Consider the following 63,500-nt stretch of genomic DNA (forward strand, 5'->3'; position numbering starts at 1 on the left):
GTCTCAACCTCCCACGCCCCGCAGCATTTATCTCAGTCCTTCCTCCTGCTGCCCCCCTTGCCAGGCTGTTTCCCCCTGATCCTGGCTCCTGCCCTGACCTTCAAGGCAAATCTTGGGTCTAATCCCTCTCCATCCGCTGCAAATCCCTGCAGCCAGCATGACATCTTAGAACTGTGTGACTGGGCTGCCAGGGCTGAATGGGTCACATGTAGAGGGCACACGTGGCACAGCCAGGGCTCAGTGGGATGGAGAGGTGGGAATGGCCTCCTAGGAGAGTCAGAATGGCTCCCGGGACTGGGGGTATCATCCCCTCCTGCCCGTGCTCCACCAAAGAATGTTCCCTCTAATCATCCCCTCTGACCCTGGCCCAAAACGGGGTGCTCAGCCTGGTGGCATCAAAGGTTTCCCTGTCTCAAGCCCCCAACGCCTGGGGGACCGAAGTGCATCCCCGTGAGCCAGAGATGACTCCGTGAGACGTAGTGTCCGTTCAGGCCAAAATGGGGGCATCCCCTCCTCAGCCCATCCCCACCTTGCTAAGCAACCCTCTTTGTTGCCTCACGGCTGTGGTTGTATCTTCACCCCCGCTCCGCGATGCTGGGGTGTCCCTCTCCACACCTACCCCCAGTGATCCCGCCCTTCCTCCCCTCTCTGTAACCATGGAGTCCCTCTCTCAACTGTGGCTGTGGGGCACCTGCCATGATTGCATGGTGGACACCCCCCACCCATGAGAACTGCAGGGAGCAGGGTGCTCCCTCTCCCCCTGGGGACACAGCATGGCTCCCCACCAGTGGTTGTGGGACAGCTGATTGGGGCTATCTGCCTTGTGATGGGGGGGGCCTCTCTGCGCCATGACGGGATGGGGGGGGAGACATCATTTTCCTGCTCCGACTGACGTGTCTCCCATGTGTAACAGGGCTCGGGGGGGGGGGTTGGTTACTGGGGTCTCTCTCCCCTGGGAGTGTGGGGGTGGGGTGATACCCCATGTGAGTTCTGGTTTTAGGGGTCTAGCTCTCCCTGTTACGGGGGCGGGTCTCTACCCCACTATGGTTATGGGGTCTCCCTCCCCTCTCTGCCTGGGGGGCTCTCCCACTCCCCATGGCTAAGGGGGCTCTCTGCCTGGGGGCTCTCCCACTCCCCGTGGCTAAGGGGGCTCTCTGCCTGGGGGGCTCTCCCACTCCCCGCGGCTAAGGGGGCTCTCTGCCTGGGGGGCTCTCCCACTCCCCCTGGCTAAGGGGGCTCTCTGCCTGGGGGGCTCTCCCACTCCCCGCGGCTAAGGGGGCTCTCTGCCTGGGGGGCTCTCCCACTCCCCGCGGCTAAGGGGGCTCTCTGCCTGGGGGCTCTCCCACTCCCCGCGGCTGAGGGGGCTCTCTGCCTGGGGGGGCTCTCCCACTCCCCGCGGCTAAGGGGGCTCTCTGCCTGGGGGGGCTCTCCCACTCCCCGCGGCTGAGGGGGCTCTCTGCCTGGGGGGGCTCTCCCACTCCCCGCGGCTAAGGGGGCTCTCTGCCCGGGGGGCTCTCCCACTCCCCGCGGCTAAGGGGGCTCTCTGCCCGGGGGGCTCTCCCATTCCCCGCGGCTAAGGGGGCTCTCTGCCCGGGGGGCTCTCCCACTCCCCGCGGCTAAGGGGGCTCTCTGCCCGGGGGGCTCTCCCACTCCCCGTGGCTGAGGGGGCTCTCCCACTCCCCGCGGGGCTCTCCCACTCCCCGCGGCTAAGGGGGCTCTCTGCCTGGGGGGGGGCTCTCCTACTCCCCGTGGCTAAGGGGGCTCTCTGCCTGGGGGGGCGGCTCTCCCACTCCCCGCGGCTAAGGGGGCTCTCTGCCCGGGGGGCCTCTCCCACTCCCCCTGGCTAAGGGGGCTCTCTGCCTGGGGGGGGGGCTCTCCCACTCCCCGCGGCTAAGGGGGCTCTCTGTCCGGGGGGCTCTCCCACTCCCCCTGGCTAAGGGGGCTCTCTGCCTGGGGGGGGGGCTCTCCCACTCCCCGCGGCTAAGGGGGCTCTCTGCCCGGGGGGCTCTCCCACTCCCCCTGGCTAAGGGGGCTCTCTGCCTGGGGGGGGCTCTCCCACTCCCCGCGGCTAAGGGGGCTCTCTGCCCGGGGGGGCTCTCCCACTCCCCGTGGCTAAGGGGGCTCTCTGCCCGGGGGCTCTCCCACTCCCCCTGGCTAAGGGGGCTCTCTGCCTGGGGGGGGGCTCTCCCACTCCCCGCGGCTAAGGGGGCTCTCTGCCCGGGGGGCTCTCCCACTCCCCCTGGCTAAGGGGGCTCTCTGCCTGGGGGGGGGGCTCTCCCACTCCCCGCGGCTAAGGGGGCTCTCTGCCCGGGGGGGCTCTCCCACTCCCCGTGGCTAAGGGGGCTCTCTGCCCGGGGGCTCTCCCACTCCCCGTGGCTAAGGGGGCTCTCTGCCCGGGGGCTCTCCCACTCCCCCTGGCTAAGGGGGCTCTCTGCCCGGGGGGCTCTCCCACTCCCCGTGGCTAAGGGGGCTCTCTGCCTGGGGGGCTCTCCCACTCCCCCTGGCTAAGGGGGCTCTCTGCCCGGGGGGCTCTCCCACTCCCCCTGGCTAAGGGGGCTCTCTGCCCGGGGGGCTCTCCCACTCCCCCTGGCTAAGGGGGCTCTCTGCTGGGGGGGGGCTCTCCCACTCCCCGCGGCTAAGGGGGCTCTCTGCCCGGGGGGCTCTCCCACTCCCCGTGGCTAAGGGGGCTCTCTGCCCGGGGGGCTCTCCCACTCCCCGTGGCTAAGGGGGCTCTCTGCCCGGGGGCTCTCCCACTCCCCCTGGCTAAGGGGGCTCTCTGCCTGGGGGGCTCTCCCACTCCCCCTGGCTAAGGGGGCTCTCTGCCCGGGGGGCTCTCCCACTCCCCGCGGCTAAGGGGGCTCTCTGCCCGGGGGCTCTCCCACTCCCCCTGGCTAAGGGGGCTCTCTGCCCGGGGGGCTCTCCCACTCCCCCTGGCTAAGGGGGCTCTCTGCCCGGGGGGCTCTCCCACTCCGCGTGGCTAAGGGGGCTCTCTGCCCGGGGGGCTCTCCCACTCCCCGTGGCTAAGGGGGCTCTCTGCCTGGGGGTCCCCGGGGCTATGCCCCACCCCGCGTGGGGGGTCTTCCCGAGGCCCGGCGAGTCCTCCAGGCCCAGCAGAGGGAGCGGGCGGGCACGCGCGCGGCGGCGGCTCCTCGCTCGGCGGCTCCGGCTCCGGCTCCGGCTCGTCGCCCCACTGAGCGCGGCCATGGCCCGCCTGCTGCTGCCCGTCCTGCTGGGGCACGTGGCGGCGCTGGGCCCGGCGCTGGCGGGGCCGGCGGCCGCCCGGGTCGAGGTGCTGGCGCTGCGGGAGCCGGAGGAGGCCGAGCCGCGCTCCCCGCCCGCCGGGGCCTACACGCTGCAGGGGGCGCTGCTGGGGGGCCGCCCGGACCCGGACCCGGACCCGGGCCCGCCGCCGCGGGAGGAGGCGGTAGAGGGGAGCCTGATCCTGGTACGGGCCTGGGGGGAGCTCGCTGGCTGGCTGGGGAGGAGCGGCCCGGCGGCGCTGCCCCCAGGGAAGGGGCTGGCTGGGGACCGGCCCACGGGCCTGTCACTGTACCGGCTCCAGCCGAGCCCGGGCGGGCTGGGGCTCCCGGGCAGGTCCAGGCTGAGTTTGGCCTTTTGCTTCTTTTCCCTTGGCTGGCCGGGGAGCCCTGGGCTGGCGCGGACCCTGCGGGGCCAGGCGCTGTACAACCCAGCGCAGAGAAGGGCCCTGCCCGGCAGCGAGCACTGGGCAAGAGACAACAGGCGGAGCCAGCCGGACCCAGGGACGCCAGGAGACGAACTGCCGGGCCAGGATCAGCCCCGCAGCCAGCCCTTGCCAGCTGTCTGGCAGGCAGCGAGGCAGAGGACGCCGCGTGGCTTTGTAGATGGTACCTGGAGCCTCGGCAAAGGGAGCGTGGCGCCTTTCTCCTCGGGCTGCATTTGGGGAGCTGGCTGCTGGGGACCGGCGGGCGAGTGGCTGGGCCCTGGGATGGGCTAGGCGGCTCCCTGACAGCTGCTTCTCCTCCTGCAGATGGGAGATGCGGAGCCTGAGCTGGAGGGAGAGGCCAGCTGGATTGCGGTGGTGCCGCTGGGGGAGGAACAGGCGGAGATCCCGAGGGGCAGCAAGGAGGAGTCCTTCACTGTAGCCGTGGTCAACAAGGTGACTCACCGCTGCCTCAGTGGGTCGTCCTTGGGCCACAGCAGTGCCCCCCTGGGGACAGCGGCAGCAGGAGCGTCCCCATGGCATTGCCCCCTGGGTATCCACCGTGGAGTCTGGCAGTGGGGATTTCCTCCCCATGTGCCCCTTTGTGTGTGCCAGGGCACTGGGCGGAGGCTCCCTATGGCAGCGCCCCCTCGGGACCTGCAGTGTGCCCCAGGGATTTTGGCAGTGGCAACCCTTTTATCCAGTCAGCCCCGTGCTCCCTAGGACTCTGCCTGGCAGCAGGGGACCCTTGCAGCCGCTCAGCAAGGGCAAACTGGAGCCAGGCTCCTCCTGCCTTGGAGTGACTTCCTGGAATGCCAGCCGTGGGCTGGAGACCAGGACCCCTCTTATCAGGTTGGCTCATTGAGCCTGAGTCAGAGGGTGACCCTCAGGAAAATCTCCTGGGTTTGCGGGGGAATGACTCAATTGCCCACCTACCCTGTCCTGAGGCTGCTGGGCCCAGCCTCCTATTTCCTTCCCTTGGCCTCCATGTTTGTGTGTGGTCCATAGCATGTGCAACTCTGTCTCTCCCTGGCCCTGTGCACTCTCCCCCCACAGATGAAACGAGCCCTAGTTCTGGGAGCATCAGCCCTGCTCATTCTCGCGCTGAATCAGAACACGATCCGAGAGGTAGGAGCGTTGCGCCGGCTCCCCAAGACCCTGCCGTGGGGAGGGTTCATGGCCTTGCTGACATGTCTGTTGCTTTCCTCCCTGCTGCAGCTGGATGTGTCCCAGGTGCTCTCCAAGCCTGTGATTGTGATCCAGACCTCAGACAATGTCACCCGGCTTCTCGGGGCTCTGCTACGGTAAGAGCCCGCAGGTGGGAATTAGGGGGCAGCTGGAGAGTGCCGAGACCTTGCAGGGCTATGTGTGCATGCACAAACACTGTCAAGGGCTTCAGCAAGGACTGTAAAAGCAGCAAAGAATCCTGTGGGTGAATACCCACTTTGTCAGATGCAAGATGTATTCACCCATGAAAGCTCATGTGCCAATACGTCTGTTAGTCTATAAGGTGCCACAGGACTCTTTGCTCCTTTTACAGATCCAGACTAACACGGCTACCCCTCTGATACTTATTAAGGACTGTGTGTGTGATCTTTAGGCCTTGTAGTGTGTGTGTGTGCACGTGCACACTCATTAACCCAAGCTCCAAAAAACTGTGTGTGTGAGGGGTAAGCCTTAGCCCCACAGTGCCTGTGCTGGTATACACACGCTACCCTGGGACCCAGCCAGGGCTATGTGTTTTCTCCTCTGCCCTCTTGAGGGCCCTGCCAGCCTGTGTGTGGTGCTGTCTGGGCTGCTTTGTCATCCCATTCACATGTGTCCCTTGGGTATGGCAAATCGGGGTGACTGCACCGGGTCCCGTGCTTTGGGGGGACCTGCACTTCAGTGTGTGTGTGTCATGCGGGGGGCACTAGGCCAGCCCGGGGGCGGTGGGATTTGGGGGGCCAGGCTGGCTCAGGGAGTTAGTAGGGGTCCTGGCGAGAGCAGCAGGGCTCAGGCCCACACTCGCCAGCGGGAAGCACGTGTTGTATTCCTTCTTCTTGCTCACCTGCTGCTGCACTGTCCACCAGCGTCCTAGCACCGCCGGAACACATCAGCACCAGACTGACCCCATCCATTGCCCTTGCCCCCAGAACCCCTCCTTTTCTGGGACCCCCCAACACAGGCGGCCCCCTTGCATAGGTGCCACCCTGTGAGACTCCATCGTCCCTTGCCCCCCAGTACTGGTGTCCCCTCCTCACACCAGATTTCACCTGTATAAAAAGTGTTAAGGGGGGCCTGTACAGGCTGTTCTGCACCCTCCTAGGGACAGCCCTGTTCATTCTCCAAGCCGTTCACACCTGGTACAGTGCCCTCAAAGGCCACCTTTGAGAACTGGGCTTTATACAAGTGCTGAAAGGCACAAGGAGTGGCTCGCGCTGCTTCCTGCCAGCGCTTTTGTAGCAGGCGTCTTCTGAAGTGGCAAGAAAATGAGGCCCAGAGCACTAGTGCTGAGAGGATCCAGCCCTGGGCCACGATGCTCAGCTGATGGGGCTAAGATGACAAAAGTTGTCCTCCATGGTCTTCATGGAGCCCGGCTTTGCTTAACAGCTGCCTCCAAGTGTTGGTGGGGCCTGGGAGAGCAGCTCCCTTGGTAGTGGGGCCTCCTGACTGCCTTGGGGTGGGGGCCCCATGGGGTAGAACATTGAGCACTTACAGCACTCTGCAGACATCTGTGTCACCTCTCAGCCCCCTCCCCCCCACAAGGGGGGGTGTCAGTGTCGTTGCCATCATTTTACAGGTGGGGAAACTGAGGCATGGAGAGACTTGCTCCAGGTCACTCAAGGAGTCAGTCCCAGTGCTCCATTCTCTTACTGTCTCCCTTTTGCCCTCTGTGTATGCGTCTTGGGCTCCATTATTTCTTATGTGGGTTCCATGGCTTCCTGGGGGCTTTTGTGCTGTCCCATGGCTCACAGGCCATCCTCTACATGAGAGGCAGGCTAGGGGATATTCCTGGGGCACCTGAGCTGCAGCCTGGGTGGCAGAATGAGGTTACCCCACAGAACATTGAGCTCTCCTCGTCGGTGCCCCTTTCAGCTGCATGACTGAGGTGCCTGTGCCCAGGAAACCTGTGGGACTAACGCTGTTTTCAACTTTTGCCAACAGGGGGCTCCGGGTGACAGCCAAGATCACGTACCAGGCGATGCTGCTGGAGAACTTGGTACATAGTCTGGGCAGGGAGGGGACGGCGTGTGTGCATGCATGCTTAGGGCTGGACTGGGTGCATGTCGGTGCTCAGACTGGGGAGTGTGTGTGTGATCGTAGCATCATGGCCTCGTGCTTTCTCCAACCCAGTGTGAAATGGCCTGGCCCTGCTGGGCTTCCAGCACTTCCCTTGGGAGCTGATTCCATAGCCAGACACACCTCGCTGCCAAGGAGCAACTGTCTACCTCGATACCCAATTTATCTGGGCACATGATCCTGAATGTATTTATCCTTCAGCCGAGAGATGGGGAAACACTATCTTCATTTTACATATGGGGGACACTGAGGCACAGAGTCGCCTGAATGACATGATGTGACATCTGTGACATGATGCTGTCAGTGTATGGCCTGTTCCCAGTGCCATCTTGTGCTGCTATCTCCTGTTGCCCCTGCATGGTCTCACTGTTGCCTCCATGTGTTGGTGTTGGCCTGCTCTGTCGTTGGCTGATGCGTGGTGCTGTGTTTTCTCTGCAGGGAGTGACTCTCACCCTGTGGTCGACCTGCGGCCTGTCCCGGGGTGGGCTGTATGGAGAGTGGCAAGGAGTTATCTGCACAGGCGAGAACAGCTCGCGGGTCCAGGTTTGTGTTGCTGCTGGTTGAAGGGTGTCCCTGGGGTTCCAGGCACGCAGTGCCTGCAGGTAGTTACATGTGTGACCGTGGGCTCCAGCAAGATAAAGAGCGCCATTCAATCTGGTATCTGGAGCAGCCCATTGGTTAGTGTGGTGCTCTGTCATCCAGGGGACCAGCTCTGACTCCTGTCAGGGGGTAGAGTCCCAGCCTCAGGTAGTAAAGGGAGGGAGAGATGTACCTCAATAGCACCCCTGAGGTGAATGAAAGAGCAGTAGAGGCAAGTACCAAAGGGGATCCCATCCTGTCCTTGGCTGAGATGCAGGCAGGACTTGCTGGGGGGTGTTTCAGCTGAGCTGGGGAAGAATGGAGTCTCCAGTGTGTCCTAATGGCTCCTGTGTGCTGGCCCTGCAGAAGTACCTTCAGCAGCTGTGGAACACCATCCTGTTCATCGCCCTGATCCTGTGCACGGGTGTGATTGTGCAGGCCCAGCGGCAGTCCCGGCAGGGCCAGCCAGACCAGGACACTGAGGTGAGCTCACTCCTCTGCTCCTCTCCTCTTCGCTCCCATTGGGGATGTGCAGCTGGGAACTGACTCTGTGCTCTGCCTTCCCAGCTGGACCTCAAGCAGCACATCCTGCAGAGGCTGTCGGCACTGAAGACCCGGCGCTACCACCCTGGCAGACACCCCTGGAACCAGGCCCGTGACATTGATAGCTGTGTTGTCTGCTTGGACCAGTTCCACAAGAACCAGGTAGAGCCTGGCCGGGGTGAGACATGCTGGGGTCTTGGGACAAGTGCCTTGTGCACCAGCCTTGCCAGATTGCTGCTAGGGACAGACACAGGAGGTCTGTGAGAAGCCTGCTAGCCAGTGGCAGAAGCTGGGCTGAAAAGTCATAGGCCAGTTAAAGCTATCGCCCCTAACCCACGGCAGAACCTGAGTATGGATTCTCCTCTGGGCACAAGAAGTCCCGCCTATAGAATATCAGGGTTGGAAGCGACCTCAGGAGATATCTAGTCCAATCCCCTGCTCACAGTAGGACCAGTCCCCAGACAGATTTTTACCCCAGTTCCCTAAATGGCCCCCTCAAGGATTGAACTCACAACCCTGAGCTTAGCAGGCTGATGCTCAGACCACTGAGCTATCCCTTCCTGACGTTCAGCTCTATCCCAGTGCTCCTTGCCTAGAGCAATCCCCAGCCTCTGCCCTCAGCTATCAGGCTGCCAGCAGCTCCGCTGTGCCTGCCCCTTTCAAATACTTGTATGGTGGTTAGATGTCTCCCCATCTGGCCTATTAGTGCATTCCATTGCAGCAGGGTGGCAGATTCTGGGCTGTCTGGCCCGCTGCTCTGGCCTGACACATCTCCAAGGCAGGGTGCTAAGATAGCTGCTGTTGTCCCGGACATTCATTGCTTTGCCTCCTGCCCACAGTGTTTGCGGGTGCTGCCGTGTTCACATGAGTTTCACCGGGATTGCGTGGATCCGTGGCTGCTCCTGCAACAGACCTGCCCTTTGTGCAAGCACAACATCCTGGGTGAGAGCGGAGGGTGGCATTGGAGGGTGGCCCCCTGTACAGCTGCCTGTGTTTGCCCTGAGGCTTCAGGCCTCTCACTGCGATGTGGGCAAAGCCCTGCAAGTTCCTAGGGGAGGCTGCCAGAGGGCAGTGACTGTTGGGCTTATCCCAGCACAGCACCATCAGACTGGGGCTGACCTGACTGTGGATTCCTTTGACACCCCCCCCCCCCCCGATGACATGCAGAAACGGGACAGACCCAGTAAATGAGCCTCATAGCTGGGATAACAGGCTGTCCACACATTGTGGCATAAGTATGAGGCCAGGTCTCCCAGTCCCCACCCTGGTGATCTCAGCATGCTTGCAGTAGGGGGTCTGGGAGGTTTGGGGGCTGCGGGCTCTGGGGGAAGGGTGTGGTGTTGGGGGGTTCTGGGGAGGTGTGTTAAGTACACAGTAACTGCGTGCTTGGGTTTAGGATCTTGTGGCAGCTTCTTGCCCTGTTTTCCCTAGGGAGAGCTCGCTGGCAGTGAAGGGGTTACTGACTCTCTTGATCTCCCTTCCAGGTAACTGCTGCGGTGAGAGCTAGCTGGCCTATGGACATGCTGCGGGGACAGAGCCACCTGCACTCCAGGGGCACCAGGGAAGTGGCTCCATCAGCACAGCAGGTGGCTGAGCAGGGGGAAGCAGCAGCACTGTGCATGTGCCCCAGGGCTGGGCAGACCCTCAGGGCTGTATGCTCAGTCAGCAGTTATCCCCAGGCAGCAGAGAGCGAGAACCTGAGCACTGGGGTGAAGAAAGGTTCTGCTCCCTTTAGCGTGCACTCAGACAGCCCTGTTTGGCAGGGGTAGAAGGCATGGTCAGTGTGGCAATGGATGTGGCCAAATTCTGCCCTGTCTTAAATCCATGCGAGCCCCCGGAGATCAGGGAGGGCAGAACTTGGCCTCTGAGTGTGTGTGTAGGGGGTGGGGGTGCATCTGGGCAGCTGATCTGTCGAGATTAGTGTAGTGTCTTTGGAGGAGTGGTGGTTGTGGGGGGCAGGTAAAATAAGCTAAGGAGGCATCTGAGACCCCCTCAGGGGAATAAGGAGGGGATGCCAGACTTCTCAGGCAAAGTCTTAAAGGGTTAGTGGGGAAGCTCCAGCTATGATGGGGGAGGCCAGTCCGTGTGGCTGGCGCAAGCACTTTGCTGTAAGCCGATTTCTCTGTGCTCCCAGGGGCAGGCTAGTCTTCTCCCGCCCAGTGCTCCTAAGGGACGATTACTCTCTCCTTTTATAAATCTCTATTTTCTGTACTCCCATGACTGCTGCTGGAAGCCCCTGGACTGGCTCAGCTCTCGGTTACTCCTTGGCTATCTCAGTAGGGTGGCCTAGGTGTAACCGAAGGCAGCGCTGAGCCCCTCTCATCTCTCACAGGGTGGTGACCCACACCTGGAGCAGGGGAGGGGGCCTGGAAGCTGCACTGATCTGCCATCTTTCGACATGCTTCCTTCTCACTGGCCCTTGGGAGATCACCTTGCTGGAGGGCAGAGGCAGGAAGTGGGGAGGGGTTGAATGCTTGCTTTATTTATACTAACTTATTAGAGAGAATGGCATGAGGTAGCTGCAGGGGTGGAACAATATCCGTGGATGTGTTGTAGTGTCCAGGCCTTTGCTGGGAGCCCTGCCCTGCTGGGTCCCAGCCCCACTCAGCAGCAGAGATTGCTGGATTTGATTCACTGTACATGTCTGTAAAGCCGCCTGCGCTATTAAATCTAGAGCAAGAAGAAATCTGCACTGCTCTTGTTGCTGTTTCTTTTACAGAACAATCCAGCACTGATTCCCCCCCCTACTTCCTGCAGTTTCCCTCTGCCTGGCTAGCAAGCCCCTTTCTCTCCTAGTCTCCAGCTGCCATTTAGAAAGGCTCCCTCCCAAGAGAGCAGAGAAGCTGAAAGAGCAGTGTGCCATGGAAGAGAGCCTGGCTTGATTCTTGCTGTGAGTTCAAGGTGGTGACCTGGTTATTGCCTTGGTTGCAGGTTCAGCATCCATAAAAATATCAGGACATGATACATGCCAGACAGTAGTCTTTGCTCACAGCGCAGGGATAGTGTGATCTCCAGGTTGGACACAGCAGTCCAGTAACTTGCCAGAGGGTGGATGTGGCCAAGTTGGTATCAGAGCTCAAGAGGCCCTGACTCCCAGTCCTATGCTTAGCCTGCTAGCCTATGCATCTCTCCTTTGGGCATGTAGCAGCTCCCTTTGCCTCCCCTGGCTTCAGCTGGATGTGCAAATATACCTACCCACAGGCCACTTCGGTGAGGACTACAGGAACCTGCATGCAATGCAGCCTGGCTAGTCCAATGAAGGATCATGGATTTCAAGGCCAGAAGGACCATTACGATCATCTAGCCTGCCTTCTGCCTAGTATAGTGCGGAGGATTCCATCAGAAGCCCACTGCATGCTGGACACTGGTTTCCACGGGCTGCATGCCATGACTCAAACTGGGGAGTGTGGAACGTGGCGTAGAATGCAGTGGCATGGGCTTAGTCCTCTACAGTGAGGCTAAGGAACATCTGCTGAGCCTCACTTTGGTTCAGTTTTTAGGCATCGCTGCTGCTGCTGCTGAATCTTATTGTGGGTTCCAATGACACGTAGTCTCCCTCAGTCCAGTAAACTGGTGCAATAGCATGAGATAAGAAATGGGCACGTTCCCCCTGCCAGACTGAGGAAGCATGTTGGCTGTGCTTTGTTAAAAGCCCTCGGACAAACGGTATTGCGTAATGTGGGGTAAAGGTGGGAGGAGAAATTGCATGGGTGTTGACCAGCATGAAACAGGTGGTGGGAAGCCTCATGAATTGTAATAAAGTAATTGTCAGAGGCTCTTTAAGGAATGGCTAAGCTTAAATGTAAAATACTAGTTTACTAACAGCGCTGTCCTCTCTCTGGGAACCAAGTCCTTTCCCTGTAGGGGCAAGGACGGTCTGATCTAAGCTAGTCTTTCATCTCTAACGTCTCAGAGCCTAACTTGGTAACAGAGCCATTGAAAAGGAATAGAACAGTGGATGCTGTTATATAGCAGTCACTCAATACAGCCCTTCCTGTTCTCCCCACCCCTTTTCTCGCACTCATTTGCCAACTGCAATCTTAAATTGGTTAAAAGTCTTAACTCTTGAATCTTTTATTGAAACTCAACTCCCTGCTCTGTTTCCTCCTGCCTTGCAGCACAATGTGCTTTCAAAACCCAACCAGGATGTGGCAGGGGTGTGCAGTGAGCACTGGATGTTAAACCACAGGAGGGGGGTATGATCCAGGCTGTGATGGAGCTCTTGATTCCTAGCCCCCTAAGAAGGAAGTAAAGTCCCTCTTGTGTCTGTACAAAATGGGGCAGCTCCTACGTGGGAATGGAGCACTCTCTCCTGCTGGAAGGTGGGAAAGCATACAGCCTTTTATATGGGTTCTGTCTTCATGAGATCCTCTGGATCCCTGAGAGGATCCCTCAGTCCTTTTGTCCTTCCCATCTCCTCCTGGGCAGTCTCCCTCACAGCAGCCATCCCGCTGCTCCAGGAGGTCCGGCTAATTCTCCTTGTGGAGATGCCAATGCTCCTTCCTCCACCCGAGGAGATGCTGTTTGCAAGGTGTGGCCTCATAGAATCATAGAACATCAGGGTTGGAAGGGACCTCAGGAGGTCATCTAGTCCAACCCCCTGCTCAAAGCAGGACCAGTCCCCAACTAAATCATCCCAGCCAGGGCTTTGTCAAGCCTGACCTTTAAAACCTCTAAGGAAAGAGATTCCACCACCTCCCTAGGGAACCCATTCCAGTGCTTCACCACCCTCCTAGTGAAGAAGTTTTTCCTAATACCCAACCTAAACCTCCCCCACTGCAACTTGAGACCATTACTCCTTGTTCTGTCATCTGCTACCACTGAGAACAGTCTAGATCCATCCTCTTTGGAACCCCCTTTCAGGTAGTTGAAAGCAGTTATCAAATTCCCCCTCATTCATCTCTTCCGCAGACTAAACAATCCCAGTTCCCTCAGCCTCTCCTCATAAGTCATGTGCTCCAGCCCCTAATCATTTTTGCTGCCCTCCACTGGACTCTTTCCAATTTTTCCACATCCTTCTTGTAGTGTGGGGCCCAAAACTGGACACAGTACTCCAGATGAGGCCTCACCAATGTCGAATAGAGGGGAATGATCAGGTCCCTCAATCTGCTGGCAATGCCCCTACTTATACAGCCCAAAATGCCATTAGCCTTCTTGGCAATAAGGGCACACTGTTGACTCATGTCCAGCTTCTTGTCCACTGTAACCCCTAGGTCCTTTTCTGCAGAACTGCTGCCTAGCCATTCAGTCCCTAGTCTGTAGCAGTGCATGGGATTCTTCTGTCCTAAGTCCTTGCTGAACCTCATCAGATTTCTTTTGGCTCAATCCTCTAATTTGTCTAGGTCCCTCTGTATGCTTTCCCTATCCTCCAGCGTATCTACCACTCCTCCCAGTGTAGTGTCATCTGCAAACTTGCATCCCCCACAAGCTGACCGCCCTGACTCCAGCAGGTGGCCCATCCCAGTTAGGGAGCAGGTGAGTGGCAGAGAAGCCCTGGGTTCCCACGTGGCACAGCCCTTTTGCGGCTCTTTCACTGTCACAGACAGTAGCCCTGCACTCAGAGGGAGCCTTGGGGATGAACAGTAAACAGCTTTATTTGTGTCCCTAGCTGAACACCTCCAGCAGGGGTTGCTCTCCTGGGATTCTATTTCTGGTGATTCCTGGGGCTGTGAGCTGAGCGGGCCTGGACTCTGGCTGCGCTGCCTTTCCCTTTCAGTCTGGCGTAAGTGCTGATGGCTGAGGTCTCAACCGGAAGGGAGATGCAGGACATTGCCTTCCACATGGCCTCTGCAGAGGATGGCTTTGGCTGGCTGCTTGGCGGTCTCTGGAGTGCTGTGCTCTGGCTGCTGGCTTGGTCACTTGCAAGCTGGCGGGGTACTTTGCTGCTTGGAGGTCTGTGTGTGAGGGCAGGTTTGCTGTAGGAGAAGCAGGACAAGGCATTAGAGATGCAGCCTCTGAGGCAGGGAAAGTCACATAAGAATGGCTCTACTGGGTCAGACCAAAGGTCCATCTAGCCCAGTATCCTGTTTGCCGACAGTGGCCAGTGCCAGGTGCCCCAGAGGGAATGAACAGGGCAGGTAAGCATCAAGTGATCCATCCCCTGTCACCCATTCCCAGCTTCTGGCATACAGAGGCTACGGACATTCATTCCTGCCATGCAAAGTCTCCATGCAAACCAAGCCCTGCAGCTCTTCACTGGGGAGGTGCGGGGGGTGTTTAGAGCAGGCCTGCTCACCCTGTGGAAGCCTTGTGGGGGTCCGTCATGCTGTCCTTGGAGCCAGTCCTGGAGGAGAAGTGAGCCCAGAGCTGGGTCTGCGGGATGAGCTGGGGAGAGAATTCAGGGTTAGAACCTCTCTGGTCACTGCTTGATGCTGGGAGCTCCCCCTGCATCTGCAGGAAGCCATGGCTGGGATGCATCAGAAAGAACATTCCTCTGCATCGTGCAGCTTGTTCATGGCGCTATCATGGCTGGTGTCTGTCAGGGACTGACTCAGAACTGGATGGGTAATATCTAGGCCCCAACGGCCTCCAGTGCTTGTGGGAGCCTGCATTATCTAGTGTCAAGTGCTTTCCTTGCACTGGTCCCAAGGAGCTCCAGGGTGTGGGGAAAGTCTCTCCTACCATCTCTCTGGCAAGAAACCACTCCATTCTGGGCTTAGCCTTCTCCTAGCTGGAGGCCATGGCTTTGGATGCTCCTGTTTGATGACCAGAATGGGCTGGGCCATCGTGGAAAGGGCCTTGCACTGACAAGATGACTGAAACTTGGCCTTGTGTAGAGGGCGAGTCCAAGGCCCATGCTCCACTAGTCCAGAGACGTAGGACTAATTCTGCTGGGTCACCCCAGCAGGGTGGGACCAGCACAAGAGGTGCTGTCTGGACACAAGATGGAAACTGGTCTCAAGAACGGACCTTTACTGTTATTCTTGTCTATACAAACCAAGTTTGCAACAAACCCAGTGTATCTCTCCCCTGCATTAGTCCACTATGCACTGAGCACCCCTGTGGACCCTGCTGCTGTGGACTAACAGTTCCACAGAGAGCTCTGATTCATCCTGTGTCCATGCAAGGGAGATCAAAATGAGCTATGGAATTTGTGCGCAGCAGGCTAGGTGAGGTAGATTCACACCCTGACTTTCTGTGAACTTGGGCCTGGTCTAAACCTAAAAATTAGATAGACCTAGCTAAAGCACTCAGGGCTGTGAAAAATTTTAGACTCCACATAAAATTAGGCCAATACAGCTGGGTCAATGGAAAAATCCTTCCGTCGACGTAGCTCCCACCTCTCGGAGAGGTGGCTTAACTACATCGACAGAAAAGCTGTCAACGTAGGAAGCTTCTACGCTACAGTGGCACAGCTGCCATGGTGTAGCTGTAGCTGCTGAAGCATAGGCATGACCTTCATGTTCCCTTCAACAAGCCCTGAGCCTGACTGCTGTGGCCCATGACCGGACCCCACAGCCTCCCCACTGCTGTAGTGCTGGGCTCACCTCCAGGAAGAGGCTCCAAAAGGCCCAAGCTTTTCTTTCAGCTAGGACTTCATTCTTAGCAGCTGTGGGCATCTCCCAGCAGCAGTGCGCTAGGAGCAGGGTGCTGACATGGAGGCTACCATTGCAGAGCTTGTCACCTCTTCAAACATGCTGCACCTACCTCCCCATTGCCTTGGTCCTTATCCAGTGCACATGGGTGTGAAATGCTCTCCATCTGGTAGCACTTGGCACTGGTGAAAGTGACAGCGTAAGGTGCAAAACAATGGTGAGTCAGGCCCGCCGAGTCTCATGCCTTCAGCCTACTGCTTGCTCTTTTAACAAGGAGAATGTTAAACCAACCCTTCCTTGCAGTCTACACAGCACATGATGCAACTGTGGCCCAAGGGATGGCACAGGCTCGGACAGCGGCATAGAAGCAGAAGCACTTGATAGAAAATATCTTATCTTAATATTCGTCTGCCCTGGTAATAGAGCTAAGGAACCCTTAATCACTAGGCTTGACTAACATGCAACTCCATCATCTGTTTGCAGCAGCCTTTCCCAAGAGTAGGGCTCAGGGTTGAGTTGAAAAGTGGGAGGGCTTAAGTGAGAGAGGTGACTGTCCTATGTGCAGTTACTGGGGGGCCTCAGTCTGGCCAAATCTGGCATTCGTATGTATTTGTGTTGGTGTAGCACTGTCCTGGTCTGCGCCGATCCAACAAGGGGAAGGGATCTCTGCCCCAAGTTTTACAAGCTAAGTAACCATGAGTGGAGAGGACCAAGTGTACAGCAAGAAGGGCTGCTGTTGGGTGTGCCTGGGGGACACTAGTAAAGCTGGGCGGAGAGGCCAGGATGCGACGAGCCAGAGAAGACCATTAGCTTTCTCTACAGTTCTGGTAACAGCTCCTGTCTTACTGCTCCCTGCCCCGAGGGGTGAGATTAAGTCCTCACTTTTGTGAATTTCAAATGAGATCACAATTAAAGCTCAGACAGATGGACAAGCCCCCTGTCAGTGCTTCTCTAAAGGCCTGGACAGATCCAGTAGCGTAGCTGGGGAGGGAGCAGGGGGAGCGGCCGCTCCCACTGAGCACATTCCCCCAATGTGGCGCCTTTTTAATTTTTACACTCACACGGGGGCACTTCCCAGCAGGGGCAGCATGTCTGGGTCTTCGGGGGTGGGTCCTTCAGGGGCTCTGGGTCTTTGGTGGAGGGTAATTCGGCAGCGGGTTCTTCAGTCTTCGGCAGCAAGACTTGGGGTTTTTTTTGTTTTTTTTCTTCGCTGCTTCATGGCAGGTGGAGCCTTTTTTTAATGTGTTCGCTCTCCCTGCTGTTAGAACCTGGCTATGCCACTGGACAGATCCCCCCCCACCCCTATGGGTTTTGGGTCAGGAGCTGTATGTGTCTTCACTGCACTCCAGACAGGGGTTTTGTTTGCTGTTTGTCACTGAAAATAGCCATAGTGTCCACAGCTACCAGAGAACCACTACCCTGTGCATCTGGCCAGACGTTTAGCTGGAAGGGTCTTCCCTTTCCAAAATCAGAGGGAAAAATGAGGAACTGGACTAAGCCTAGCAAAGAACAGACTGTACTGTCAGTCAGACATGGCCTGAGCTATTGCAGCCCATGTCCCGTTCCCAGGCAGAGCAAGGCATGGGTTCAGCAGCACTCATTGTCTGCTTTTCTATGCAGCCTCTAGGAGCCTGCTCTGGGAGGAGAAAGGCTTCTCTCACCACAGCCTACAAACAGCTCTCTGGTCATGGGAACCCCAGGGCTGCCCTTAGGCTTTTGCTCCCACTGAGTGACTGACTCTATTGTAACTCCTAATTCTGCTGGGCCTGCTGGAGCTCAGCCAGGGCAGGGAGGGCCGCTCAGCGCAGTGAGCATGCCTAGGGCCTAGTCTGGCAGCATGTGCTGAGCAGAGCACAAGGGCTTATGTGTCACATGCTGATGTGGTGCTGACCCACTTCAGCTCATCTGCGTGCTCTTTCACTTGCTCTGCCAGGGCCTGGGAAGAGGGATCAATCCTTGCACCCTCTGCTCGTTTGCCAGCACAGGGTTTTGTTTGTGAAATACAAAACTGATGCTAAACTGCTTCAGCCCCAGGGAAGGACCCCAGAGCCCCCCTGTGATCCCAGAGCCCAGGATCGGCCCCAGGGAAGGATCCCAGAGCCCAGGATCAGCCCCAGAGCACCTTGTGATCCCAGAGCTCAGGATTGGCACCAGGAAGGACCCCAGAGCACCCTGTGATCCCAGAGCCCAGGATCGGCCCGAGGAAGGACCCCAGAGCCTCCCTGTGATCCCAGAGCCCAGGATTGGCCCCAGGAAGAACCCCAGAGCCCTCTGATCACAGAGCCCAGGATTGGCTTCAGGCCCACATGAAGAATATTAATACAGTAATTGCTCTCTGGAACAGGCGCCATGCTCAGCGAAGAGCCTTGCTCATGCCCCCCACCTAGGCCCATGCTGGGGAAGTGACAATAGAGCTTTCCAGACTTGGGTTACTCAGGAGACCTCAGTCCAAACGCAGTGGCTCTTTAGATCCAGTTTTCCAGCTGAGCCAGCTATAGAGCAAGGAAGTCATGTGACTTCCACCCAAGGCCTTACAGCAGTTCTGGCACATTCCAACACTCTGCACTCATTTCTATTTTAAATTAGAGCCCAGACTCGTACTGGTTCTGATCTACAACTGTGCTTGTTACTAGACTGCACTGCCGCAAAGGGGAACAGAATGGGGCGTATAAGCCTCACTGAGAAGTACAGGGAGGCAGAATCAAACCTTCAGCTGTAGAGAACAGAGGTAGTGGGATTAGTCCTGGAGCACAGGCTGTGTGAAAATGGTCCTGAGCTTCTAGCCCCCAAGAACAGTAGTCCCTCTGCCCCCATAGGGATCATGGGACGGATCACCTATTCCTCAGCCTTCAGGAGCCACAGGACACGTCTCCTATTCCCCAGCCCCAAACTGGATAGGTCGACTATTCCCCAGCCCCACCACCTCCAGGAGCCACAGCATGGGTCTTCTATTCCCCATCCCTAAAGTCTCCGGAGAGTGGGATGTGTCCTAAGTCCCCCAATTGTACAGTCTCGAGGGAGCACAGCATAAGCCTCAATCCCTCATCCCCAAAGTCTAGAGAGACCATGGGATTGGCCTCCAACCCCTCTGCTCCAGAGTCCCAGAGGCCATGGAATGGGTCATGGACCCTCCATGTCCAGTAGGGATCCCACTGTTGCACTGACCCCTGATTCTGCCTGCATTGCCGACTGCCTATTGCTATTCAACAGCTGGCCCCCGTTGCACTGAGAGGTGCCCTCTCCACCTGTGGCTGGGGTCAGACTCACTCTTAACACTCCTTGCTGGGCCGCCTCTTTCATTTTGGCTAGTGCGGTCCTGAGCCGCGAGTTCTCTTCCTCCAGGACGCTGATGCGGATGTTGTTCGCCTGCAGCTGCTTTTCCATGTCATCAGTGATGTTTCCAGTGCCTGCAATGAAACAGGATTCCCCTTCACAATGGGGCAAGGGGAGTGGGTGTGCACAAATCCTCTGGATACAGCAGGGCTGGCGCATGCATGTGTGCATGTCCGTCCCTAACTCCTCCTGAGAAGGACATCCCCCTTCGCCTCCTGGCACTGACAGCCCTGGAGCATGTGCAGGTAATCGCTGGTAATGCTGTAAAGCAGTGGTTCTCAAACTTTTGTACTGGTGACCCCTTTCACACAGCAAGCCTCTGAGTGCGACCCCCGTAATAAATTAAAAACACTTTTTTATATATTTAACACCATTATAAATGTTGGAGGCAAAGCGGGGTTTGCGGTGGAGGCTGACAGCTCGTGACCCCCCATGTAATAACCTCGCAACCCCCTGAGGGGACCCAACCCCAGTTTGAGAACCCCCGCTGTAAAGCACTAGCAGACTGGCTGGTCCAGTCCTCTCATGTAGTCTAGGGATGATAATTATGCCACAAAAGCAGCGGGCCAGTTAAAAACAAAAGGCACAGACATTGCAGGGCCAAAGCAGAAAGGATGCAGCAATGGTAGCGAGAAAGCTGTATTCTCGTTAACCAGCATGTGATCCCTCTGGTAACTAAAGGGACCGCTTGCGAGTGCAGGGTCTGTGCTGTGTGTAAGGCAGTGGGAAACAGAGGAGAAGGGAGGAGTAGGAGACCAGCCTCCAACCAGTGATTTTCCCATGGGTACAAAGCTAGTAAGAGAAATCATTCCCCCGGGGCAGCTGGTCACAAGCTACATGTGCACAACCCTCCCGTGCTGGCGTGCTCACCCCACACTGGTACTGAAGGGGTTATGGTGGCGAGGGAGGCCCATTAGCCATAGGCTGCACCCGCGAGGGAGCTAACTGACAATGATTCTAATTGAGAAAGAAGCTGACCTGGGCAGGAACGAGTGGGAGAATTTACAAAACTGAGGAGCTGAGGCTAGCAGACGTGGCAGGGAGAGGAGCCTGCAGATGCATCCCTACACAAGGGAGAGAGCAGGCGCCTGAAAAGGCAGCACATGAAGCTGTCCAGGGAAGGAGCAGTAAAGTCCAAGAGAGCACAGACCCGGACTGTGGGTTTGAGGGTCCCTGGACTGGAACCTGGTGCAGAGGGTGGGCCTGGTTCCCCTACCAGCTGCTGTGGGAGTGGTGCAGTGGAGATGGAGACTGCCTGAGACCTTATGGGAAGAGACTGATGAGGCCCCAAAGGGGAGGATGATGGTGACTTGGCTAGAGAGAGGCTACAGCTCCTGATGAGTGAGAGAGAAGCTGTAGAGCAAGTGACCAAGGCAATTGAACGGACTATAGTGAGCTAATTCCCCAGCTGAACCATGAGGAGACACTGCTGAGCGGTGAGTAGCACATCCCATTACACCTCTGACCCTGCCATGCTTACTCTGAAGGACAGCAAGAATTGCAAGGGTACTCATTCTTAGCTGAAGTCTGTCTCTGCCACTTTGCCAGGATTGCGTTGTCCTCATTAATCTCCCATTGCACCCACCAGCCACCCTCTAATCCAGGGGTTCTCAACTTTTTTCTTTCTGAGCTTTCCCCCGCCCCCCTCCAAACATGCTATAAAAACTCCATGGCCCACCTGTGCCACAACAACTGGTTTTCTGCTTATAAAAGCCAGGACCAGAGTTAGGAGGTAGCAAGCAGGGCAACTGTCTAGGGCCCCACACAATAGGGTCCCTGCCAAGCTAAATTGCTCAGGGCCCTGGGCTTCAACCCTATGCAGCAGGGCTTCAGCTTTCTGCCCTGGGCCCCAGTGAATCTAACATTGGCCCTGCTTGGCAGACTCCCTAAAACCTGTTCGAGGGCCCCCAGGGGGCCCCAGAGCCCTGGCTGAGAACCACTGCTCTCACCCACAGCCCTCACCCACGCCCAATACTCAGTCTGTCAGTGGCTTCTGTGCTTCACCCGACCTTCTGGGCATTAGTGCCAGCACTGGAGACCAGGCTGCGTTCTTGAACCAGAGACCAGTCTCCGCTCCAAAGGGTAACCACCTTACCCCTCCAGGGTCCGGGTGCCCAGCAAAAGTTTCCCCTGGAAGCATGCTGCTGGCTTCGCCTTTCAGTGAGCAACATCCCACCACGAAGTGAAACATGCTGAACAAGTGAACCGAGATGCATCTTCCCCCACCCCATTACATTCAAGCAGCTTCCACATGTTCTCAGACTAATCTCTTCCCTTAGCTGGAGGCTTTAGGGCAGACTCTTTGGCTGACATGGCCACTTAGTACCTGCACCAGCTGCATCCCCCACCCACCCTCCAGCACTAGGGGCATGAGAGGCCAATGGGTCCTATTGGGTGATGGAGGTGGGCTGGGAGGAAGAAGGGGGCCTGGTAGAATGGCGCTCCACTGGCATAAAGTCACTGACTACGTTACTCCTCAGCAGCTCTACCTTACACTGGGACTAGGCATGCAGGATGGTGGAGCTGATGCTCACTTCCTGAGGATGCTCCCTCCTGCTTCCCTGCAGCAGACCGAGCTTGGATACAGTGGAGAACTGAGCTCTTTGTTATAAAAGGACATGGGGTAGCAAGAGTAACTATGGAGGGCTGTGCCCAGTTACACTTCACTAAGTACCATGCAACCCGTCAACTGCAGAACACTGGGGCAGGTAGGCTGCTAGCAGAACCTTTCCTGGTGGAATTATCTTGTCTTGCTGTACTAACAACATGCCATCCTGATCTGCAGGGATGTTGTGTGACCAGAGGAACCTCTAGTCCGGATCCCACCAGACATCTCTCCTATGGACACATGGCCAAGATCAGCTGTATCTGACTGTAAGCCAAAGGTGGGTTTATGGGGATGTAGACAGAATACACAGCTGCAGTCTGTAACATAGCATAGAGTTACATGGTCACATCTCATAGTCACTTGTCTCGTGGGCGAGCCCTCTGGACTGCAACTCTGATTTTTTTCAGTGGGATAGTTTTCTATGTTTAATTGAAAGTCTGATTTTTATATTTGTGTAATTCTAAAACAGCTGCTGGAAATCGCACACTCCCATGTATGTGAGCTGGGGGATTTGTGCCCTCTAGGGCACTCAGTGGATGAGCACTACTGAGGTGGGGGCAGGGGGCAGAACTCTGTTACCGTCCACTCTGGTGTGTGCTACCTCTTGCACAAGTGCTTAATGTCTGCTGCCCTCTGCCCCACCACCCCACGCCCTCTCTTACATTCAAACTGCGTCTCAGCAGGGATGTGGAGGTCTGGAAAGGACACCAGCAGCCTCTCCCTCTCCTTCAGCTCCTGGAGCAGCTCATCCAGCTCGGAGATGTTCCTGAGTAGTTCAGACGTGGACTGCTCGAAGCTCAGCTTCTCCTGCTGCAGGTTCTCCAGTAGCTGCTGCACTGGACAGGAAGAGTATGGTTAGGTTTCATCAAGCTCCTTCCCTGCTGTGGTCCCAGCTCAGAGTGATTCTGCCCAAGGGAGGGGGTGGGGGTGCTGCAAAGTGGCTAGGAGAGGAGAAGGGTTCATCATGCAGCTGTAACATTGCCTTCAGGGCTGAATCTGATCTCTTTGTGCAGTGAGCGGCACACCAATGTGATGAGCCATCGGGTCTCAGTGTGATGTGGAAGCACCAGCACCAGACAGAAACATGGCACTTGTCCTGGAATGCCCACAACCTTCAGTGCCTAACAGGCCTCTGCTGAGAAGGCCAGTCCCTGAGGCCCCTGCTCCTTGCTTGGAACAAATTCCCATCAGTCAGAGGGAGAAGGACTGAGTAAAATGGAGTAGCGTTCTCAGGAGTGACCCATGAACAGATGGCCTGGCTGAAGCCAGTGCAAGACGAAGCCCTCTCAATGCTCTTCACTGTTCTCTCAACCCTCCATCATTGTGCAGTGTAGCCTGTTCACCCACCCCTGCTCCAAGCACACTGGCACTCCATGGTGTACCCAAGTGGGGGGCATTCACTCTGAGCCCCTTAATGGCCCCTTCCCCCACTGGAGCTCAGCAGTGCAGCTCTAGCCCTCCTTTCACTGCCTCTCAGGGGAGCCCCTACTGCTGAAGGAACTCCTTGCTAGCCTGGGGACATTAACACTGACCTGCTGGGCTTCGAGCTGGCCCTGAACCTGCTGCTTCTCGGCCTGTGTCTCCTTCAGCTGGTTCTCCAGCTTAGCCTTGTCATCCTCAGCTTCGCCTAGGCTGGCCCTCAGCTCCTCGCACTCCTGATCCAGGCAGTCCAGCTGTTGCAACAGGACCCTCTGCTTGGCCTGGAGCGACTTCACAGAAAGAGGAAGGCAGATGATATGTACAGATGTCACCCAAGTAGCTTTAAAGCAGGAAGCATAATAATAAAGGGGGGGGCAGGAGACCAAACTGGGAGGGGCACGCCAGTGGGTGTGATGGGGAGAGGCGACAGGAGCCTAACTTGAGTGTTCAGCTTGGCCTACATCACCAAGGAAGTGTGTGACCCACTAGTATGCCGCAGCCTGTAACATAAGTGCCAACTCCATGGGTGCTCCGGGGCTGGAGCACCCACAGGGAAATACCAGTGGGTGCTCTGCACCCACCGGCAGCCAAGCTACCCACTCCTAGCCCTAGTATCCTTCTCTCTCCCTCTTGCTCCCCCACCCCCACCGCCTAACAGCTGTTTGGCAGTGCTTAGGAGTTACGACTTTCTGGGAGGAGCAGGGACATGGCATGCTCAGGGGAGGAGGCAAAGAGGGATGGGGACTTGGGGGAAGGGAATGGAATGGGGGTGGAAAGGGGGTGGGGTGGGAAAAAGCGGGGTGGGTGGGGACTTTGTGGAAGGGGTGGAATGGGGGTGGGCGAGGGTGGTGTAGGGGTGGGGACGGGGGAGTGGAGCATCCACCAGGCAGAGATGTTGGCGCCTATGGCCTATGATATATTTAGGTAGCAGCAGAGGGCACCAGAGAGTTTCCTCTGCCTGCAGCACCAAATGGGCACCAGTGGGCACAGCTGCCAACTGTCACACGGTAAATAAGCATCCGGATTGTACAATGAGTCAGAAATCAAGCTAATCTCATTTCAAAAGAAGCCAATCCCTAAGAACCCCAACACTCTATGTGACTAGATTCCTACCCCCCCCCCCCTCCGGTGTACAGTCTGGGACGGTGGTGGGCCAGCTGTGCACCCCTGACTCTCTCCCCCTCTTGCCCCTGCTTGCCGGGAGCCAATTAAAAAAAAAGAAGCAACAAGCTACAAGCCCAAAACTAGCCAACAATCAACTGACAAGCCAATTAAGCCAAAAACAAGCCCAAGTTCTGCAGTTATTTTGCGGGTTTGGCATGTCTGCCAGTGGGCCTGGCTCTAGGGGAGATCAGGCTTCTCCGGCTTTCATCAAAAGCATGGAGCGCTCCCTGGAATGCTAGAACTGATGAGTGGCCATTTTCAAAAGTGAGTGTGTTACTGACAGCAAAATGCCCCTGCGCTGAGGGTATGAAATAGGCACAGAGGGGATACTGACAAAGGTAAGTTGCAACCATCCATCAGACAGGCTGCTCTCAGAAGGCAGCTCCCCTGCAGGTAAGGGTGATGGTGCACAAGTAAGATGGCAACACTGCTCAGGTGCACAGCTCCTCCTGTCCGATACTCACCTCTTGATCAAAGGGATAGCACAAGGTATTGCCAGGAAAGTACAAGTGCAGCAACATCGGGCGGGGAGGGGAGCAGGAACACTGACCTGAGCCCTCAGCTTCCCACAGAGACCCTGTTTACAATCCTGGCCTAAGTCTTAAATGAAAACAAGCCTGGGCAGTAGCAGAAGGAACAGAACAGAAGGGACGGGATGACGGGAGAGGTATGGCTAGAGCAGCATGGACCAGGACCAGACAGAGATGGCCTAGTGGAGAGTAGAAGGGAGTTAGATTCGGGTAAGGTAGGGAGCAACAGGTCTGGTTCCTGCCATGGCTGCACCTCCTCATGCCTGAGCATGCTTTCCACTTTGGCCTTCTCCTTGTCCAGCTGGATGGTGGCCCCACTGAGCGCGTGGCTTGTGTTCTCCAACTGGCTGGTTAGCAGCTGCACTTGGTCTTCCAGCTTCGTCATCTGGCTCTTGTGGTCCATCTTAGTCCTCATCTCCTCCAGCAGGGTGCTTTTGGTCAGCTCTGTGAATACACAACATCCTGTAACTAAAGCTGTGGACCGGGGGGAGCTCAAAATGGGAAAGATGGGCTCTTCCTTCCCCAGGTTCCATGATCCTGTGGGAAGTGGATGAGAGAGGCGAGAGGACGCTTTCTGGCATGACCTAAATTCTGTAATAGATCCCCTTCCAGAAGGCAAGCCATCGTCCTCACCTGGGCCTGCAACCTGTGAGTCCCAACACATGGTGCTAACCCCAGGGCAAACACATACATGTATCAGCCTGGTAGACAGGCTGCACTATTAGTCTTTAAGGGCCATACTGTGGCTGGCTCTGTATGGGTGCATGAGATGGGGGAAGGTGGCACATGGAGTCTTCCCCTTGTGTAAGCAGGAAGCAGAGTCTTCCTAAAGTCATCGGCCTACCTTTGTACCAAGAGCTGGCTTGGAGCAGGGGGAGCACTGTTATACCCATCTGATGGGAGGCAGAGAACAGTCAACCAAGAGCCCTGGGAGGAATTTTGGGAGTCAGCCAGGAGTCCATCTGTGGCTCCCATTGCAGCACAGCTTCTCCCCACACCTGTAAGGAATAACCTAGCCCCAAGGCTTCTCTTCCCTGTGCTGAAGTGGCTGAGATTCTGAGAGGCTCATGGGATCTTGCCCCAGACCCCAGGATTCTCCCTAGTGTGTTACCTGGGCAGTGGAGGTTAGAAGGCACTCAGATACTACAACGATGGAGGTCATTCAAATACATTGGTGCTGATTCTCCTCTCACTTACACCAGTGCTAATCGGGAGTGACTCCACTAAAGTCAACAGGTGTAAAAACAGCGTGAGAGGAGAATAAAGTCTATGGATGAGATCAGTTGGATGGATGAGCCCATGAGAATTCTTACCCAGCTCTCGCATGGTAGCTTGCTGTGACAGCAGCTCTTCTTTCAAGGTGGAAATTCTCTCCTCCAGCACAACAGCTCCTAAAGAAACCAGAACAAATGACTTAGCAATGACCTCCCAGGTCCTTCACAGCACTTATCTACAAATAACAATTACACAATGGCATTTCTCATCAAATGAGTGCATCATTCTATGCTTCACAAAAGGGAGGAGCCAGGAAAAATGACATCGCTGATCATCTTTATTATTTACTGAACTTCTGGTCTTAAGACACCTGGCCTTTCAGCCAGAGGGATATGGAAAATAGCACCTTTATGTGTTTAAAAAACTCTTGAAAAAAGCTGTGAAACAGTTTTTCTGGAAACAGATGTGACACATACTGAACACAGGATGGGACGGGGTGAAGGTTTTATTTACACTCGTTAGGGACATGCTACATAATGCACCACTCATCACCAATGCCAGAATCCCAATAAACACTTCATATCATCACACCAAGTGTGTGCGGGGAGGGAAAGAGAGCAAGAGAGAGATGTCACCCACTGGCACAGCTGCATCAACACTCAGGTCACCGGTGTTCTCACTGTTTAGGTTGGTGAGGATCAGGTAGATGATCAAGCATATTGTGAAGATATCATATTGACCCCTAGGGAGGATGTCTCCCACCCTTTGAATGGCCACTTTATGGGCTAGTGAGTTAGATACATTACAACAAGGCCTGCTGTACTGTTCTGAAAAGCCCCCACCTGCCTCATCAGCTCATATGTAGAGCGTTTGTGGCCTGCTAGACGCTGCAAGCAAGCACTGATGACAAGAGGATGGAGAGCAGCAGGGAATAAAAGGAGCCCAGCAGGTGAGAGTGAGTAGGAAACAGCCACTCCTCCAGAAGCAGAAGTGAAGTAGGGAGTCTGCAATGCCTGGCCTCTTGGCCACCAAAAATACAGAGAATGAAGAGATTTGTGAACAGAAGAGTTAATTTAAAAGGAACAATCAACTGTCAAGGGGTGAAATACTAATCCCATTGAAGTCAATGGCAAAACTCCCACTGACTTCCATGGGACTAGGATTTCACCAAGGACTCTGTGTCTAATGAAAACACCTATTGACTAGGGAAAAGCTGGGACTGACACTGCACCTGCCCGGAGATCTTCCTTGTCCTTCTCCAGTTTGGCTGTGATCTGCAAATTCTCTTTGATCTTTTCCTCCAGGTACTGCTCAGCCTCCTTCCTCTGCCGTTCCTGGGTCTCATTCTCCTTCTGAAGAAGCTTGTCAAAGTCCTCAACCTGCTTCCTCAGTTCATCCTTCTGTTTCTCAGATTCTTCCAGCTCTGCCTTCAAAGGGTTTATCAGCTGCATCAGCACCCCAAGATGTTTGTTGATACGGGAGAGGTCTTTGCTCTGTTCTGATGCCCAGAAACTCATGTCCATAGCGGTGAGTGGCTTGTTGCCTAGGGTCTCCTCAACCATCTCTTGGAATCTGCCCAGGGATGAAGGGATGTTCTGGCTGTGGCAGATGCTGATGATGGCTTTACCGACCTCCCGGAGGCTGGCCTGGCCACTTGCACATGCATCACAGGGCACCAGAGATGACTCAATTGTCTGAGAATGGACACTACAAACATTCTTGGTTACACCATATGCAGAACGTGGCTGTGAGGTGTCTGAGAAATCACAGTCTGGCCCATGGATGGTTTGTGGTAGACATGAGATGGCTGACTGGGCACTGGCTAATGATGCACCTGATTCTGAAATCACGTGTGAGAAGCTTTTCAAATGCTCATTCTCAGCTTTCACATCTTGCAGGGTAGATTTTAGTGCAGAGCTATCCCTCCTGTTAGATTTCTTCTATTAGAAAGAAAACGTAGGAGAATGAAGACATTTGCTATCACGTTTAAACAAATTATTCTCAACTATCTTCACAGAACAGATGCTCCAAAATTGGTCTGGAAAGCCTGTAAAATGGTGCTCATTTTAAAAAATGGAACACAGGAAACGGGAAACAAATAATTCCTCTAACTCAATAGAGACTCCTTTGCTTCAAACTGCTGGCGACAGAACCAAAAGTACAACACCGATAAAGCCTGACTGAATCCTGGCACATCCTCACTGGAGGGAATGTCAGTGATCAAGTTTGGTGGCTTTACCTTTTCTACAGTTTTCTGAGATTGAATAGGATCAAAGAGGGGGATTCCCTTGGGAGGTGGTCTGGCAAATACTGAGACTATTTATCCTGGGAAAGAGAATTATTCCAGGGAACATGACTGCGGAACAGTGTTAAGGTTGCAAAGGGGACAATGATAATAGGAGAATTAAGGGTCACTTGAAAAAAGTAAAATAAATTTCAAACAAAAGGCATTACTTGATCATACTGCATGTAGGCAGCCAGCAGACCTCCCTGCTGCAGCAGGCCAGAGAGCTAAATACAGTAGCTGGATTTTAAAAGGGGCTGGCTAATATTTACAGCCATTAATATCATTTTAGCTAGTTCTGAGAATTAGATGAGGTTAATCAAAGCTCATGCTTCAAAGTGTAATATGATCACTGAAGGTTCAACCACGAACTGATTTAGTATAGCAAATCCTATATGACATAGATCCCAGCATCGCTAGGGCACGTCCTACCTCAGTCATGAGCTGCTGCTGGAGCGCTCCCAGTTTCAGTGTGCTGTTCCAGTACTTCCTCACAGCCAGCCCAATGGACATGCAGGGTCCCACTGTCTGGTAGGGAGGCACAGCTTGTTCGCTGATGAGATTCTCCATGTAGCCTGTGAAGCTCTGAAGCAGCAACAGCAGCCTTTTTTGACAGAAACAAACCGCGGCTTAGAGCTGCATGAAATTTCTCTCTGGAAGCGGGCTTTTTGCTGTAGGTCACTACTACCCTGCAAGTTGAGGAAGGAGGGGGCCCAGGGTTAGCATTTGGCACACAAAATACCCCAGAGGGGAACCCCAGCTTCCTAGGCTGTTTAGGGGTGGAAACAAGGCAGGGGGACCCTCTTTACCCCAAAGGGCTGGATAGTGGTGCACAAGTGGGTCACCACTTGTGCAACTCTTCAGTTCTGGATCACTCTACGGAGCAACATTCCTCCAAGTTCAGGGCCTCTTCAGGGCCTCTCCCAGTGGCACAGGTTCAAAGCCATGCCCTCTGCTTGTAGATGGGGTATGTGGCCCAGTGATTAGGCCTTCCAGCTGGTGGGTGAATTCAAGGAGATCCTAAATGAGCCTTGTCATAAACATACAGCTAAGGGTAGCATAAAATCCCTCCTCACCCTGTAAAGGGTAAATCCCTTCTTTACCTGTCAAGGGTTAAGCTCAAATAACCTGGTTGGCACCTGACCAAAAGGACCAATAGGGCAGAAGATACGTTCAAATCTGTAGGGGAAGGTTTCTGTTTTGTGTTCCTTTGTGTTCTTTACGGTCAGCGAGGAACCAGGGCAGGGAAAATACATCTCCCTAAGCCATATCTGAACTAAGCATCTAATATCATAGAAATAATAAGTAATAGTAAGGAAATGCATCAGATTATCTTTTGTTTTAGCCTGTGAATTTTCCTTGTGCTAAGAGGGAGGTTTATCCCTGTTTTTGTAACTTTAAAGTTTTGCCCAGAGGGGAAATCCTCTGTGTTTTGAATCTGATTACCCTGTAAATTACCTTCCATCCTGATTTTACAGAGGTGCCTCTTTTACTTTTCTTTATAGTAAAGAAAAGTAAAACCCTTCACAAAGATAAAGCCCCAAAGCTCCCACACAGGCCAACCCCTCGGGCCCAGCCTTGAGAAGCTGCACTGAGAGTTACTTTTTTAAAATTAAGCACCATTTTACTTCAAGCCGATGGTAAAAGCACATTCACTTCCCAAATGCCTAGTGATTGAGCCATGCTTAAAAATATAGAACTCACATCTGTATTGATAACCATACATGCCAGAAGTCAACGCGGGCTACTCAAGGTACTCAAGAAATGCAGCTCTAGTCCCCGCTCTGCCATTCACCAGCTAGGTGGCCTTGAGCAACTGAGTTCACTTGTACCTCAGTTTCCCAATTGGCAAAGCGGGGCTAACAACACTCCTCTACTTAGTGTAGATGAGAGGCTGTGAGGATTAATTAGTTCATGGCTGTAAAACATTTTGAACAAATTAAGTGTTCTACCAATACCAAGTATTAATGTAACTGTCAAATCTCTACTCACAAACCCTCTGTACATTGCACACAAAATCTATGTTAAAAGAACACTGTCAAGGTTGCAAAGTCAAGCACCCAAAACTTAGGAAATGCCAAAATGAAGGTTGTCTGAATATTCTTAATTTGCCCCCCTTGTGCCAATGCACAGTCCTTAATTACGTGATCTCCTGCCATTTTTTCCATAGAACCTCTGCCTCATTCAGTGCACATGATGGACAGTGCTCACTGAATCAGCTGTTACTCAATATTTTGTTTTATCCTTGCTGTTCAATGTGTCGTCCCAGGCCTTGTTCACTGCACATGATTCAAACCCTGCTCTGATGACTGAATTATTAATTTTCTCATAGACTTTTCTATGACGCTCAGCACGACAGTAGCTGCTGTGCAAACATTCATTTTTCTTCACAAGACTCCTGCAGAGCTGAGACACAGGGCAAAAGTATCCACTAGTTTTAAGTGCCCAACTTTAGACTCCTAGGACCTGATTTTTCAACATACTTACCATTATATAGCACTTTAAATGTTCAAAGCACAGCTCCCATTGACGTCAGTTGCAACTGGGAGTGCTCAGCACTAATGCAAATTAAGCCCCAGGCTCTCATGTTGAGCACCCTGGAAATGAGGAGCATGCTTACGGACCACCTGTGAAAACTCTGGTTTAAGTGACTTGCCCAACACTCACAGGAACTCTGTGGGAGAGGCAGGGATAGAACCCAATTCTCCAGGGTAGCATTCAACTCGCTGAACCATGAGGCCCTCCTTTCTCTTCCCACAATCCTCTGCCTCACTCACTAAACACCTTCCAACTTCTTCCACAAATGAGACAACAGGCTCCTTCATTATATGGTCCTGATTCATCCCCAGAGCAGGTCCATTCTGTCCACTGAACGAGGCATGCACAGTGCAGTCACGCTTGGGAGCTGTGAGGGGATGGAGCATGCTCAGTCACTCTGTAGATATGACCAGTGCACAGTCTGGTCAGCACCAAAACCAGTGATGAGCTGGAGCATACTCAGTGAGAATGGAATCTTCAGAGATTTTAGTTAAACTCTAAGAAGTCTCTACTGAGCATGTGCAAACTGAGATTTTTCAAGGACTTATAACAGCCAAATTTGGGCAGATTTTCATATGAAGAGCAAAAGACACCTTTCTGACACAGGCCACATTTCAAGTCCCTACTCCAAAGTGTGGGGATGTTAGAATTTCTCAAAGGTCAACAATTGATTGTGCCAAAACAACACATTTTTCCCTATTCTTGGAAACGGCTGAATCATTTTGGCTGAAACTTTCCCAAAAGATTTAGCCTGTGGCAGACATCCAGCACAGGAAATTTCAGCACAAACCACTAACTTTTGGTAAATTTATAACTAACTAAAAACTGGCTCTTATAATGGGAAATGTCATGCAACCTTAAAATATGTTGCTACCAAGCCCGCCACATAAGAGAATTTCAGGGAAATACTGCTAGATAGCCAAAAGCCGTTCAAGATCTTTGAATATACTGCACATGCAGATCTATGCTCATGGTGCCAGGGGCAGGTATCCTATCAGTAGGGATCTGCAGAGATATTTCTCAAAGAAGAAATACAGCTGTTTAGCCATTGATAAGTGGCTGCATACAGAAACATCTTCCGTGCTTTCCAGATGCATGTGATTCTAAAGACCTGAACACAGATATATGGTCTGTATGAATGTATTGTTTTCCCAACAGGCATTTCTGAAAGGAGTTGGGGATGTCCACTGATCAACCTTGTAACAGATCTGAGATGTATTCATCCTCTCACCTGTCAATCACCAGTTCAAGAAGCATTACATGGGAATGCTGGGTAAATTCAGGGTCATTCTCCACATAGTCATAATGCTCCAGCAAAGCCACCAGATCCAGATCACAGGACATTTTATTGGGAAACTTCCAGGAGGGATAACGCACTGCCCCAGCCCGGGAGAAGACATCAATGATGGCTCCTTGTAGATCGGTGATGTCCTTCCTCAAGCTTTCCATGCAGTTTGGATTGCCCAGGAGGTATGCCATTCTGTCAGCTGACTTTAGGCCACCAATAGGAAAAGGCCCCTCATTGGCAGGATGGATGGATAGATCTGCAGCAGACAACACTGAACATCAAATTAACTAGCAGATCCCCTAGGGAAAGAAAATCAAGGCAGGACAGACTCATTACTGTACATCTCAGCTCTTCATGACTGTGGGATAAAGTGCTGTCACTTCTGCTAGGGCTTAAAAGTTATGGCCCAGTGTACAGCATTGTAACAAGTCCTAAGACTTCACAGCTGTTATTATACTGCATGTTGTGCCACTGGAACTTCAGAACAATGGGACTAAAACTCATCTCCTCTTGTTCCAAATCACAGAATCCCCTTTAGTTGTTAGTTGTATAGAGCCTGTGATACTAGTCCCATAGAGTTTAAGGACAGAAGGGACCATTAAACCTAGTCTGACCTCTAGAAACTCAGAACTGTTAAAGTTCACCCAGTTACCCCTCTATTGAGCCCAAAGACTCTAGGTGGAAAAAGGTATTTCAGTCCTCAGGAGCCTAAGCTACCAGAGGCAGAGAACCGCAGGGATCAAGGTGCCGGGCATCACACACAGGTGAGCAGCTCCGATTCCAGCCAGTAGACAGCAGTGGCTTGCACACCCGTCAGAGAGCAGGAGTACACTTCACACGTGTGTACAGGAAGGGGGGTGTGTGTTCCATACAACAGCTAGCACTGACAGTGCCGGGTCCACCTTTCCCACGCTGCCTGCCTCTAGCCATTTCCAGCCAGGGCTCTCAAGCTGCTCTGACATGACGGGCTTACCCCCAGCCCCGGGAGATACCAGAGCACGGTACTACACCCATCTGCACACGGGGAGCCGACTGCACACCGAGCCAGTCACCGCGCCGGAACCCAGGGGTAGCTCGGACAGCCCCGCCCCCACAGCCGGGCAACGCTCGCCAGACGCGCCAAGAGCCTTGGCTGCACCCGGTGCCCCGAGCCTGGCAGCGGGCTTGGACGGGGACCCCATGGACACGGGGCCCCGGGACGGCCCGGGCAGGGGGCACCCACCTGCCGAGCGGCCGCCGCCCCCCGGCTCGGAGCGGATCCGCAGCCTCGCTGCCTCCGTTAGCGCCTGCCCTGCGCTACCCGTTACCATGGCAACCGCACAGGCCCCGGCCCGCCTCCTCGCGAAGTGACCCAGCCACCCAATAGAATGTTAGGAGCGCTTCTTGCTCCTTCCCCCGCAGTAAAACGTCACGCGAGTACACCCCCCCGTTCCCTCAGTGGAACATTCCGGGTTTGCCGCCCTCGCTCCGTCTGAAATACACTAACACTGAGGTGCTCCTAGTCCCCTGCCTCCCAGTGACACGAGCCGATGAGTTGTGCGCGCATCCCTTACGGCTGTACCAACCCCGGCTGGTATCGCTGGACTGCGGGCACCCCCCGTCCGTCCCCAGAATAGAACATTCCAGCTGGGCTACGCGCGCAGCCTCCCCGAGCCGCTTCCTCGCCGGGCCTGTATTTTCGACGTAGGCGAGCCCGACGTGCTGCGCGCGCAGCCCGGGGGAGGGGAGGGAGAGTCGCCGCCATTTTGTGCGCGGCGGTGGCGGTCACTCTGTGCTGCTCGGTCCTTGCCGCCCCAGGACAAGCAGAGGCTCCAGCGGGCCGCTGAGGAGGCACCATGCCGGCCGGGCCGGTCCAGGCGCTGCCGCCCGCGCAGCCAGCGCCCCAAGAAGGCAAACAGGTACTGCGCTGTCCGGAGGCGGGTATGGTGGGCCGCGGCCTGGCGCCACAGCCCGCCCGGGTCACCAGCGCGGAGCCGGGCTCCCCGGGGCCAGAGCAGGCCGCTCCCAGCATGCAGAGCGGCGCGGTGCATGCTGGGAGAGGTAGTTGCCTTGGCGCCAGGGGGTCTGATCCGAGTAGGCTGTCAAGCTGAGGAGGGCCTGGCCCGTCAGGACTGGGGTGGGGGACCTGGCCCCTCTCCCTCCGCCAGGGAAACCCCCACGCGCGGCTGCGGGCAGCGCCAGCTCACAGACTGTGAGATCAGAAGGAGTCTGATCTCCTGATCGCAGGCTGCAGCACCTTGCTCCTGTAATAGACCCTTCACCTCTGGCTGAGTTATTGAAGGCCTCAAATTATGGTTTAAAGACTTCAAGTTACAGAGAATTCATCATTTACACTAGTTTAAACCTGCAAGAGCTCTGTGGCCCATGCTGCAGAGGGAGGTGAGAAAACCCTCAGGATCACTGTCAATCTGACCTGGGGGGAAATTCTTCACAACCCCAAATATGGCAATCAGACCAGTGGTCCCTGAGCTTTTGATGGTTGTCCCCACCCTCCCGCAGGAATGGCATAAGGGGGCTGCAGCGGGGGGTGGATCTTGGGCCGAAGCCATAGTCAAAGACCAAGGTAGGAGCAGTGCCACAGCTGGAATGCGGTGGAGGCCGGGTGCAAGTCTGCTCCCATCCTCAACCCTAGCTGCGGGCGGGAAGGGACTGGGTGGCAGTCCCTTCCTTCCCCACATGGGAGCTCGGCTGGCCCTGCCGCACACCCCTCAAATGTTCCCCTGTGGCCCTCCCCCCAGAGAAGCACCCCACTCGTTTTGGACCTCTTAGAGACCCTGAGCATGTGGGCAAGACCCACCAGCCAGACACCTGGAAAAGAATTCTCTTTAGTAATCAGAGCCCTCCCCGTCTAGTGTCTCATTTGCAGCTAATTTACTGTCAGCAGTTGCCGATTGGCTATATGCCACTGTAAGCAGTCTCATCATACCATCAAGTCAGTAAATTTATTAGATCAGACTTGAAGCTATTAAGTATTTTGTTCCAGTGCTCTGCTGGGGGCACTGTGCTGAGGTGTGTTGCAGGGAGTGTTGCAAGCCTCTGTGTGTGGGGGGAGGGGGGATGCTAATTTCTCTGTCAACACAGCACCCCCAGGTCTCTTTGCTCCTGGGGCAGGGCATGAATAAAACTCAAGCCCTGCCTCGCTTGTGGGTATTAAAAGCTCCCAGGCTTTCTTTGCTTGAGCCCTGTGTCCTGGATCACTGCCATTTCTGTCTCAATATCTCAGCTCCCCGAATTCTTTGTGGAGTTTTAGTGCACAACATCTTCCTTATTTCTTATCTTAAACTTTTGTCTAGCTTTGCTGTGCTCTGTTACAAAGCTACTGTCTTCTTCTAGAGAGGCGGTGTGGCCAAGAGTTTACAGCACTGGGATGCAGGAGACTTGGGGTACATCTACAGTATGAAATTAATTAGAATTTATTTGATTCGAATTTTTGGAAGTGATTTTATACATTCGATGTTGTGTGTCTCCACTAAAGCACATGAATTCGGTGGAGTGCGTCCACAGCACCAAGGCTAGCATCAAATGTTGGAACAGTGCACTGTGGGAAGCTATTCCACAGTTCCCGCGGTCCCCGCTGCCCATTGGAATTGTGGATTAAGCTCCCAGTACATGATGGGGCAAAAACATACTTGCGGGTGTTTCTGGATGTGTGCCGTCACTTGCTTCTCCCCTCCGTGAAAGCTACAGCAGACGTCATACTGCCAGCAGACGGTGCAGTACGGTGCACCGCCTGTCTCCTGGTACTATGAATCCACCTCGCGTGTCCTCTCATCTTTCTATCTACTATTTTATCTAACCATTTCCCACCTTTTTTTGGCTACCATGAACCGAGCAGCACAGCTTCCGCCGCAAACTCTGCTCTCCCGCTCTTGCATCGCTAGCTAATTTTTCCATGTTGTCTGTCCTGGGCTCGTGTGTAAGCTACAGAAGGCAACAATTCCTCACCATTTTTTGGCCATTGTGAACTGAGCTGCACAGCTTCCGCCGCTTTTTCCATGTTGTCGGTCCTGGGCTCTTGGGGAAGTTACAGATGGCAACAATTCCCTGCCGTTTTTCAGCGATCGTGACCTGAGCCACACAGCTTCCGCTGCAAACTCTGCTCATGCTCCCACCACAGACTCTGCTCTCCCACTCTTGCAGCTCTAGCAGGCTTCCCTGCAGAAACCTTCTGTGAAAGCTACAGAAGACAACCATTTACCATCTTTTATCGGCCATCTTGAACCAAACAGGCTTCCTACGTTTCGCCCCTTTTTTCAGGATTACCCATGCAGGTGCCATAGTGCGGCAATCATGGAGACCGCTCAGATCTCCGCTGCAGTTTTGACCATTGTAAATACCTCACGCATTATCCAGCAGTTTGTTCAGTACCTGCAAAACTGGGCGAGGAAGTGACGACAGTGCGATTTGCTATACTGATGAGGACATGGACACAGACGTTCCTAGAAGCACAGCATGTGGCAATTGGGAGATCATGGTGGCATTGGGCCAGGTTCATGCCATAGAATGCCGATTCTGGGCCCAAGAAACAAGCACAGACTGGTGGGACTGCATAGTGTTGCAGGTCTGGGATGATTCCCAGTGGCTGTGAAACTTTCATGAAACTTTGTGACTTGCTGTCCCCTGCCCTGAAGCACAAAGACACCAAAATGAGAGCAGCCCTCACAGTTGAGAAGCGAGTGGCCATAGCGCTGTGGAAGCTTGCAACGTCCGACAGCTACCGGTCAGTTGGGAAACAGGTTGGAGTGGGCAAATCTACTGTAGGGGCTGCAATGCTGCCAGTACCTAGGGCAATCATTGACCAGCTGCTATCAAGAGTTGTGACTTTGGGAAACGTGCAGACCATTGTGGATGGCTTTAATGCGCTGGGGTTCCCTAACTGTAGCAGGGCGATAGACGGAACACACATCCCTATCTTGGCCCCGGCACACCAGGGCGGCCAGTACATAAACCGCAAGGGGTACTTTTCCATGGTGCTGCAAGCGCTGGTGGGTCACAAGGAACGTTTCACCAACATCAATGCAGGATGGCCAGGAAAGGTGCATGATGCTTGTATCTTCAGGAACTCTGGTCTTTTTGAACAGCTGCAGGAAGGGACTTACTTCCCAGACCAGAAAATTACTGTTGGGGATGTTGAAACACCTATAGTTATCCTTGGGGACCCAGCCTACCCCTTAATGCCATGGCTCGTGAAGCCGTACACAGGCACCCTGGACAGTAGTAAGGAGCAGTTCAACTATAGACTGAGCAAGTGCAGAATGGTGGTAGAATGTGTTTTTGGATGTTTGAAAGCACGCTGGTGTAGTTTACTGACTCAGTTAGATCTCAGCACAACTAGTATTCCAATTGTAATTGCTGCTTGTTGTGTGCTCCACAATATCTGTGAGAGTGAGAGGGAGACGTTTCTGGCGGGGTGTGAGGTTGATGCATCTCGCCTGGCAGCAAATTTTGCACAGCCAGACAACAGCGTGATTAGAAGAGCTCAGCAGGGCACGCTGTGCATTAGAGAAGCTTTGAAAGCCAGTTTCATGACTGGCCAGGGTACCGTGTGACAGTTGTTTTTTTCTCTTGAAGTTACCTGCCCCTAATATATAAAATAAAATTGTTTAAAAACTGTTCTTTATTATTTGTTGCACAACACACTGAGAGGAATCCGAAGGTAGACCGGGGGCAGGGGTATTGGGGTGTGGGGGTGAAAGAGGAGGGAAGGACAAGTCCAGAAACCAAATCAAAAGTTCGCATATGCCAGCTTTCTGGTGCTTGGGCAATCCTCTGGGGTTGTGTGTGTGGGTCCCCATAGCCTCCCGCCTCGTGTTCTTGGGCGTCTCAGTGAGGAGGCTGTGGAACTTCGGGAGGAGGGAGGGCGGTTATACAGGGGATGCAGTGGCAGTCTGTGGTCTTGCTGCCTTTCCTGCATTAGATCCACCATACTGTGGATCATGTCAGTTTGCTCCTCCATGAGCTTGACCATAATATCCTGCCTGCTCTCATCACGCGTGCCCCTCCTCTCTTCGTATTCCTGTAATGCTTTACGGGACTCTGCAGTTGTTTGCCTCCACGCATTCAGCAGGGCCCTATCAGTGCGGGAGGACTGCATGTTGTCCTGAGTTCTAATGTGGACCATCCTCTGGGACGGAGTAGACAGGGGCCATGTTGAAACATTTGCACCTGCAGGAGGATAAAAAGGGAGGGTAATATTTTAAAAGATACATTTCAGAGACCAAAGGGGACGCTTTGGTATGAGTAAGCCATAACACAGCCGGGCAACAGAATTCAGCTTGCAGGCAGCCTAGGGGCATGTGGGGTTCCACTTCTTCTACATTCATTTCAATGCTTTCAAACTGCTGAGCCCCCTATCCCATAGTAAGCAATGTCTGGTGGGTTTGCCATATAAAAGGAGGGCCTGTGGGCTCTCTGGGATCGCTTCACACAACATCCCCTCCCTCCACCACACCCACCACGTGGCTCCGATGAGGCTCTGAACAGGGATGAGCCCTTTAAACTAAACACGAACAGCCCAGCACAGCTGGGTTTCCCCCCTGCCCCCTACCGCATGGCTCTGATCAGGGTCTCACTCACCAGAATTACCTTCTCCAGGGTCATGGTCCGGGAGCCCGCCTTGGTAGTTGGGAGAGGCTATTGGCTCCAGCTTTAAGACTAGTTCCTGGCTAGGGGGGAAAGCTGATTCCCCACTTGCCGCCCGTGCACTGTTCTCCTCCTCCTCCTCTTCGTCCTCCAATGACTCTTCCTCCTCGCTCTGTGCAACTCCCCCCCTTGCAGTTGTCCACAAATAGTGGTGGAATAGTGGTAGCATCATCCCCCATAATTGCATGCAGTTCACGGTAGAAGCAGAATATATGGGGCTGTGATGCAGAGTGCCCATTCGTTTCCCTGGCTTTTTGGTACGCTTCCATGAGCTCCTTGATTTTCGTACGACACTGCTCTATGTCCCTGGAGTATCCTCTTTCCATCATGGCCATGGAGACTTTAGCGTATGTATTTGCGTTCCTCTTTTTTTTTTGTTTGGAACGTTAGTTCTACCAGAACAGACCTGTCTCCCTGACATGTGATAAGTTCCAGTAGCTCCTGTTCGGACCATGCTGGAGGTCGTCTGCGAATCCGGGACTGCGTGATCTCCTATGATGGTGGACTATGCTGATGGTGAACAACCAAGAAATGAAATTCAGAAGTTCCTGGGGCTTTTCCTGCCCACCTGGCTAGTGCATTGGATTTGAGAGTGTTGTCCAGAGCGGTCACAAGGGAGCATTCTGGGATAGCTCCCGGAGGCCAGTAACATCAAATTGCGTCCACAATACCTTTAACCCGGCTTTGCGATCTCGATTTAAGTGCTACTCCACTTGCCAAGATGGAGTACAGAAATCAGATTAAAGAGTCCTTTAAATCGAAAAAAAGGTTTGGTTGTGTGGACGGATATTTTTTTTTTCCCGAATTAACTCGGCTAATTCTGAAATAACAGGCTAGTGTAGACCAGGCCTTAGATTCCATTCCTGGCTTGCTGGGTGACCTTGAACAAGTCACGTACCCGCCCTATGCCTCAATATCTCTATTTGTAAAAGGGAGGTAATGGTACCAACCTCCTTTGTAAAGTACTTTGAGATCCACTCATGAAAACCACTATATGAGGTAGCTGCTATTGCTACCTTTGAACTGGCTGCATTTCAGCATTGTGTGAAGTGAGTTATCTCAAGGTTTCTCTCAGTGCTTGGCAAACTAAATAGGGAATTGCTTCACCCACCACTAAAATGCAACCTCTGAAGGTGGCTGCAACCCTGTTTGACTCTAGTTCAGGACAGAATGTGAAGAAGAGTCGTTTATCCACTGGAAACTGAAGGAGGAACAGGGAACAGAATGTTAGTATCCAAATTGGAATTTGACAGGAAATCAGGATTTATGAAAAGCTGATAATTGCTTGGGATGTTGACTCTGTACTGGAAGAAGAGGGAGAATGTCACCTACAGAATCTCTTGTCCAAGTACTGATCTGTTCTCTCTTTGCTTAGCTTGTGGCAACTAGATGTGGCTGCACACAGAATAGAGTGGTTTGCAGATCATCTCTTCCGAATATCAAATATCGCAGAGCCTTATGGTTGACTGAAGGGAGAGAGAAATTCATTCTGGTGCTTACAGTTCTGAAAAAAAAAATCTCTGGCTCAAATTACTTAAGCTTAATTCTCATTGTTAAAGGTTTTATTTTTCTAGATTGGTAAAATTCTGTTTGGTGCTTTCTGCTCCTGCACAGTTGACAGTGTGGACTAAGGAGTTTCACTTTGGTCAATTTTGGAAGACAATGATTGGTTGCTCTTAAGAATTTTTCCCCCCTGCCTGCTCATTTGCACTCTGTCTACAGGCAGCTGGTCTCCACAGTCTTAAATTCATCTTGTGCCTAAGCACCCAACAGATACCTGCAACTACTTATGAGGCAGTCAATCAGCTAGACAAGCAAAAAATGCTGCATTTGTGTATGAGCCAGAATTATTTCAGTGAAAGGCTCATGGTGATGCAGTTGCGATGGTCTCTCTCTCTTGCTTTTCTTTGAATCCAAATGAAGAAGTCAGAGTCTTGGAATCCTCTCTTCTTGAAGGCAGAAGGGTCTGTTACATCCTGTTACAGCAAGGCTCAATACCCTATCACTGAGATTACTCACAAAGACTCTAAAAGTAGCAGCAAAAGCAAAATCCAAGTGATTCCCTACAGTGCATCCAGTTGAGATGCAGTAGACCAGGTCATTTTGTTCCTTTTCTAACCTGGAATTTGTGACAAACATGGAAGAAAGTTCTCAAACTTCTTCTCAACTCCTCGAATTTCCCACCTGGAAGCTGCCGTTAGTATAGCAGAAAGGAAGGTTGCCCAGTGAAGAACACACAAAGATGACTTTCAAGGCCACAGGTCTTCAGCCTGTCCTACACAGTGGGATGAGAGAACAACATCTTGAAGATACTGTTGCTTAGAATGGTCTCATGAGCAAGATACGGTCCAGACCATTTTTTCTCATTAATTCATCCTCCATTGGGCTCAGTGTGGTTCCATCCTCTGACACATCCTATCCAGCCCAAGGAGTCATTTTGATGGTGAGAGGACTCAAACAGCCTGGTATTCCCCTGGATGATCCATGATCTTCTCTTGCCATGTGGGTAAAGCAGTATCTTTTTTCTCTACCCCAAGGAGTGCTTCCCATAACCAGAAGACAGCTGAAGGCTTTCAGTAAGGCATTTGACATGGTTCCACATGGGGAACTATTAGTTAAATTGGAAAAGATGGGGATCAATATGAGAATTGAAAGGTGGATAAGGAACTGGTTAAAGGGGAGACTACAACGGTTTGTACTGAAGGATGAACTGTCAAGCTGGAAGGTGGTTACTAGTGGAGTTTCTCAAGGATCAGTTTTGGGACCAATCTTATTTAACCTTTTTATTACTGACCTTGGCACAAAAAGCGGGAACGTGCTAATAAAGTTTGCAGATGACACAAAGCTGGGGGGTATTGCTAACACAGAGAATGACCAGGATATCATACAGGAAGATCTGGATGACCTTGTAAACTGGAGTAATAGTAAAAGGATGAAATTTAACAGTGAAAAGTGCAAGGTCATGCACTTAGGGATTAATAATAAGAATTTTAGATATACATTGGGGACACATCATTGGAAGCAGCGGAGGAGAAGGACCTTGGAGTATTGGTTGATCACAGGATGACTATGAGCCGCCAATGTGATGTGGCCGTTAAAAAAGCTAATACGGTTTTAGGATGCATCAGGCGAGGTATTTCCAGCAAAGATAAGGAGCTGTTAGTACCGTTACATAAGGCACTGGTGAGATCTCATCTGGAATACTGTGTGCAGTTCTGGTCTCCCATGTTTAAGAAGGATGAATTCAAACTGGAACAGGTTCAGAGACGGGCTACTAGGATGATCTGAGGAATGGAAAACCTGCCTTATGAAAGGAGACTCAAAGAGCTTGGCTTGTTTAGCCTAGCCAAAAAAAGGCTGAGGGGGGGATATGCTTGCTCTTTATAAATATATCAGAGGGATTAATATTAGGGAGGGAGAGGAATTATTTAAGCTTAGTACCAATATAGACACAAGAACAAATGGGTATAAACTGGACACTAGGAAGTTTAGACTTGAAATTAGACAAAGGTTTCTAACCATTAGAGGAGTGAAGTTCTGGAACAGCCTTCCAAGGGGAGTAGTGGGGGCAAAAGACATATCTGACTTTAAGACTAAGCTTGATAAGTTTATGGAAGGGATGACATGATGGGATTGCTTAATTTTGGAAATTGATCTTTGATTATGAGCAGATAAGTATGCCCAGTGGTCTGGGGTGGGATGGGATCGGAGTTACTGCAGAGAATTCTTTCCTGAGTGCTGGCTGGTGAGTCTTGCCCACATTCTCAGGGTTTAGCTGATTGCCATATTTGGGGTCGGGAAGGAATTTTCCTCCGGGGCAGATTGGCAGAGGCCCTGGAGGTTTTTCGCCTTCCTCTGCAGTGTGGGGCATGGGTCACTTGCTGGTGGATTCTCTGCAGCTTGAGGTCTTCAAACCACAATTTGAAGACTTCAATAACTTGGACATAGGTTAAGGGTTTGCTATAGAAGTGGATGGGTAGGGTTCTGTGGCCTGCTTTGTGCAGGAGGTCAGACTAGATGATCATATTGGTCCCTTCTGACCCTAAAGTCTGAGTCTATGAAGATTGCATGAAATCCACTAATGATCTTGTCATGCCAATCTAATTAACCTGTGAAATGCTCAGATACTCATGTGGTGGGTGCTGCTATATAACCCTAAAATAAACAGCAAAACTGTTCACCTGGTTCGACATCCCAGGCCAACCAGAACTAACTATGATGAATAGAAGCTGTCCCAGTGTTGCTAAAGAAATAGAAACTACTGGGGGATGCCAGAAGTAAATTCTTTTGCCACTCAAATAAATTAGGACATTAGCAAATTGTTTAGCAGGTTCAAGAAGCCACGGGTGCATGCAGTGCATGCTGCCAGTATGAGATGGGCAGGGAGCTTGAAACACGGATTTCTGCCCTTTCCCTCGTCTCAGGGATCCTTCAGAAGATTAAAAAAGAAAAGACGGAATACTTGTTAAACTCACCACTCCAATGTCACTTTGCAAGACTTGATGTTCCAACTTCCTGCTCCTAACCAGGAGCTTAAAATCATCTGTCTAGTTGCCCCCATTCCTTCTGCCTCAGAATTCTTTCTCTCCCCCACCTTTCCATAGCATTTTGGAGACTAAGTGGCACATCCGTTGTGATGCAGGATTATCAGATTTTGTCCCTGGGATGACTAGTGTCTAGTAGACAGACATCCAGTTTTCTTCACACCCTTTATAGGCTGTGGGCAGCTCTCTCAGTGCTGTTTGGACAAATACATTTCTCTGAACACAAGGCCCCTTTGCTTGAAAGACCTGTAAGATTGAGTCAGAGTTGCATTTTGGGTTGTCGACTTGTGCCTTCTAAGGTCAAATTCTTGTTCTCAGGGCAACAGGAAGGAAAGTAGAAGGGTTTGTAGCAGGATCTTTTTCCTGTATCGTGTTCTATTTAGGCTCTATCCATATGAAACTATTTTCACCCTGCAGTCCCTCTGTAGCCTAGAGTACTAATATTTTTAAGTCTCCGTGTTCCTCCCTTTTGAGTCTGACCACTCTCCCTCTACACTTAGTTTTTCTAAAAAAGCTTTTTATGGCAATTTTTCCTTTGTTCAGGCATATTGGAGAGAGGTCTGTTCACTCCAGTAAATAACTGCTTCCGGTCTTCCACAAGGTTAAAGCAGCTCTCAGGAAGAGTTCCAGGGATGGTGCTCAAGTTAAGGTCTTTCTTTCATCTCAGTCAGGAAATTGACTTACAAACTTTCTTACAGAAGAACTTTTGGCACAGTTTGGTCAAAACTCTTAAGTCTCATTTACATGGAATTCATCAGATTTTAGCTCCTTATTTGGGATCTGAAAGTGTCTCCAAAAAAGTTTAAAAGCTTCCAGATCTTCCCTGGCTAGATGGTCAGAGTCGTGTGTTCTGTATGTGATGTTGGGACTTCTCCCCAGCAGCACTTAAAGCCCACTCTACTGGGCTGTGGGCTGAAAGGGAAAGAAAGGGCTTCAGTGAGGATTGTTTAAGGCTGCCACTTGGTGGCCTTTCATATACGTCTTGAGTCACTGTTCCCTTGATGTGTTATCCTCTGCAGCAGATGCGCAAGGCAGGTTGGTGCTCAGTATTGCTGCTTGGTAAAGAGCAGGGGAACCGCTGGATGCTGTTGTTTAGAGCCTAATGATTCAGGCTGTTGAATGAGTAGGAGAAAAAAGGAAAAATCACTTTATCAGTAACCTGTATTTGTTCAGCAAGGCATTTGACAATCTAGCCTTTGACCCTTTCAGGCAAATAATACCTTGCTGTTCTATAGAGCTTTCCATTGGCAGATATCAATGTGCTTTCAAAGGAGGTAAGTATCATTATCCTATTTTATAAATGGAGAAACTGTGGCACCAGGAGGTGACGTGAGGTGATTTGCCCAAGGTCGCTCAGCAGGTCAATATCAGAGGTGGGAATAGAACCCAATCTCCTAAATCACAGTCCAATGGCTTGGACAACTACATGACGCTGCTGATTGGTCTCTGTCTCCCAAGCTCAAATAGTAAAGGGAAACACCTGTTGATCCAGATTGTTGTGCTTTGTCTCAGAACCTGATTAACAGATGATGAAAATTTCCCTTTCTGTTAAAGCAGCAAAGAATCCTGTGGCACCTTATAGACTTTCTGTTGTCACCATCTTTGATCTTGTTTGCTATAATTTAATATCCTGACATGCTGATTGCAAATTCTACAGTGAAGAGAGATGCTTCCATACCTCATCATTTTATCTCCATGTAACCACTATATGCTGAGTGGCAGGACTATTGTTTTGGTTAAACGAGGTGAGAATATGGTAAGACTGAAGAAAACTTCTCATTTGTTCTTACTGCAGCCAGAAGATGAGCCAAAAGAGGAAGTGACACCAGCCAAACCTGTTGTGGGAATTATTTACCCTCCTCCAGAAGTCAGGAATATTGTAGACAAGACTGCCAGTTTTGTAGCCAGGTAAGTAACACTAGCTTGGCTCTCATTTCATGGGATTTTCAAGCCCTTTTGGGAATGTCACTCACTGCACTAATCCAGAAACGAGCAGGTCTCCAGATTAATTGGCATCAGAATGTGCTGTTTGTTTGGTGGGGCTGGGGAATGTTTTTGTGCTGCCTTGCAAAATCATAATGAAAGTTTACCAGTTGAGCTGCAAAATTTACTTGCTTGTCTTTGCCACAAGGAAGATGGTAGACAAAAGCAAGATTCTACTTCTCTGTCACAAATTACACCCTCAAGGTAAGCTGGTGAGTAAAATTTGCTAAGAGTGCTTTTGCAGTTTGTATAATTGTTTTTATGGTGGATCACTCACTGATCTGAAAGGGAACTTGGTATATTCCAGGATTCTAACAAAAATGAGAGATTAGTGCCCTCTCGAGAGACCAAGTTAACTAGAGGTTCAGTGACAATATTACTTTGAACATATTTTACAATCTGCAAACCAAATTATAGGTTTATAGAATGTCAAGGACAGAAGTACCTGCCTCTTCCTTGTTGGGGTGTGAGGGTAACTCCCTATACATAGCAGTATATGGCTCTGTAAACTGACTCAGTTGGTATGAAATGAGTCTACAAGAGGGGCATGCAAAGTTTATGGGGTCTTAGTTTAACAAGTTTTTAAAAATTGAAATGAGATCTAGGGCTACTTGAATCATTCAGCATTTAGAACAATCTCCTGGTGCAGTACTTCTGGTGTAAACAGAACTTGTGCTAAGCATGATCGTATGTGCTTGGTAGGGTGAATAAATGCCACTAGTGAGAATTGTTGAGGTTGTGATGGTAACAGGGAAGTAACTTTCTTCTGCCTCCTCTTTCCATTCCGCCTGCTACTCAAGAAGTTTGCATATGGTGAAACCATTATGCTAGCCTGTGCTCCGGTAGATAAGCACCGTACTACACTTCCCATTATTGTGGTGCGGTAGAAAGCAAATAGTGCAGGGCTCCAACACAGAAGCACATTGCATGGATACAGATGCAGAGGGAATAACTAGTGTATGATTAGAGATAGTACTGGAGCCCTTCATATATCTCAGTAGAAACTCTCCATTCCCAAACCTTAGACATGAGCTGCCAGTTTTGATTGTTAGCTCACTGGCATAGCAAACTCTCTATTAGCTAAGCAGACTTTCTAGTTTTTTCAGTTGGGTAAATAAATGTTCATGTGCAGATTGATGGTATGTTGGCACTGACTGAAGCCTAGGGAGACAAGGTTTTGGTCTTGCTGATGGTGAACAAATAGTCCAGGAGGAGCTAAATGAATAGATGAAAACTTCAGCTGTAGTGCAAATTCTTGAGCCTTCTGGCATCCACATGTGAAAGCACATAATGTTCCATTGTAGTGGTACAAGGCTGAAGTGTTATCCCCGTTGGCCAAAGTCAGTTACTGAACTATGGTGTCTTAAAAATTAAATATTTAGTGGATCTTGTTGAACAGACTGATGGGATGTATGTGCCTAGTTAGGCTAGGAAAAAGAATTGTGGGTCAGTTGTTGCTATGGAATTTTTGTTGGAACAAGGTAGGATTTAAATATGACTTCAGCTTTAGCTGCTAGCGCACTAAAAGCAACATCACAATACAATCAATTCTTGGATTGGCTGTATGATCATTAATTTTTAACTTTTAAGAACCTTGTTGAAAAGGAATGCTGTGCACAGAGCACTTTAAGGAGGAAAGTTGATGCATTTTAAATGTAGCAGTCTCTTATTGGGCTAATCAGCAGTCCATAAATTTTCTTCTAATCCAATAACCAATTGATGTCTGCCTGTTATAGAGCCAAATTGACTCATACAGGCAATTAAAGATGTAAGTGATTTTAACTGTCTTAAGAAATTGGTCATGAAGTGCTGAAACAAAAAACTCAAAGTTCCTTTGTGTAAAAATGAATTGTGTAGGTCAGCAATTGGCTGATGGATTGGGCATGATTTATTTAGATTTCTGGAGAAGTGATATTTGGTAGTGTGGGGAGGGAGACCATGGTTGTCCTCAGAGGAGAGGAGGGAAGTTGGTGCACCAACATTACTTTTAGTAGTTGTGAAGAAAATTAATTTTTTTTTTACTTCAGTGTTCATGCTGACTCTTCTTAACTCACTTTTTTTTCTCCCCAGAAATGGCCCAGAGTTTGAAGCTCGAATCCGTCAGAATGAAATAAATAACCCCAAATTCAATTTCTTGAATCCCAATGATCCCTACCATGCATACTACCGGCACAAAGTCAGTGAGTTCAAAGAGGGCAAGGCACAGGAGCCCTCGGCTGCCATCCCCAAGGTCATGCAACAGCAGCAAAGTGCTCAGCAACAGCTTCCCCAGAAGGTAAATGGTTAGTGTCTATTGTTAGCCAGGAGTTGGCTCATAGGGCGTCAATTCTGATCTTGGTCTTTCAACCTCCTTGCTCAAAAAAGCTGTGGGTTTGATCTGTGTGTTCACGTTTTCACAATGGAAATCAACACTGAGAGACTTTGAATTCTATAAGTGCCCAGGCCTCTTCCTTTTGATGCACGTAGGTATGCCCCTCGGTGCCCAGGGTTCATATGCCCTGAAACTTGACAAAGCTGAGAAACCTGCTTGTATCTCAAAGAGAGGTAATTTTGCTGCAGTTACTGATCACAATTGAATGCCATTTTGACTAGGAATGTTCCTGAACAGATATTCATGTGATCGCTAGTCTTGTATATATCTAGAATATCCTGTCAGAAGTAAATTGCTTGACAGCACCCTGCAATCAGTGCACGATTTTGCTGGGCTTGTTGTATGCATTGTTAATTCCAAGGAGTTTATTTCAAGCCTGTTTTCTCCAGTTATGTTGGCATCTCAGCAACATTTTGTACTCCATGCTTTGAGATGATCTCACATAGTCGGGACCTAGGTTAGGTATGTATTAGCTAGCAAGAGGCCACTCGCTGAACCTACCTGTTTCATGTACTCTGTACAGTCAATGATCAGATGTTTTGTGGTTATGTCTGTTAGGAGATTATAGCTACATTCCATATCTGCTTCCAGCTATGTTTTGTGTCTAAGTAAACTTTTTGTCATCTTTTTGCAGTGGGCCTATTTAAATGACTCACTCGTGAACTATATTATGTTAATACCTTTCCCTTCCTTGCAGTTATGGCACCAGAAATGTTTGTCATTTTTTCTCTCCAGTTAATGAAAGCCACTGGCCTTCCCAAACAGTTACTTAAGAGGAGTGAGTAATGGCTTTCATGGGTGCAATTAGTGAGGTGTCCAAATTCCCCTCTGTAGGTACAGGCTCAGGTGATCCAGGAGACAGTTGTTCCAAAGGAGCCACCTCCAGAGTTTGAGTTCATCGCAGATCCTCCCTCAATCTCAGCCTTCGACTTGGACGTGGTGAAGCTGACTGCGCAGTTCGTAGCTCGGAATGGCCGGCAGTTCCTGACGCAGCTGATGCAGAAAGAACAGAGGAATTACCAGTTTGACTTCCTGCGCCCACAGCATAGCCTTTTTAACTACTTCACCAAACTGGTTGAGCAGTACACCAAGGTACCCTCTGGGCTTCTCTCTCTTCTTCTGAAAGCATTATTTCAGCATTATGAATAGCCAGTCTAGAAAGAGAGAAGAACTTCTAGCTGTCCTCTTTTAAATGCCTGTTTTTGTGTACAGGGAGAGAACGTTTTGCTCATTGTCAGAAAACGTGTATGGTGCCTAACACTACGAGACCCCCAAACTTGATTTGGATGTTCTGAGCGCTACTGTAATGCAGATAAAAGTTGTTCCTTTATAGCAAGAGAAGCAGGTGACATGGCAGTGTGAGAGAATACTATATCTGAGTAGTGATGATAGCTGAAAATAGGGTAACAGGAGAAATGGAGCTTAGCTTCTGGGGATCCAGTCATAAGATTCATTTTTGTCTGGTGTAGAAACAAGATAATTAGGACAGCTTCCTTAATTATGAACCAATTTGTATGATAGTCATCAGTGATTTCCTGAAAATGTGTTTCAGATCTTGATCCCGCCTAAAGGCTTACTTATCAAACTCAAGAAGGAGGCTGAAAACCCTAGAGAAGTCCTGGATCAGGTAACTTGTGACTAATTTCCATAAAACTACAGAAGCATTCAGGGCTTTGGAACAGAGCAGCTCCGGAGCAGTGGAGCTGCAGGTTTTTGCCTGGAGCACAGCTCCAAAGCCCTGGAAGCATTTCAGTCTTGTCTTGTTCTGAATTATTTCTGGTTTTGAGCTCAGCATCTTTCTAATTATTGACATCACGTGTAAGCACAACGAGAACAAAGTGTGGGAACTGGGCATTTCAAACTGTTTTCCAACCATGGGAAAATAAGCCGGTCTGATCAACCACTTGTGTAGCAGGCTTTATATCTTGGTCCTGGGGGAATTCTGTGCCAAAAAAATTAAAATTCTGTGCACAATATTTTAAAATTCTACAAATTTTCATTTGTAAAAATAACACTATATATAATTACATTAGTTTCAATTATTTTGATAATTTTATTTCAAAATACCTGTCAGCAAGTATGTCTGTAACAATACAGACACATACACAAATTCCCCCAGGAGTAAAGAGTTAAACAAACCCCTATGACAACCCAGTTCCTCTTTCTCTGCCGCCACCCTCCTGGAGCTCAGCCAAGGGGCCAGACATTCTCCTCCCCCTACCCATCCCCACCCCAAGCCCGGCCAAGGGGCGCCCTGGCCCAGACACTTGCCCTCTATCCCCCACCCACCGGCCCAGATACTCTCAACCTCTATTCCCCCCCGGAGTCCAGCTGTGGGCCCCCTGCTGGCCCAGATACTCACACCCCCCTACCCTGCTAGAGCCTAGGGATCCAGAGGGAGAAACAGCCTGGTGCTGGGTCCTGGCAGCATGCAGGAAACTCAATGCAAGTCCATCTCCTTCCTTCAGAGTGTGCTGGGAATTTCCACTTCTGGGAATCCTCCAGTTCCTTCCCCATTCCCCCAGCCTTGTCTTTCATTTGCAAGCTGGTCTCAGCCAGGTCCAGCTACCCCCACTGGCGGCCAACATCTCTGCAGCCCATTTCTGTGGGGGTGGGGGAGAGAAATTCTGCACGCACAACATGAATTTCTGCAAAATTGTGCAGTGGTGCAGAATTCACCCAGGAGTAATATCTTCATGAAGCTTTACTGCAAAAAGCATTTTCCCATCCCAAAGAGCTTACAATCTAAGATCTCAGTTGCTACTCTATAGGCAAGTCTGTTAGTAGGTTTCTTAATATACAGTACCTCAGAACTTTCAAAATTAAGGTTTTCCTCTAGCAGACTATATTTGCAGTTTGGAACATGACTGCATGTTTGTGAGAAGTATATCAAACAGTTCCAGTTAATCTGTCAGGATTTGAGATCTGTCTTTTGGAATTCTCACTATTATTAATCTAAAAAGTCTGACAGCCGCACAGTGCCAGACCTGCAGCCCATACTCAAGCAAACCACTCCTTGAAGGCAGTGGGAATTTTGCCTGGTTGCTGCAGGATCAAACTCAATTCCTAAATTTTGAATTAACTGACTTTCAAGGGGTGCCCCCGTGGCTGCCCTGGAGGCACTGACTATGTTGAGTCTTACATATTTTGGAGATTAGAGGTGAGCACCTGTGGGGATTGTGACTTGTTTTATGGTTCCTAATGGGTTCTCCTTTGTATACTGAGATATGCTTCCCACTTCTGTGACTCAGTGCTTTATGCCTCCTTGTGCAGGTGTGCTACAGGGTGGAGTGGGCCAAGTTCCAGGAACGAGAGAGGAAGAAGGAAGAGGAGGAGAAGGAGAAGGAACGTGTTGCTTATGCCCAGATTGATTGGCATGACTTTGTAGTTGTGGAAACAGTGGACTTCCAGCCCAATGAGCAAGGTAGGAAAACTAAGTGACATAACCGCTCTGTGACTCAGGTTCTGTGTTTAGTGGGAATGATATGTGCCCCTTGAGAGCTGCTGGAAAATGCTGTAAGTAAAAAATATTAGATGGGTGCAAGGTAGAAGCATATAATGTCCCTTTTAAAATATGAACTGATAAACTTTATATCTGCTGAGTTCAGGTCCTGTTTCTTCTGCAGTTAGTGATATCAGTGATGCTTAATTGGTACTGCTTTCTTTGTGACTAGCAGCTTACGGTGTTATCAACTGTTCCACTGAAAACCAAGACCCTCGAACTCTGTTGCTGCATTAGCACCCCATTGTAGTGGTAGCTGCTTCCCTTCCTTTGCTGCCTTCAGTTTGTGTCATCACATATCTTCATGTGGGCGTTCAGACCAGTCTTATCCCTAGCCTTTCCCTTCTATATGCCTTTGCTCCCATGAGCCCATCAGTACAAAAGTCTGATTTTCCCCTCCCCCCCACCTCCCGATTTTCCCCTCCCCCCACCTCCCAAGTTAGTTTCGTGAAAGGGGACTGGTGCCTGTGTCTGCATCTTGAGCAATTAATAGTGCTAAAGAAGCCCTCATGTTTGCTTTTTTCTTTGTTGCAGGGAACTTCCCTCCTCCCACCACTCCTGAGGAGCTGGGGGCTCGCATTCTGATCCAGGAGCGCTATGAGAAGTTTGGTGAAAGTGAGGAAGTGGAGATGGAGGTGGAGTCAGATGAAGAAGATGAAAAGCAAGAGAAAACAGAGGAGACCCCGTCTCAACTAGACCAAGACACACAAGTGCAGGATATGGATGAGGTAAGTAGCTGGTGTGATAAAGGATACTTTCATTGATAGTACTTTAATGTGGCTTATGGGGTGCTGCAAGCTCTCACTTCATAGCATCCCTGTGCTTCTTGGTGTTCAATGACTGTTATCCTTGTGCATAAGGAAAGTTGCTATAGAGAAAACCTAAAAGATTGTCCTATTAAATAGATCACTTTTCATTGCACAGTTGATGCATTCAGAAGCCCCTGAGATGTTAGTTGTTGTCAAATTACTAACTTAGCTGCCTTACGGGAGAAGAGATGAGAAAGGGCTATGGTTAGGGCCCTACCAAATTCACAGTCATGAAAAATGCATCAGGGACTGTGAAATTGCTGCCCCTGTCCTCCCTGCCTTGAAATCTGGTTGTTTGTATGCTTTTACCTTATGCTATATAGACTTCATGGGGGAGACCAGCATTTCTCAAATTGTAGGTCCTGTCTCAAAAGGGAGCTGCAGAGGGGATCACAAGATTGTTTTAGAGATGTCTCAGTATTGCCACTCTTACTTCTGCACTGCTATCAGAGCTGGGCACCCATCTCTGAAGGCAGTGTCCCACCAGCAGCAGTGCAGAAGTAAGGTTGGCAATACCGTACCATGCTATCTTACTTCTGCGCCGCTGCTGGTGGTGAGTCTGCCTTCACAGCTAGGATCCTAGCCAGCAGCCGCCGCTGCCCAGCTCTGAAGGCAGTGCTGCCACCAGCGGCTGCTTAGAAGTAAGGTTAGCAGTACTGCAACCCCTTCTACAATAACCTTGTGACCCACCCACCCCACAACTCCTTTTTGTGTCAGGACTCATACAATTACAACACTGTGAAATTTCAGATTTAAATAGCTGAAATCATGAAATTTATGATTTTTTTAAAAAATCTTATGACTGTGAAATTGACTAAAATGGATTGTGAATTTGGTAGGGCCCTAGCTATGGTAAACCATAGCCCCCTGATGCTAGAACTAAAAATTAGAGATGCAGTTATTTAGAGAGAAATGGGCTACCTGGTTCCCTCTTTCAGCAATAATTAGACCAGGGATCAGCAACCTTTCAGAAGTGGTGTGCCAAGTCTTCATTTATTCACTTTAATTTAAGGTTTCATGTGCCAATAATGCATTTTAAACCTTTTTTAGAAGGTCTCTTTCTATACATCTATAATATATAATTAAACTGTTGTTGTATGTAAAGTAAATAAGGTTTCAGAATGTTTAAGAAGCCTCATTTAAAATTAAAGTAAAATGCAGAGCCCACCGGACTGGTGGCCAGGACCTGGGCAGCGTGAGTGCCACTGAAAATCAGCTTGCATGCCGTCTTTGGCATCCATGCCATAGGTTGCCTACCCCTGAATTAGACTGTCCACTTTCCTTAAATTATAGCAACACTAGTGCTGGCACCCTTGCTGCTATTTTAAAAATCTCTGTAGATACATAGTGCAAGCTGCTTGATTGCAGTGTATTGATCTCTGACACTTCCTTTTTTCTGAATGAGGTGGGGTCCCATGACACAACCTGCTAATAAAGATATTTTAAGGGGCTTGAGATTTCCCATGGAGAAACTGTCAACAAGTGAAAAATGAGAGAGCCTGTTTCACTTCTGTAATGTGTACTCTAGAGCCAAGATTGTTTCAGTTGTGGAGTGACTGCATAAGCCCTGTTCACTTGATGCATAGATTTTTGCCCTATATGACTTTCAGTGCGGTTGCTGCATATTCTATGTTCGAAGATATTTGATCTGCTGTTAATAACTTGTAAGCATTGTTTTAATTTAAGGGCTCAGATGACGAAGATGAGAGTCAGAAAGTTCCACCTCCTCCAGAGACCCCAATGCCACCACCTCTTCCTCCAACTCCAGATCAGGTCATTGTGCGGAAAGACTATGATCCCAAAGGTAAACTGGAGTTTGGTGACAATGAGCAATTTAATTTCTTACTGAATAGTCACCCAAGACCTTGCCTGACTTGACTGCACATCTCAGAAGCATTTTTAACAATGTGGTTTTGTTCTTTCAGCCTCCAAGCCATTACCACCAGCACCAGCACCAGACGAATATCTTGTGTCTCCCATCACTGGAGAGAAGATTCCTGCCAGTAAAATGCAAGAACACATGCGAATTGGCCTTCTGGATCCCCGCTGGCTGGAGCAGCGGGATCGGTCTATCCGTGAGAAACAGAGTGATGACGAGGTCTATGCCCCAGGTTAGTCTGATGCCTCTCACAAGGCTCCAAGAGATACTCATTTAAAAACCCAGTGTATAGTTTAAATCTAATTTAATCATGTCAAACTGATCTGTATCAGTTGGAACTTTGACATATCTTGAAATGCTGATTTGTGTACTATGCTCGTTTAGTATACATATTCTGGTAGCCATCAAGAACACTGAAGCTTTCCTGTAAACATTGTTCTGCACCCACCATATTAACTGGATTTCATTCTTCAGTAACAGTGGTATTGGACCCATTGGTACCAAAAATATTCTGTGAAACAAGGGATTAGAGCAGTGGTTCTCAACCTGCGGCTGTGGGCCTCTTGCAGCCCATCAGCACACAAATGCGGCCCACGTGACATTCTCGGGGCCATACAGGTAGTATATATATTGTGTGGATGCAGCCCACATAGCACACATGCAGCTGCATATGAGATCCACAGTGGTAAATTGTTGAGAACCACTGGATTAGAGAATTAAGCAGGACTGAGTCATCTTGTTCTGTTTTGTCATATGAGAGAAAATGTCTATCTTTTTTTCCCCTATCTCTGCCTGTCTGCAGGTTTAGATATTGAGAGCAGCTTGAAACAGCTGGCTGAGCGTCGTACCGATATCTTTGGTGTGGAAGAGACTGCTATCGGTAAAAAGATTGGAGAAGAGGAGATCCAGAAACCAGAGGAAAAGGTGCGGTGTAAACCCTGCTGTAACCTCGCCGCCCGCTGTCCTTAACCTGTAGGAATGGGAGTCTCCAGGGACTTGTTGCTGTGAAACAGCAGCCCTCACTTATCTGCTAATCTGATCAGAGTTTTGACAGTCTGATATGTTCTTCTGATTGTCTTTTTCCAGGTGACCTGGGATGGCCACTCTGGCAGCATGGCCCGCACACAGCAGGCTGCTCAGGCCAATATCACCCTGCAAGAGCAAATTGAGGCTATCCATAAGGCCAAGGGGCTGGTGCCAGAAGATGACAGCAAGGAGAAGATTGGTCCCAGCAAGCCCAATGAGATGCCCCAGCCTCCACCTCCCTCTGCAGCATCAAATCCCCCATCTAATGCTCCCCCAATTGCATCTGTGCCACGCCCTCCATCGGTAAGCATTTTTACTGACAAAGACAAACAGCTGCTTTGATGCTGAACTGGAAGTAGGTTTTACTGCTGCTGAAATGGGTCATGGTAGAGTGCTGCTTGGAAACGGGATTAGCATATTAAGAGATCACTTTGCCAAATTAGCTCTAAATGATAAAATTGATCCTAGAAGTAAGTTTAACATATATTAGAAATGGAAAATACCTTATGAAGGAGTTTTCCAGCAGCTGAGGTATTGTAAAGAGATGTCTAACTGGAGAGGAGAGAAATTCAGACAGTGACAAATCAGAGAGGAAGGAAATGTGGGCTGGGGAGGCGCTCAGAGGGACAGGAAGGTGAACTAGATAAAAGGCTGAAAGCCAAGGTGGGAAGTGAAAGTTGCAATCATAGGCAGAGGCGTAGGCACAAGAAATGGTAATAACAGTGTGCAGCTCACCAGTCAGTGTGCAGCTCACTCAGTCAGCCCCACTGAAGTTGTCCTAAATTTTGAGGTCGGCAGCACTCTGCTTATGTGGCTCTGTTCAAAGAGCTTCTGTCTCTGAGACTACTTTGTGTTTGTGTGTGTGTGTTTGTTTGTTTTAATGGCTGTGCAATGTGGCTCCTGAGGGTGGGGGAAAGTAACTACTGGCTTTTGCTACTACTGAGGCTTTTACACCCAATCCCAGACTTCCTGGGAATTTGGAAGAATGGCAGTAGCAACTAGAAGTACACATACCCCCAACCACCTATGCTTATATTCCTAAATATGACCAGCCAAGATTCAGAATGTGACCCTCTTCAGCTGTTGATCAGCCCTTGTGAACAATATAAGAGACTGAATCCCAGAGTGCCTGCAGCTGCACTTGGTAATAAAATGTCTTCTTTCTAGATGCCGCCTCCTGTTCGCACCACTGTTGTTTCTGCAGTTCCTGTCATGCCTCGTCCCCCTATGACTTCTGTGGTCCGTATACCCCCAGGCTCTGTCATCGCAGCCCCCATGCCACCAATAATACATGCCCCACGCATCAATGTTGTCCCGATGCCGCCATCTGGTCCCCCCATGATGGCCCCTCGCCCGCCTCCCATGATAGTACCAACAGGTCAGTGAGTTGAATAATTTTTCAGCATAATTGCTCCTGGAAGATGCTTTATGAATATCCCTGCTCTCCCTCTCTGATGGGCCATCCCAGTGAAAATTAAAGCTCTTTGGCACTTTCTGAATGAGTCAGATAGACCCAAGTGTCCTGGCCTGCATTTCTTGTCATTAAAATCAGTTCTAACTTCCAGTCCTGTGGGTGAGCTATTGCTGAGTGAATAATGGCTGTTGTAACTGCCTCTTACTGCAAGCAAGGTGGGGGAGGTCATATCTTATATTGGACCAACTTCTGTTGGTGAGAGAGACGAGCTGTAAAGCTTACACAGAACTCTTCTTTAGGTCAGACCGAAAAAAGAGCACTGTATAAACTCGTCTCTCTCACCAACTGAAGTTGGTCCAATACAAGATATTCTCTTATGCACCTTCTCTCTCTCTCTCTCATATCCTTGGACTGACACAGCTACAACACTCTAATTACTGCAGTACATACCAGAGTACCTTTCAAACAACTGTACATTGAGATCTGTCCTCCTGTTGATGTGTGTGACCACATGAGCCAGAAAAATTTTGTGTGCTGTTTATTGGCTGCCCCTGTCTCTTTCCCCACATGGGAAGGCCTTTAGTAGCTTCAAGCCAGCCTACTGCAGAAATGTATTAAGGGAACTGTTGTTGAATGTCATGTGTAGGTGTATATGTAGCTGTTTTGCCCCTCCTATTTCAGCATTTGTCCCAGCCCCTCCTGTGGCTCCAGTCCCTGCCCCAGCACCAATGCCTCCTCACCCCCCACCACCCATGGAGGATGAACCTGTGTCTAAGAAACCAAAAAGTGAGGACAGCCTGATGCCAGAGGAGGAGTTCCTGCGCAGAAACAAGGTATATAATTTGAGTAGCATCACAGTCCAACAGTGTTGTGCAGTGCTAGGAACTCTGACCACACTGAAGTATTCGGTCTCTCCCCAAAAGAGGCCATCTCCTCTAAAATGGTACCTGAATCAATGGACGGACATATAGGAGGGCAGCTGGCCAGGCACAAGTGCCCCATGAGAAATTGACTCTGCATCTCTGAAGTAGCTCCTTCCTGTCACTCTCCCTAGAGCAATTGAGTTAATTTAAATTTACCTGGAAAGTTGTATGACTGTATTCAAAAACTTAGGACTTCCTCTCCTAGAGAGAAGGGCAGCATGGGGAAGTCAGTCTTAAGGAAAGGCTAAGTATGCAGAGTAGCTTTTAGTAGTTCTCCAGTTAACACACACGGTAAAGACCTGTTAAAGTGTGTCCATTTCCCTACAAGGAAGTGTCCCCAGATCAAGGGTGACTTGGATATTAAACTGAGTTAGAATTCCTTCCCCATGTCTGTCGCTCACTGCATCTTCTCTGAAACTGAGTTGTAAATTCTTCAGGGTAGTGAATATTATTGTCCTGTACTTGTACAGCATAATAGGGGCCCTTTGCGATAAATGCTGTATGCATGCATACAGTACAGTTAATGCTGATTGCAGAAGGTAGTGTTCCCCATGTCACTAGAGTCAAACCACCAAATGAACAGCCAGAAGTTAATAAGAAATAATTGGGAGAGGGGTGGGAGCCAGAACTCTTAACTAACTTTTGACAAAATGACTTGCCAAGTAAGAGTAATGAAGCAAATAAAACACATTCATGTTGACTCCCTAGTAACAGGGAATTGAAAGGTGCAAGTTGGCGGCACCCAAAGGAACAGCAAAGTGGTTGCTTCTTGTCACCACATCTGTCTGTATGCATTGAGGACCATCTGTGTGTGTAACTACATTTGATTTTTTTCCTAGGGTCCAGTCACAGTTAAAGTTCAGGTTCCCAACATGCAGGACAAGACTGAATGGAAACTGAATGGCCAGGTGCTGGTGTTCACCCTTCCACTCTCCGATCAGGTATGTGACTTGTTAACCTGGCTTTAACTCCTGCTATTCCATTGCTGTGTGATTGCTGGCAGAACAGCATCTAAACTGCCTGGCTGAGACTGTAAACTCTGGACTCTCCTCACATTGCAACTGTGTATAGTTGCGGGGGATGGGAGTGGGTGGAGCTGGCTACTTGTGCCCTGGACGCTGGAGGGACTGAGCTCTCTCGTGCTTGTTTTTAGGTCTCTGTAATAAAGGTTAAGATCCACGAGGCCACAGGGATGCCAGCAGGGAAACAGAAGCTGCAGTATGAGGTGAGTATGTGACAGTGTTAACCCTTCAGATGCTGCCTTGCCACTTACCTTGTCACTCTTCCGTACAGAAAAAATTGTTTAAAAAAATTGCAAGGCCCTGAGAGCTGCCTCACTCTGCCTCTTGTGTGCATGCAGTACAGGGCAGTCTTTAATTACATCACACCCACTTTGTGCAGAGGCCCTTCCCCATTCAGTGCACAGGCTGGATGGCAGACAGTGAATGAGAGTGATTCTGTGGATTCACTCTTATCTTGTCACCACTGCAGTATAAATCTGTTGAAGCCAATGGGCTTTCTGTAAATTTACACTGGTATAACTCATCTGATTTGAGCCCTCCGTGTGTGTTGGGGTTGAACACTGTACCACTGAAGTAGCTTCTTCAGAGCCCTGCTGCTTTGAGTGTATTCTTGTGTGCACTGAATGAGACTGTGTCCCTTTGCTTTCTAATCTTTACTCCAAAGACCGTATACATGTTGATTTACAGGGTTTGCCCATGAAATTCCACAACTCCTGCACATGTATGTGCAGAACATCAAAATATTCAGACACTTTAAAAAAAACAACAACAACACTGCTACTACAAAGTGTAATCATGCATGCAGTAGGATTTTAAAGCCATCGTAACCCAGCCAACTCTAGAGAGACTTTTACTAGAACACGAAAAGGAACATATCCCTGCCAAATTTCAGCCTTTCCTGCCAAGGTTGTAGAGCTATTTAAAAAAGAGGGGGAAATAAAACAAAAACTACTTTCTTTTATAATGGCAGATATGTATTCTCTCTCACACACAATATCTAGCTTCCAGTAATATTTCTGCTCTAACCTTTCAAAAAAAAGGGAAAAACCTACGTCTGTTGAACTTTGGGGAAAAACCTACGTCTGTTAAACTTCCCCCCTGAAAAAGAGTAAACACTTGTCTCTGCACTCTGGCTGCAATGTGGAAATCCTGTGACAGCACTGAAGCCCAACTCTTATTACCCAGCTCCTCCACATCATCTTTCTCTCTGGGAGATCTCTCCTCTGTACACCAAACCACCCTGGGTCTCTCCTAGTTTGGTAGTAAACTTCCTGATTGCCCAGATTGTCGAATCTTTCTGGAGGGAGCACTGAGTCCTCCTGTTGTTTCTTGCAGGGCATTTTCATCAAGGACTCCAATTCTCTGGCTTACTACAACATGATAAGTGGTTCTGTGATTCACTTGGCACTCAAAGAAAGAGGAGGCAGGAAGAAGTAGGAGTCAGGGTGCCTACAACTGTTGGATGCTCTGCCGTGTGTGAACCCAACAACTAGAATCCTGCAGCTTCTGGAGACACTGTGACAAGCTGAAACATCAACCTGTGATACTGACTAATCCCCACTTCGGAGCTATTGACTGTGTTTTGGTCCTTAGTCCGAAAATCAGACAGTTACAGGGCAGGAGAGAATGCATATTGCTCAGACAAAGCCATTTAAACGTTGTGACCTTGCGTGTAATTTCACAGCTCTTGTGATACTTTGCTAGATTGCTGTTCTTAATTATCACTATTTTCATTTCATTCCCTACAGCAGCAGTGGCAGCATTTCAAGTGAGATCTTGTCCTGATTGGACTTTTAAAATCGATCTTCGTTTTGCATCCGGGTTTGTTATGACACAGGGAATATCACCTGTCTGACTAAAATGTTAGCCTTTTCACTAATCGAGAACTACTTTATTTAGTATAATAAAATCCTTGCTCCTTCTCTGTGAAATGTACATGTAAGAATCTCCTGCAGTGATTGTCTTTGGATTTTATCCTTCTTTGGAATAACTGTACTTTGCTGCTGGTATTGATAAAGAGGCCCTGAGATTATTTCTGATCATCCTGTACAGTATGTGACTTGTTTTAATAAAATTCTAATCTCAGTGGGGAAACTCAGTAGTGACTCTTCATTTCTTAGTTGTGGATGTTCTGTATATTGAGACCTACCCAACTCCTGCACATAGCCCAAAAGTCTTCTGAGCCAATTATATGCAAGCATTTACGGTCTTTTCAGCATAGAGCTTATTTGAGCCCACTGTGTACTTCCAGGAGAGCATATCTGTCTGTGTCATTAGATCCTTCAGTCAGTTGTTGTCTGAGATCTTCATTGTTCGATAGTAAATTCTGAGCTTTGTAAAATCATCCCTATCTATTGCTCAGACATCTTAAAAAAACAAAACTAGCCATGTCCTGTAAGTCTTATTTTTATATGAAAGAAAACAGCTCTTCATTTCTTAGAGGTGGCAGCATGAGGAAAGAGACTTGTCTTTTCATGCCCATTACATCAGGGGTCAAGGACAACCTAGGACATCCTCCATACTCCCAGCCCACAAAGGGGTGGACAAGAGCAGATGATATTGTTGTAGAAAATAAGCATGTCCAGAGTCCAACAGAGGTGGCTGACAGCACTCCAGGCCCATGGAAGCCAGCAGTTACTGGTGGCCAATGCTCTTCAGCTGGCTATGTGTGGCTGAGAAAGAGCAGCACGGTAGTGATCTGGATGCACTAGACCATGTGACCTATGCCATAGGAGAGGGACCTGTGCTCAGGGCTGCTGAAAGCCAGGGGGAAGGTGGTGTTGGGCTCACTATGGATGGAGGTAGTTCATGCTTCTATTCGGGAGGAATATGGTGCTGACTGCCTTTTTAAAAAGGCAAAACAAAAAGGCCATAGTTTGGTTCCTGGTCAGTAACCAGTTACAAGTGTCTCAGATCTTCGGTGTTTGGGGAAAGCAGAGAGCAGTACCCTAGGTCACAGAGCTGCAGGGGGGGGCATACTCAGGAAGAGAGCATTAGGTGAGGTCCGATGGGCCTAGATTTGGGTGCTAAAACAACTTGCATAGCCAGGGGGTGGGGTTTACCCCAGAATCAACCAACTGACACTGGTGTTGTAACAGCTGTAAGAATTTGGATTGCTTTGGGGTTTTTAATCTACAACCCTGTACAGCCTTACTCATTACAGATTTGGAGAATCATGTCTATAAAAGCCATTTTCAGTGTGGGTGGGGGGGGGGGAATTATGTCACTGTGAAGCTGTGACTAACAGCAGGCTGGGAGTATCTGGGTAGAGGAATTAAGAAGCTACTGTCTTTCCTTAATGGTATTTGCCATCTGATGGCCTGACCACCTCTAAATCCCACTGAAGTGCTGAATACTGATCATGCCTAGGGGTCTTGCAGGGTCCTTGGCTAGTCTGGAAACAGAAGTGTCCAAGAGTGCTTTACTCCATGTACACCTGGCAAGGAGATTGCACCCACACCTGTTGGCTGAGGACCTTGCCATGAGTGATCTACACCTTCCGCTAACTGCCATGTTGGATTATTTCAACATGTACTCTCTGGGACTAGCCTTGAATACCCCTGGGAAACCTCCAAGCAGTGCAGAACATGGCTGCCTCCTCACTCTTATGCAAGGAGTGAGAGACCTGGGTGCTCTGGACTTCTGATTCTTTGCCAGGTGCACTTCAAAGTGTTGGCTTTGATCTAGAAAGCCTTTTAAGGCTTCCATCTTGGTGACCCCCTCTCCATCCCAGCTGTTGAGAAGTACTCTAGCACTGAGATTGACCTCCCCAGTGTTTATGCCTGGCGCAGTGTTTGTAGTGGAAGGCCTATGATACTGGAACTTGGTTGGGCACAGCCCGAGTTTGCTGACCTTTGAAGTATGTTGTAGGGACTATTTTTCAGAGACTGATCTTGTGGAAACAGAGATGAGGTGGCCCAACAGGTTTATTTGGGGCAATGAGCAGTTTGTATTATTGTCATGTCTACAAGCCCAGTCATGCACAAAGATCTCTTGTTCTAGGCATTGTATAAACATCCATTCTCAATCATCATTGGCTCAGTGTTAGAAAGATCTGTTCTACCATTGTTGGTACAGTCTCCTAGAGACCATGGTACGTGCATTCTTAAAGTGGAAAAAAATAATTTGAAACATTGCATATGATTTAAAAATGCAACTTTTGTTAAAATCTTATCTTGTGCTGTCCTTTACATTGCAATTGAAGAACAAGAAAACTAAGGCTGTTGAGAAAAAGATATAGCGTGATCCAATGGCCAGAAGGTTTAAGCTAGACACATTCAGATTGGAAATAAGGTGTACATTTTTAACAGAGTAATTGACCCTTGGTAAATTTGTTCCAAGTGTCATGGTGGATTCTCCTTCATTGGTCATTTTTAAATTGACTGGATTTTGTTCTAAAAGATCTGCTCTAGGAATTGTTCTGGGGAAGTTTTATGGCCTGGGTTATACAGGAGGCCTGATGAGCGGATCACAATGGTCCCTTCTGGCCTTGGAATCTATGGGTTTGTATTTATCTTTTGGCATCAGAAACCACTCAAACTGACTTCACACTCATACTTCAAGTATCAGAGGGGCAACCGTGTTAGTCTCTCATATGTATGACTCTCATACTTGTCCTCATGGCATCAGGCTCCCTGGATGTCTCTCTAACTTGCAGCTGAGACATAGAAAGCGGATGGTGATACATCTCCCCTGCAGGAAATTCAATTTTTCCAGTGCTATCCTCAGATCTTGGTGGCAACCGAAGGAGTTTGTTTAGTGCATTAGTTTTATATCATTCCCATGGGCGTTGTCTCTAATCTGTGGTCAGTAGAAATACGTGGATGGCTCAGAGCTTTGGTAATGGGATCACCTGTCTGTCACTGGTTAAAACTCAGCTCAAGTATATAACATTAGTTACAGGCTGGTGTCTCTTTGGCTCTTGTGGAATTGGACGTTCAGTCCAGATTATGGTGGACAAGTGGTCTCCTGACTGATTTATAACCAGTGTGCAGTTGACAGGCCATGAAGTCTGAACTATTTGTTTTTCAAAAGCCTGTATCCCAGAGAAACATGCACCATTTACTTAAGCTAATGATTGTTTATTTGCCTGTTGACCTGTGGCAGCTTCACAGATTTAGTAACCAGTTATCTCTGACCTGTGTTTGTGGAGTAGTTCTGTGCTTCATAGGCTTGCATGCTTCTGAGGGAAGAGCTTGTTGATCCTCATCACCTTGGTGATGGAGAGGGCTGGACAGGTGATGACAGGCTCCATCCAAGTATAAGCCTGGGAGCTCAGATGAATGAGAGGTGCCCCTGCCTTCTGGAAGGCCTCTAATAAGAGGAAAGCTCAAAATTGTCCCCTGGGATCTGTGCTACACCCAAACTCTTAAAGTGTCTTGGAGG

General features: G+C 50.4%; 3 protein-coding genes across 8 annotated transcripts; 2 read left to right on the top strand and 1 right to left on the bottom strand.

Annotated features, from left to right (window-relative positions):
* Positions 1 to 3,163: 3,163 nt before the first annotated feature.
* RNF215 (ring finger protein 215) lies at positions 3,164 to 10,772 on the top strand. The gene is made up of 10 exons (XM_050923856.1): positions 3,164 to 3,445; positions 4,010 to 4,138; positions 4,739 to 4,810; positions 4,901 to 4,986; positions 6,830 to 6,884; positions 7,403 to 7,507; positions 7,910 to 8,026; positions 8,111 to 8,248; positions 8,926 to 9,028; positions 9,571 to 10,772. Exons 1-10 carry the CDS (start codon positions 3,203 to 3,205, stop codon positions 9,591 to 9,593), a joined length of 1,071 nt encoding a protein of 356 aa, XP_050779813.1. The 5' UTR covers positions 3,164 to 3,202; the 3' UTR covers positions 9,594 to 10,772.
* A 2,878-nt stretch (positions 10,773 to 13,650) lies between these two features.
* On the bottom strand, positions 13,651 to 33,464 carry CCDC157 (coiled-coil domain containing 157). 6 transcript variants are annotated; one of them, XM_050923733.1, is made up of 11 exons: positions 33,223 to 33,442; positions 31,944 to 32,256; positions 28,607 to 28,778; positions 27,122 to 27,830; positions 25,989 to 26,066; positions 24,929 to 25,119; positions 23,095 to 23,271; positions 22,225 to 22,393; positions 18,889 to 19,028; positions 14,322 to 14,410; positions 13,651 to 14,001 (listed from the first exon to the last, which is right to left on the bottom strand). In XM_050923733.1, exons 1-11 carry the CDS (start codon positions 33,308 to 33,310, stop codon positions 13,731 to 13,733), a joined length of 2,397 nt encoding a protein of 798 aa, XP_050779690.1. In that variant the 5' UTR covers positions 33,311 to 33,442; the 3' UTR covers positions 13,651 to 13,730. The 6 variants fall into 6 exon arrangements, with proteins under 6 accessions (XP_050779690.1, XP_050779691.1, XP_050779692.1 ...); XM_050923734.1 differs by having other exon boundaries at positions 31,944 to 32,299; positions 33,223 to 33,302; XM_050923735.1 differs by lacking the exons at positions 13,651 to 14,001; positions 14,322 to 14,410; positions 18,889 to 19,028 and having other exon boundaries at positions 22,271 to 22,398; positions 33,223 to 33,445.
* Positions 33,465 to 33,803: 339 nt separating this feature from the next.
* SF3A1 (splicing factor 3a subunit 1) lies at positions 33,804 to 60,209 on the top strand. Its single transcript, XM_050923740.1, has 16 exons — positions 33,804 to 33,898; positions 44,982 to 45,094; positions 47,240 to 47,444; positions 48,375 to 48,632; positions 49,093 to 49,167; positions 50,814 to 50,964; positions 51,577 to 51,770; positions 53,538 to 53,655; positions 53,777 to 53,962; positions 54,533 to 54,654; positions 54,817 to 55,059; positions 55,924 to 56,134; positions 56,852 to 57,003; positions 57,933 to 58,034; positions 58,247 to 58,318; positions 59,451 to 60,209. Exons 1-16 carry the CDS (start codon positions 33,836 to 33,838, stop codon positions 59,550 to 59,552), a joined length of 2,367 nt encoding a protein of 788 aa, XP_050779697.1. The 5' UTR covers positions 33,804 to 33,835; the 3' UTR covers positions 59,553 to 60,209.
* The last annotated feature ends 3,291 nt before the right edge of the window (positions 60,210 to 63,500 follow it).

This window comes from Gopherus flavomarginatus, chromosome 15 (assembly GCF_025201925.1).
Source record: "Gopherus flavomarginatus isolate rGopFla2 chromosome 15, rGopFla2.mat.asm, whole genome shotgun sequence".
NCBI classification, from domain to species: domain Eukaryota; kingdom Metazoa; phylum Chordata; order Testudines; family Testudinidae; genus Gopherus; species Gopherus flavomarginatus.

Coding starts and splice junctions, on each gene's coding strand:
- RNF215 (XM_050923856.1), top strand. CDS start 3,203: ATGGCCCGCCTGCTGCTGCCCGTCCTGCTGGGGCACGTGGCGGCGCTG. Junction 4,987..6,829: donor CTTCTCGGGGCTCTGCTACG/GTAAGAGCCCGC, acceptor TTTTGCCAACAG/GGGGCTCCGGGTGACAGCCA. Junction 8,027..8,110: donor AGCCAGACCAGGACACTGAG/GTGAGCTCACTC, acceptor CTGCCTTCCCAG/CTGGACCTCAAGCAGCACAT.
- SF3A1 (XM_050923740.1), top strand. CDS start 33,836: ATGCCGGCCGGGCCGGTCCAGGCGCTGCCGCCCGCGCAGCCAGCGCCC. Junction 49,168..50,813: donor CTAGAGAAGTCCTGGATCAG/GTAACTTGTGAC, acceptor CTCCTTGTGCAG/GTGTGCTACAGGGTGGAGTG. Junction 55,060..55,923: donor CTGTGCCACGCCCTCCATCG/GTAAGCATTTTT, acceptor TCTTCTTTCTAG/ATGCCGCCTCCTGTTCGCAC.
- CCDC157 (XM_050923733.1), bottom strand. CDS start 33,310: ATGGTAACGGGTAGCGCAGGGCAGGCGCTAACGGAGGCAGCGAGGCTG. Junction 32,257..33,222: donor GGGCGGCGGCCGCTCGGCAG/GTGGGTGCCCCC, acceptor TGTCTGCTGCAG/ATCTATCCATCCATCCTGCC. Junction 25,120..25,988: donor AGCTACCATGCGAGAGCTGG/GTAAGAATTCTC, acceptor GTGTATTCACAG/AGCTGACCAAAAGCACCCTG.